Source organism: Euleptes europaea, chromosome 17, assembly GCF_029931775.1.
Source record: "Euleptes europaea isolate rEulEur1 chromosome 17, rEulEur1.hap1, whole genome shotgun sequence".
Taxonomy (NCBI): domain Eukaryota; kingdom Metazoa; phylum Chordata; class Lepidosauria; order Squamata; family Sphaerodactylidae; genus Euleptes; species Euleptes europaea.
The window spans coordinates 28706477-28768673 of record NC_079328.1 but is presented as its reverse complement, the minus strand read 5'-3'; the positions used below and the strand labels follow the sequence as shown (position 1 = coordinate 28768673).

At 45.5% G+C, this 62197-nt stretch overlaps 1 protein-coding gene across 1 annotated transcript; it reads left to right on the top strand.

The window, feature by feature from the left end:
* The first annotated feature begins 35848 nt into the window (after positions 1-35848).
* On the top strand, positions 35849-61426 carry LOC130488712 (galanin receptor type 1-like). The gene is made up of 3 exons (XM_056862351.1): positions 35849-36550; positions 44424-44489; positions 61109-61426. The coding sequence occupies exons 1-3, from the start codon at positions 35849-35851 to the stop codon at positions 61424-61426; spliced, it is 1086 nt and encodes a 361-aa protein (XP_056718329.1).
* The last annotated feature ends 771 nt before the right edge of the window (positions 61427-62197 follow it).

The following is a 62197-nucleotide window of genomic DNA, read 5'->3' as shown; positions in this document are numbered from 1 at the left end:
GCAAAGCCTGGAATAGCACAGAAGGTCATGTTTATACCAACCGAGTTCTGTGCGGAAGCATCTGTCATGTGCATTTAACCAGGAGGAGAATGATGTACACCGCTTTGGGGGCCCATTTGGGGGATATAAATAAAGTAAAACAAATAAATAAAATAAAAATAATCCTTTAGTAGAAACCTTCCTGTACTATTGATGCTATGAGAAAAACTGGTTCGGGATGAATATAACATGGGGCGGGGGGAGAAAGAAGGAAGAAAGAAGTTGGCGCATTATAATTAATGTGAGTGATCAGCCATTTATATCATAACTTACAACGGTTACAGAAAAACACTCCAGTCCAAACATGTTCAGCTCTTTATACTAAGCTCATTTTTGACTGCTTTAGTGATGTTGATTCAGTATATTGAGCAAATTTGTACTCCCCCCCCCTCTGGGTGGACATGACAGCCCCAGATTGCTGCTAACTGCACAAAATGTTCTCAGGAACAACATACCTGGAGCCCATGGGCTCTTGACATCACAAGCCCAGTTGCTGCTTCTTTAAAACAGATTCTTTATTCATCTCACCCACCTCAGGGTTACTCTGTGTTCACCGGAGAAAAGCCATAATGCTGCAGTCTCCCTCCTACTTAGGGTTGCCAGTCTCCAGGCACTAGCTGGAGAGCTCCTGCTATTACAACTGATCTCCAGCCGGTAGAGATCAGTTCACCTGGAGAAAATGACCACTTTGGCACTGAAGTCCCTCCCCTCCCAAAACCCCGCCCTCCTTGGGCTCTGCCCCAAAAACCTCCTGCAACCCCACCCCTACTTCTGCTTTCTTCTTCTCCTGCCAGACACCTTCTCCCATTTCTGCATCTTTCCTTTTATAGCCACAGCTTCCCACATTGAGTTAAGCCATGCCCTCTTCTCCTCTGTTCCTTGTCCTGCCTCAAAACACCCACTCCAGAGAGCCACTGCTCTTTCAGCCGGTCTTGCTTTCTGCTACCACCCCCCTTTGATAGGGTTGCCAGCTCCAGGTTGTGAAATACTTGGAGATTTTGGTGTTGGAGCCTAAGGAGGGTGGGGTTTGTAGAGGGGAGGGACGTCAATGCCGTAGAGTCCAATTGCCAAAGCGGCCATTTTCTCTGCTGAACTGATCTCTGTCGCCTGGAGATCAGTTGTAATAGTGGGAGATCTCCAGCCAACATCTGGAGGCTGGCAACCCTACCCTTTGAGCTTCCCTGGGCCAGCCAGCAAAGGCTGCCCTTGATCTCCACCTGCTCCATCCAGGTGAGTCTTGCTGCTGGGTCCAAAGGCCTGTCCAGCCCAGCCAGGAAGTTTGTTCCTGGGTAAATTGTCATAATAATATTCAAAGTTATAGAACAATTTGCTTTTTAAATCAATTTTGTGTGTATTTCTGGTGATATAACATGGAGCTAGGGTTGCCAACCTCCAGGTACTAGCTGGAGATCTCCTGCTATTACAACTGATCTCCAGCTGATAGAGATCAATTCCCCTGGAGAAAATGGCCACTTTGGCAATGGGACTCTATGCATTGAAGTCCCTCCCCTCCTGAAACCCCGTTCTCCTCAGGCTCCACCCCAAAAACCTCCCACCGGTGGCAAAGAGGAACCTGGCAACCCTACGTGGAGTCACTGGGTAGGATGCCATTCGGGGATGTGGAAGGAGCAGGAGATGAAGAAGTTGCACTCTATGGGGGGAAATCTCTTCCATCACTGGAAATTACCAGTGGATTGAAGCCTGTATATTTCATTTTGTATGTCATATCCAATAATTTCTTTTACTATACTTAAAAATATGCAGCCTCTAACTTCTTACAACTGCACCAAAGTGGGCAAAATGGTGGTCATAAAAGTTTACTTGACCTTTTTCTTGATTTGAACAAGGAATGTCAGCAGCTGGGTGGGCCTTTGCTCGAGTGGACATTCTAAGACCCTCCCCCAAACTCTCCTGTCTGGCAATCCTAACTGAGGCAATCACAAAATGAGTGCGCACAGTGGTTGAGCAAGGTCTTGTCCCCGCTCCATTTCCTCCCTCAGCAATGCATGCCCCTTCTTCTCGCAAAGTAAGTGTACCTGTTCGAATGGATATTCATTATATATGGGCAGTAGAGGGTTTGTGTTTAAGAGTGCAGCTGGAGAACCACGTTAGATTCACCACTCCTCCACATGAGCGGCGGACGCTAATCTGGTGAACCATCATCACTTCTGCACATGCTGGATAATGCACTTTCAATCCACTTTCAATGCACTTTAATGACAGTTTGCAAGTTGATTTTGCCGTTCCCCACAGTAAAACCCAGCTTCAAAGTGCATTGAAACCAAATTGAAAGTGCATTATTTGGCATGTGCGGAAGTGCTGGTTGGTTTCCCCCCTCCTACACTCGAAGCCAGCTGGGTGACCTTGGGCTAGTCACAGCTCTCTCCATGTAGACATGGCTGCTTTTGTTGGCAAATGCACTGAACAGGAGGAGGAATCTTTTGCCAGTTGCTACTGTGGGAGCTTTTGAAGAGAGAAGAGCCCGTTCAAATGCAAGCGAGGCACGTGATGTGCCATTAGGCTTGCAAATGTTATTTCCCTCTGCTGTGTCTTTTGGAGCTGGAGACCCAGCACGAGGCGCCAAAGGAACCATCCCCTTTCACTGAATCGCCATGCCGAGAAAAACTGCTTTCTTGATGAGCACTGATTACTGCCTTACATGGTTTTCCAGACATGGGAATTGTGCCAGGAAAAAACAAACCTGTTCTCAGTATTCTTGTACTTGGGATCCGTAACCAAATAAAGCGAGGAACAGCTGTGGGCCATTTGAAGAGACGCTTTTTGAATCCTACGGTGCCTGGATTGCTGGAAACAGAGCTAAACGTTCATGCACTTTCAGTGCCCTCTTTTGTATCTGGCCGGGGGGGGGGGATAACTGAACAAACTAATCAGCATAGAGTATAATGCCATGCACTTTCGTTGTGCAAGGTGCAGCAAAATAAAGCAGAAGTCAGAGACTACCAATGTTTATTCTAGCATTTCGTCCGATGCATACAGAGTATACTCCACAACCAGAATGTAGAAACAAGCTGTAAATCTCACCCCCAACACACACACAAACATGGTTGCCAGGTTGCTTCTCACCACCAGCGGGAGCTTTGTGCGGGCATGGCTGGAGGCTGCAATTGGGGTGTGCACAGTTTGCGCGATACACTGACGTCACTTCGGGTTTTACCCAGAAGCAACGCAGACACTCTAGCAATTGCCCCCGAAACAGATTAAAAAAAAACTTCATTGAAAAAGCTGTAATGATTTCTGTTTTACCTTCTTGTGACTGATTGTAATGGCCTTTGGCTCTATGCAATAAATGTTATGGTATCGTAACACATTTTTAAATTAAAAAATCCAGTTTTTAATACACAAAAATCAATTCCCATTTAAAAAAAACCCTTTACAAAAAACAAGTCTGCGTTCATCTGGCTTTATCATCATCGCGACTGTTCTAGAAAGAACCTATTGATAAGCAAGACAGGCTGCACAAAAAACCACTCAGCAAAGAAGGTTTGATGTGCTCCATCAATGAAGTTAAGGATTTCTTCACCAGTGCGTCCACTGTTGGCAATCTAGGGCCCAGAGGGAAGCCACGGGTTTGTGAAATCTGGTTGGGGATGCTTTAAATGAGAAACTGATCTACAGGGAACCCTGACCCTTCTCTTGCTACTTGTTTCACCTAGCAATTGCTTGGATCACTCAAGCACAACCTGACAACAGTACACAATGGCATTCCAGGTTGTATTCCACAGTATAGAAATCCCAGAAGTACCTAAAGCTTGTTCTCTTTCCCAGCTCTAGAGGAACAAACAGAAACGAGAAGTGGAATAGCCACAAACCTGCCACAGATGAAATGCTTGTCTCATTTCCACAAGCTATTATCTTGGTATCAAAGGACACCATCAGAATTCCTTTGTTGGCTATATGCAAAGAGGAGGACAAATGTGAATGTTCCTGTTCCTTGGTTCTCCTTAAGCCAGAGACATGCTGCTCGGGTTTTCCTATACAAGTGTCTCATAGAAGAGGGACAGATTGAAGAATTAAAAGGCAGAATGAGATGTACCATCTCAGGTGCAGGTGGAGCGGTCAGATTAGTAATGCTTCCTCACGTAAAAACTCCTCGTCAAATAATAATTGAGTGTATCTGGCAAAGCCCTTCACATACTGTGAACACATGAATAGGGGTGGGCATTTGGTAAAGCCGAACGGGAAAAAACCTGAAAAAAACCCCGTATTTTTCGGCTTTTTTCCCAGCCAAAAAATGGCTTTTTAAAACTGTCGCCAGTAATCCCGATCCCGAAAAAGCCCAAAAAAAATTCGGCTTCTTTTGGCATCATTTTGGGATCACCAGCTACAGCAGTAGAAAGGGAAGTAACCCCTTTTAAAAGAATCCCCCACCCCACTTCAGCGCATTCACACAGGACTCCTCAGGGTTTTAAAGTTTAAACTCTCCCCCTTCTGCTCCATTGTAGCCTACGAGGAATCTTTCTGGTGCTTTGGGGGGCTGTTTTTTAAGGTAGAGGCACCAAAATTGCAGCATAGCTGCTGGTAACTCTCTTTAGAAGAACCCCCAAGTCTGGTAAAGATTGAGTCAGATGGTTCAAGAGGGTACCCCATCCATCCTCTGTTGTTTCAACAAAGGCTCCAGTTGCTAGGGATAGCTTCTTTATTAAAAATAGTCAACAAAAATAATCACAATAAACTTGTTTGTTCTATGGTGTGGACATTTTGTGGTTGGCACAGCCTCCCATGGCAGCTGTTTTGTGACTGTGCGTACCGCATTTGGTCAGAATTCCAAATGTGCCTTCAGGCTCAAAAAGGGCGGGGACCCCTGCCCTAGTCTCTCTCTCCATAGTTTTCATCTGGTACAGAAATAAAAAGACAAACTTACCAGACGTTTCAAAACATCATCAGGAACATTCCTGGGGTCGTTGCAAATGGCGTAAGCTCCCGAATGGCTGAATGTGACCAACGCTTTGGTGATTTCTAAAACAGCCATGGCAGTTGCGTGAGATGCATGAGTTAAGTCTATTATCATGCCCAGACGATTAATCTCTTTCACCATTTCCTAGCAGAACACGGGCAGATGGTTTTGTCATTTCTGAAACTCTGGCCAAACATTCAGTTCAACAAATAATTGACTAACACCATGACCACTTAGCCCACCCTTGGGGCCATGTTATTGTTGTTTTTTACTTGTCGTTTGAAATAGCATATGGGGAGATCTCTTTGAACAAGGACATGCATTATAAAGAAACATATGTGCTCACTTACTGCACCAAAAGCTGCCAAAGGCTCAGCATCTGAGTAAAAGATGTGTTGCCCATATGTAGCTGATTGTGTCCTAAAAATGAAACAAAAATGCAGAGAAAAGATCCCATTATACACATAGATAAGGTCTAAAAAGCCCTAATCTGTATAGCCCAGGCTAACCTAATCTTGTCAGATCTCAGAAGCTAACCAGGGCTGGCCCTGGCAAGTATTTGGATGGGAGACCTTCAAGGAATGCCAGGGTCATGCCATGGAGGAAGGGAATGGCTAACCACCTCTAAACATCTGTTGCTTTGAGATCCCTAGAGGTCGCGATCAGTCAACTGTGATTTGATTGCAAAAAAAAAAAAAAAGGTCTAAAAAGAATTCCAAGGTGGACACAGACATTTAAGAGGAGACAGATTTACATAAGGTGCTCCCTAAAAGTGCCACCAATTCAAATACATAGAAAATTTCTTGTTGTCTGAAGGTGCTAGAACCAAAGGTTTATATTGGATTATCTTTATTGCTGTGACTCCAAGAGGATAGAATTCACAGGGAGAATGCAACCAAGCCTTCATAACTCATGAGTCAGCCCCTGGACTTCTCCTACAGTGTTCTTGAGCTGAAAGAGACTCGCCTACGGTGTCCTGCCAGCTCATATCCTCCTGAGACAGATATTGAAGAAGGAGGAGGAGGAGGAGTTGGTTTTTATATGCCAACTTTCTCTACCACTTAAGGCAAAATCAAACCGGCTTAAAATCACCTTCCCTTCCCCTCCCACAGCAGACACCCTATGAGGTAGGTGGAGCTGAGAGAGCTGTGACTAGCCCAAGGTCACCCAGCTGGCTTCACACAGTACATAAAACCGCCATAACACTGAGTATTTAAACTAATACGGCTAATCAGTTTATTAGCTTACTTTGTTTATAGCCCACCTTTCTCACTGAGACTCAAGGACATTTTTTTTTTGCTGCCAAGTCACAGCTGACTTATGGGGGTTGCAAGGCAAGAGGCTTTCAGAAGTTAAGTGGTCTGCCGTTGCCTGCCTTTGTACTGCACCCCTGGTATTCCTTGGTGGTCTTCCATCCAAATACTAACTAGGGCCAACCCTGCTTGGTTTCCATGATCTGAGGTGTCAGGGCCAAAGAAGATTACAAAACATAAGGATGATTACAAAAGCATCCAATAAATAGTCAGGAAGGACTAGGACTACAGAACTGAAAAACAATGCAGTCAAACAAACATAAAGACCTGTCTATGGTTTTACTATAGAGTGTCTGGTGATTCCAAGAGCTGTCCGCTGTCCCTGACTCCCTTCTGGCTTTTCACTGGATGTGATGTCAACATGCTTGAGATGCCTCCCCACCCCCCACATACCTGTCCCTGTCCCCAACCCTCCCGCCGGGGTGCCAGGCTTGGCCTGGCTACCCTGGAGAGAAGGAAGCAGACCCCAACTGGACATTTCCAGTATCCAAGTATAGAAGAGATTTGCTCAGCAAAAAAAAAAAAAAAAAAAACTTTTAAAAAAGTCACAAGCAATCATCAGTTCCTAGGAAATTTAAGAGCTCAGACTGCAGCGTCAACAAGTGCTGCAATACTTTAAACCAGTGGGCTCACCGTGAACTAGCTGACGAAATGGTAGCCGCTACTTTGGATTTCTTTGCCGCTCTCCCCACTTCTTCATAGGTCTTCCAAGACAAAGACAGAAACACTTGCCCACTTTTTATTCAGTTGTGATTTGTATTCTTCTATAAGATCTTCTCTGATTGCTCCATTGGTTTCACACTTTCCCGTATGTCCTCATGATTACCGCTTAATTAATCTGCTGTCTGGTAATGATAAGGCTGTTACCCTATCAGTAGTTTACTACTTAACAGCCGCTTTGAAGATATGCCAAAAGTTATAATCCAGCTACGCCTAAATGCTCATTTGCATACAGGTGATCTTTCTGCACTGGAACTGGAACATAGGTCTTCCAGTGAGCTTCCCCTACAGCACGCTCTGTCAGATTCATTTTGGGTTTTCCACCAATGCTGTTCTAGACATCTTCAACTCGCTCAGCTCCATAATAAACTAAGGTGCTGGATTATGCCTCTAGGGTGGGAGTGGTTGCAGGGTGGTACCTATGTTGATAACTTCCAGAAGCTTCTCATTTCAAACGCCTACTGTGACCTCAACAGAGCTGTTAATCATAAAATTCACCAGGACATTCTGGAAACCAGTTTGATCCATTAGTCTCCACGAGCAGACCCTTTTAATCAACCACACATTCCTAGAGAGTGCCGGTACCACATACCTTGAGGAGGCAGGGCTCAGACCGTGGCACAGGCTTAGGGTTGCCAGGTCCCTCTGCGCTACTGGCGGGAGGTTTTTGGGGCAGAGCCTGAGGAGGGCGGGGTTTGGGGAGGGGAGGGACTTCAATGCCATAGAGTCCAATTGCCAAAGCGGCCATTTTTCTCCAGGTGAACTGATCTCTATTGGCTGGAGATCAGTTGTAATAGCAGGAGATCTCCAGCTAGTACCTGGAGGTTATAAAAATCCTGCTATTTTCAGCAGCGTAAACTCATAGCTTTTTTCCAGCAGCGTGTTTGTGTTAGTTACCAAAGCAGCAGGATTCCCAATTACAGCACAGGATTGGCCAACAACCACCAGCTGACCACGGGATTAAGTGCATCTCGGCACGAAGAGCTCATACTGCCGGATAAGTCATAATCATTTTCCCTGGTGCTCTAAGAAGTTACCACAGTATTCACAAGTGATTGGATGTTGTTTTTCATCTAAACGTCTACCATATGGACTCAGATACATGGACTATTCATGTAATGTTTAGTTTCGTTGTGCATTTGAGTAACTGTATTACTATCCACTGTGATGGTTTATTTTACGTTGTAATGTTAAGGGCATAATAGAATATTGTAACAACACCCTGTCAATAATTTTATTAGTGGCTGTGTACTGAAAGTAAATTTCCTCCACAGGATTTGTCCACAGTACCTGGAGGTTGGCAACCCTACACAGGCTGCACCTCCAGCCCCCAAACCAGACCTTCCCTGAAAGATTCAGTGCAAAAAATTAAGTCTAAGGTATGTCCTTTGTTATGCATAAGGCCTGTCACAACCTGAGAGAGAGCCATTGTGGCCAGCGAGGCTATCCTGAACTAACCCAGACAAGGTGCTGTTGGCATGGACATCCTAACAATCAGTTAGGATGTCTCAAGTAACAGCCCCAAGATTACTTCTGTCAGGTCAACCAGGGTACCCAGCAGGGAATGAGACAGCTGGTCAATAAGTAGTATGTCAATCTGCCCCTGGAACAGACAATCAATGCTGGCTATAGTTTGCACCGGGAATCTGAAAGACTCATGGAGAATGATAGCCACCTCCCCGACCTCCAGAGGGGGGTTGATGAAGGATCACACAGTCAGGCGGCATTAACAGAGACAGGTATACCACATCATTTTCTTCCAACAAAGTCTCGGTCAAGCAAGCCAGATCAATTTTCTCCTCCATCAACCCAGACAGGGAGTACAGTTTTATTCCTCACAGATCAGGCGTCGCGCAGCAATAGTGAAGAAGAAGAGGCAGTAGGAGCCCTTACACCAACATCGCTCAGGATGGGATGGAGGTCAGATAAACAGCAAGCTTGGTTGTGTCTCCCCATCCAACTTCCAATCCCCTGCCCCCACCCCAATATCTACCAGCTCCCAGCTGCATGGGAATAGTACCCCTATCAGAAACTCTACTCCAGTAAAGAGCAGCCACCAGTACAACTAGGAAGCCCACAGCACTCGACATCCGTGGACCCCAAAGAAGCCATGAAGCAGACTAGAAACGCATTCATGATAAGCAGAAGCTGCTGTCATAGTCCATTCAAACAACACTGCTGCTCACAATACACAATCAGATTCTTTTTGTCCTCAGGTTAGAAGCAGAGCAATAAAACAATTTTAAAAGATCCAAGACCCTTAGTAAAAAGTCTGCGTCAAAAAGCAATGTTTTGGCCTGGCACCTAAAAAAAAGTAGGGTGGTTGCCAGGAGAGTGAGGCACAGTGCCATCACTAGCAAGTAGGGATGCCAGCCTCCAGGTGAGACCTGGGGATCCCCTCAAATTACAGCATTTCCGGACTAAAGAGATCAGTTCCCCTGTAGAAAATGGATGCTTTGGAGGGTGGCCTTGGTAGAATTATAACCCGTGGAGGTCTCTGTTCTCCCCAAGCTCCATCCTCAAATCTCCAGGAGTTTCCAAACCTTTGATTCCCCACTCCTCCACATGAGCAGCGGAGGCTAATCTGGTGAACAGGATTTGTTTCCCCACTCCTACACATGAAGCCAGCTGGGTGACCTTAGAGTAGTCACAGTTCTATTAAGAGCTCTCTCAGCCCATCTATCTCACAGGGTGTCTGTTGTGGGGAGGGGAAGGGAAGGTGATTGTAAGCTGGTTTGATTCTGCCTTAAGTGGTAGAGAAAATCAGCATATAAAAACCAACTCCTCCTCTTCTTCTTCTTCTTCCTCCTCCTCTTCTCCTCCGGAAATCATTTGTGTGCACAATCCCGTCAAGTCTCAGTTGACTTCTGGTGACCCCAGCAAGAGGCTTTCAAAGCAAGTGAGAAGCAGAGGTGGTTTGCCATTATCTTCCTCTGCAGAGTCTTCCTTGGAGGTTGTCCTTCCAAGTACCGACCCTGCTTAGCTTCTGAGATATGACAAGATTAGGCTATGCCATGCTGCCCCCCTCCCCAAGAAATCATTTAGGGGACATCAAAAGAGTATCTTCATTCAGACTCTCCTCTAGCCATATTCTTTAGCGGTTTCTTGCCTTGCCCCAAATCCAAAACTGTGCCAAAACCTGAACACCTGGATTCAGGAAACAGAAAAGCTAGAGAAGGTTTGCAGGTTCATTTGAATGCAGAGACTGAAGGCATCTGAGTTCAAAATAGGTCACTTTGAAGCAAAATATAAAGTTGACTTAATGTCCAGGCTTGGTACATGCCTTCAGGGTTCATGAAGGAACGATAAAGTTCATGAAGGAACGATAAAGGGTGTGGTCACCATCAACAGCAAGGGTGGTTCCACTTGGCTACAGGCTAGCTGCAGAACTTGGAAGAGCTCCAGTTTGTTCCAACATCTTCCAGAGACAGAATGAGCTCTTAATGAGCTGTTAAGCACTAGAACAAACTCAGAAAGATCCAGCCTGGCGCTTCCCTCCCAGGGCATGGAGTGTTTTAAGAAGTGCCTGTGCTTGCTTGCATATGCAATCTGGCACTTACCTGATAACCATCTGCAGTCCTCTCTTGGGTCTCCAGTAGGGTTGCCAGCTCCGGTTTGGGATATACCTGGAGATTTTGGGGGTGGAGCTTGAGGACGGTGGGGTTTGGAGAGGGGAGGGACTTCAATGCCATAGAGTCCAATTGCCAAAGCAGCCATTTTCTCCAGGGGAACTGATCTCTGCCACCTGGAGATCAGTTGTAATAGTGGGAGCTGGCAACCCTACCCACAACCCTCCCACTGGTTGCTGGCCTACAAAACTCCCCATCTGAGTCAGTGTCTGGCTCATCAGGTGGGGATATGGCCGTAGTAGCTAAAACATGCTTGCAAGAGATTTTTTTATACTTGAGAGGGGAGGTAAGCCATTTGCACACCCATCAATTAAACGGGCTTCTTTCATGAGCTCAGTCTCCCTCTCATTGTCAGATCTGCAACTTCGAAGAATGTCAAAAAGGAGTACTAACAGCTGCAGGAACAACTTCAGTAGAACCCTCTTGGAGCTCACAAGCATGTTCACAAGACAGAGACTCTCATAAATCAGCACAGAAGTGGAGTTCAGGCACAGCTGTTGGCTTTATATCTCTGGATTAACATTAAAAATAATAAAGGTGGTGGTGAGGAATACTCTAACCCCAAAGGAGGGAAGCCTTGTCAGTTTGTAGCCTTGTTTGTGGGCAGCATTTTTATCCTGGCCCTCAACATACAAGCATGCACAGTAAGGGCACCTGGAATTGGATGTCTTATTCCACCCACCGCTGTTAGGCCCCTCTGTTCTTCTCACACAGAACGTACGTTGAGACCCTGTCTCCTTATCACAAATGGCATACAGCCCACCATCCACTTATATAAAAGCAGCACTGCGTGTTCGTATGTAAGCCTTAGATAAGCTGTCTTTCCAAGGAACAGTGGGTTGAGTTGAGGAGCAAGTCCTGATAAGACTAAGCTGAATTAGACTAGACCATGACACAGTATATAACTCAGTGCTGTCCTTGGTAGTTTCTGCTCCTCTCCTAGTGGCGATATTTTAGTTCCAATGTTCATTTCAGGAGAACACACAGCTGTGTTTACTGGCAACCAGAGAAAAGGTGAAGAAGGAGTCACTCTGTTTCCTTAGAGACTCTTCTCTCACATTTCAGCATGATAGCATAAGCACCGGTATTTTAGTAAATATTATTTGGCTTAGGCAAAGTTATTAATGCTTTATTGGTATATTATTGAGACCACCAAGGAATACCAGGGTTGCTGTGCAGAGGAAGGCACTGGCAAACCACCTCTGTTAGTCTCTTGCCATGAAAACCCCAAAAAGGGGTCACCATAAGTCGGCTGTGACTTGACGGCACTTTACACACACACAGTATATGTTATGTAGTATAAGGAAGAGCTCATGGCTGTTCAATCGGTTAGAAAAAGGCCTCATCTCTGTATAGCAGAAAGGAATAAGCAAGATAAGACAGACAGAGGGTCCTGCTTGGGAAGAGAAAGTGCTTGTACCAGTCGCAGCGTAATGTAATCCAAGTGGAATAGGAAGACAGCACGTGGCTCAATATTCAATTCAATTCAAAACAAAACCAAGGGCTAATTTATTCAAATAAAAACATACAAGAATAAACCAACAAACCAAAGTAAGAGGTAGAAGTGTTAACATCACACAGTTCGCCTCGCAGGGCTTAAGGCAACAACCTCTGAACAAGCAAAGGGCTATATATTTCAAATGTGTTTCAATGTAGCCAAACGGCTATAACATATAACAAGAAAAGATACAGTTTCAAAGCAGCCCAAAGGCTTATGAAAGCAACCAAAATCCTTGGTTTTGTTTTGAATTGAATTGAATATTGAGCCACGTGCTGTCTTCCTACTTAGCATTCACTATTTCCAGCATAGGTTTTTTAACCTCCAGGTACTAGCTGGAGATCTCCTGCCATTACAACTGATCTCCAGCTGATAGAGATCAGTTCACTTGGAGGAAATAGCCACTTTGGCAATGAAGTCCTTCCCCTCTCTAAACCCCGCCCTCCTCAAGCTCCTCCCCAAAAACCTCCCATCGATGGCGAAGAGGGACCTGGCAACTCTAAATGTGCCAGCAAGACAGATGACCAAGTAGAGATGTTCAAGGTGCTTGAGAACAGGTATTAAATGGAACTAAAGACCAATTATGGATTAAGAGAGGTGCTGAAAATAAGGCACAATGTGTTACGTTATGAATTGTCAAACCAAAATTGATCAAGGTATAGAATGTAATGCACATCTATTGTCTCTTTATGCAGGCTTTGGAGATGACTCCCCAGCGCCAGCCTGTTCGTGGCCACGAATAAACTTTATTTTCCTTTCACTAAGTGTGTGTGTTGTAATTGGTCTCAAAACAGCACCTGGCAAATGAACCTGAACAAAAATTTGGGTATCAAGTACACAAGACCAACGAGAAGCAGTAATGCTGACCTTGGTTTCTGTGAACAACCCTGTTTTATTTTTTAAATCATCATCATCCTCAAGGCTAACATTTCAATATAGTTGAAAAGCCAGCTATTAAAGTCACAATCCTAAACAGAGTTGCTCTCTCCTAAGCCCACTAAAGTTAATGGGCTTAGATGGGTATAACTCTGCCTATAATTGCACTGGAAATATTGGGGGGGGGGCGTCAGATTAGCAACCAAGAGATATCCTCAGAGCCCCCACCATAGCAAATATCTGACCAGACCAGGATGTGAACTCCTTTCTTCCAAGTCCAAAAGGGCATCCAAATTTTTCCAGTAGTGGGCTACATAATCAACAGGGCTCTGTGCCATGAGTCTGTCTCCAATCTTACCTGCTCAATAACTCTAACATGGCAACATCATCACTGAATGTTACATGGCTGTTTTCACATGCACTGGATAATGCACTTTCAGGGCACTTTCAGGGCACTTGAGTGATCATTTGCAACTGGACTTTCCTGTCTGAACCAGGAAAATCCACTTGCAAACAATTGCTAAAGTGCACTGAAAGAGCATTATCCAACATGTGTGAAAGCAGTCATGTCAAGAGGGTCAACACTTGGTGAACTGGATGCGACTCAAATATGAGTTAAGTGCACTGGAGGCTTTATTCATACCTGTTTTCCTTTACGCAGTAATTCTTCATAACGTCCCAGTTTTGAGATGTAATGGTCATGGAATTAAACTTGAATAGCTGGATCCCCCCACCCCTAAAAACCTCAGATGGGCCACATTTGGCCTGTAGGCCTTGTGTTAGATGCCCTTGATGTACTATAATGATAAGACAATACCCAGTGATATGTTAGTGGAGACTACTTGACTCTGAAGCGCAGAAAGAGAATGAGTTCCCCAGGGCGACTGATGTGATTCCCTCTTTAATGGCCCTGCTGGACCATCTGTCCTGAGGCGCCAACTGCTGTGGTCTTCTGTCAGCTGTCTGCTAATTGTTCCCCTGTTTAAGGTGACCTGCTTGGCATCTACTAGAGCCAGTTGCTTCTGGAATGCACTCCTTGAATGGACTCGCTGAGGGGGGATCTTCAGAAGTTTTTAGGAGGTTCTGTAGGTAGGGATGCCAACCTCCAGGTACTGGATGGAGATCTCCTGCTATTACAACTGATCTCCAGCCGATAGAGATCAGTTCACCTGGAGAAAATGGCTGCTTTGGCAATTAGACTCTATGGCATTGAAGTCCCTCCCCTCCCCAAACCCTGCCCTCCTCAGGCTCTGCCCCCAAAACCTCCCACTGGTAGCAAAGAGGAACCTGACATTTATTTGTGAGGACTTTTAATGGGGTTTAAGCTGCAGATTTGTTTCTTGAGGGAGGGGGGATGATGAGATTGTATTGTATTTTGTATGTTTTTAAAATCTTGGAACTGTTGGGGTTTAAAAAGTTCAATTTATGAATATAGGCATAAATAAATCATGTGAGACACGGGACTGAACAGTGGATTAGTTACATAATTACAGGGCGTTCCATCCCCTCCTATCCTACACCCCCCCCCTTAAGAACCCATGCTGGAAATTTCAGGGTGAACTATTCGAAATGTTAATCTTATCTTAAGCACAGGTTGTCTTGGTTCACTTAACAGTATGAAATGTTACAAGACAGCATCTTACCTTCAGACTTCTGCAACTTGCAGAATTCTGTATTTAAAAAATCCAAAGCACTTTGCTTCTGTTTAAGAAGACAAGAAAGCTACTTTAATAAAAAGCGTTCTTCAGTTTTTATCACAATTATATTTACCCCTATTCTTGGAACTGAATTGGAGATCTTATTTTTCACACACTCACATACACACACACACACACATACACACACACACCAATTTGGCTTGCTTTTATCACTTGGTTCTGCAGAAAGTTGCAAAACTGTATCCATGAAACCATCCCAGGCAAGCAATGTAATCTGTTGGCCTCTTATAGTTGTGGATGCCAACGTTCCCAAAGCTTCCATGTGAGTGCGTATGAATACATAGTGTTCTAAACCAGCCCTTATATCTAGGCATTACACCTGTTAATGCTAATATATAAGAAGAAGTGAGCATTACATACCAAACCCCAGGTCCTGTCAAGCAGTTGAGTGCTGAAGTTCCTTGCTGAAACTTACAATCTTCAGGCATGTGGCAGCCCAGTTCAGACTGGGACTGTGGTACACCGGGGGTGGTGGTGATTAAGCTTCCCCCTGCAAAACAGTGCCACCAGCCAGCATGGTGTAGTGGTTAGGAGTGGTGGACCCTAATCTGGAGAACTGGGTTTGATTCCCCACTCCTCCACATGAGTGGTGGACTAGTCTGGTGAACCGGGCTGGTTTCCCCACTCTAGCACATGAAGCCAACTGGGTGACCTTGGGCTAGTCACACTTCTCTTAGAGCTCTCTCAGCCTCATCTACTTCACAAGGTGTCTGTTGTGGGGAGAGGAAGTGAAGGTGATTGTAAGTCGGTTTGATTCTTCTTAAAAGGCATAGAAAATTGGCATATTAAAACCAACTCCTCTTCCTCTTCTCCTCCTCCTCCTTCTCTGGAACATGCATCAGGACATGCCAACCTAGTTCTAACCCCACAGTCAGAAGAGTGGCAATCAGTCAAATATTACAGAAAATTGGGAAAGGAATCTTGTTGCCCAGGATAAGTTTGCTGGGGTGGAAAACGTGTTTGCTCTTTATCCCACCCCCATCAAAAAAAAGTTAATAAGTGCAGAAGTAGAGGAGACTGATCGTACCTTGTAAGGAACTTTTCAAAGAAGCAAGACATCACTTTCAAAGTATTAAAAACTGGGCGCTCACTAGAGATATCATGGGTATTATCCAATCCAATTAAAATTTCTTCATGCATACTTTATTCTAATTATTGAATGCCAGCCCAGTTTTACAAATGTACCAGGCATCATTCAAGCTGTTCCCCAGCTGGGTACTCCACACTCATGTCACAATAAGGATTAATATATTTTTGTACTACATAGCACACACAGAGCTTCATGCTGTTTTTTGTGCCTACTGAACATCTGTGTCAATCCAAGGCAAAAAGAAAATGTGCAGAAAGCACCTTAAAAGATATCATTTTCATTATTTGCCATCATTACGGGTTGTATTTTCAGTGTGTCCATTTTGGAAAGTTACTGGGGCCATATTTTCAAAAGATATTATAAATTTATTTGCTTACATACTTCATTCACAATCTATCTTTTTCACTGACACTCAAGGCAGATTACAATTTTTTTAAACAAGTGAAAGATGAGTCCCACTGTGTTCTGTACAACAGGAAGCTTCCAAGGGAAGCCGAGTGCCCAAAACTTTACAGCAGCCTAGTCCTGTCCAGCTTATCCATGTCAGAAATGGCTACTTTTTCATCACTACCTCTCTGGAGATGAAAGCTCACTTGAGGCCTCCTACACTGTAAGCAGTCAGATCCCCCCGCCTGCTAAGGGGTACCATGAAGGCATGGGGGCCAAAGACTGGCATCAGAACAAGACACTGCTCCCCACAAAATGGATGCTTCTCAGAGGGTTTTGGGATCCATTCCCCCCCTTTCTCAAAGATGGCTTGTTTAGCATTAATCAGATCTTTTGCTACTAAATGTGCCTCATATAACTACTTTATCATGGGCAGACAGCCATTTTCGCTTATCTTCTTCTTTCTCGGCGTTCTTGTGACAAATTTCCAAATGACTAATTTTGTTAATCATTTCCCCTCTCATCTTTTCTCTGTTCTTCTTTAAGTAGCTGTGTTGCAAAATTATGTGTCCTCTGAGGTATGCCCTGAAGCTTTCTCAAACTGTGGGGAAGTTTATAGCTGGGGTATCATTATTTCAAAAAAGGTTTTATCGCCTGTGAATTCTTATGACTTATAGGGAGACTGTGTGCGCACTACTTCTTAAAGGACTCTGGATGCAAAGGTACAATGCACATTGTAATCAGCTTGATTAGAGAAGAGGAGAAGGGCTTAGAGGCAGAGCATTTAGCATCTGGAGTGAGATAAGAATCCTATGTCCCTATTCAGCACTGGGGAGTGCTGAATGCTAATTTCCTTGCCACATTTTGGTGGAATCAGGCAATCTTTTCTTCCCCTCCCACACGGGCTTTTTCGAGTACTGATACAGGCTGTTTCGCAGACATGCAGAGGGGAAACAAGATTGCCCAGTGTCACCACACCATGGCCACTTGGCATTTTTAAAGGGCCAAATCCATCTCCGAATAGGGTTGCCAACTTCTAAGTGGTAGCTGAAGATCTCCCGCTGTTATAACTGATCTCTAGGTGCCTGAGGTCAGTTCACCCGGAGAAAATGGCTGCTTTGATAGGTGGGCTCTATGGCATTATATCCCATTGCAGTCCCTCTCCTCTCCAAACCCTGCCCTCCTCAGGCGCTACCCCCAAAATCTCCAGGCATTTCCCAACCTGGATCTGGCAACTCTGTCTCTGAAACGAGATTGGTAACCGTGGGTGAGACCCATGCATGCAAGCATATCTAGGTTGGCCCAGGGTGAGTATCTGAACCGGCATTTCCCAGATCCTAGTCAGAACTCTTTAGCTGCCAACTGAAATCTCCTTCACCCTGCCCTGCAAAACAACCACAACTCGGGCACAGCTGAGCTTATAATAGTTTCCATCTCAGGCTTTATCAGTTTTTTTAAAAAAATAACTTGGCATGCTTTGTAAGAATTTGCCTCGGCTTTGATCCTAACTCCCTCAGGGCCGGAGCTGGATCTGACAGCACGATAACTTCACACTCATGGTTAGAAACCAGCCTGTGCTGCTATTTCCGTGTAATTCCACACCATCTGTATGGATTGTGACTGGAAAGCAGAGTGGGCTGAAGCAGCTAGCATTTCTGAATAGTGCCACCAACAGCTTGGTTCCCCACCCAAGTCACCCAAGCAACTAACTGGGGCAGCACACCAAGGTGAGTGTTTGTATGCCCACAGGGGCACAGCCTGGTCCTATACATCTGCAGCATGGAAGGTGGCGGGTAATGCCTTTTGGAGGCACTGGGCAGTTCCAAACTGATAGCTAGGGTTGCCAACCTCCAGGTACTAGCTGGTGATCTCCTGCTATTACAACTGATCTCCAGCCAATAGAGATTAGTTCACCTGCACCCTTTCCCTCTGCAGTGGCCATTTTGCCCTACGCTGCTGAGTACTCTTAATTGGCTTAAAAACCACAGTAATCGCTAAATTGTCATAGTATTAAGACTAGGGTTGCCAGGTCCCTCTTCACAACCGGCGGGAGGTTTTTGGGGCAGAGCATGAGGGGGGCGGGGTTTGGGGAGGGACTTCAATGCCACAGAGTCCAACTGCCAAAGCGGCTATTTTCTCCAGGTGAACTGATCTCTATCAGCTGGAGATCAGTTGTAATAGCAGGAGATTTCCAGCTAGTACCTGGAGGTTGGCAACCCTAATTATGACATTATAACAATTTGTTGTTATGATCAATTAATTCCTCTAGATTTCCAGCTTTCTTATCAAATGCCCTTTTCACTGGGGCCTGGCTGGTGCCTACATTGGTATCTTTTAGGTGCCAGGTCAAAATGTTTCTGTTCACCTGTTTTTAATTAAGGGCTCGATCTCTGAACACCATTTTAGTTTGCTTTTAGTCTGAAAACTGTTATTTTAAACTGCTCAATGGTCTACGTTTTTGTTGTGGTTGGGTTTTTAACTGGATTTTAATTAATGATTGTTACCTTTCGTTGAGTCCTATGTTTGTCTTTTACTTTTGTTTTTTGTATATTTATGTACATTTGATTTTTTAAACCTCTTTTTATCTGCAGTTGTTCTCAACCTTTTTTGCTCCATTCCCCGCTTTCACCGTTGTTCAGAATATAATCCCCCCGTCTCACTCTAACTCAAAATTAAAAACAAACTACAATTTTACAGATTGTACATAATCTACAGGACATCACACTTTGCTGAATAGTGGTCCCAATTCCCCCCCCTCAAACCCTAAAATTCCCCCCGGGGGTGAATTCTCCACTTGTTGAGAACTCGTTTTATCATGAAGAGTGTTTGTAGTTTTATTTTCAGTTTATACATAACCTGCCAAGAAGGGTATTTACTATGGAAAGGCAGGATGTACATTTCTCAAACAGATATATGAAAATACCTTCCCCCCCACACACACACACTGTTTTGGCCTGCAGGGCTCAGAACAAAGATTCCCCGTGTCTAATCTTGGAGCAGATTGACGTCATCAAGCAGATGGGTTAGAATCTGTGACGAATTTGCGAGGATGACATTGTCCCAAGGTAGCCAATCCTGATCCCTCTTCATATTTGCGGTGCTTTTAGGGTAACGATCTGAGCTGCCAAGACCTATTTCTTGGTAGACAGATGCTCAGAAAAAGTGTTGTCCATTATGTGACTCAATTAAATTTGCTACTCATAACACGTCTTTGTTGTGGCTACAGAGGAAATGAAGGCTGATTCCACATGGTGCTTTTTGTCAGTCTTTGCTTGGAGCGCTGTTTTGGGGACCAGATGTTGCCCTCCAACCGTCCACTCTCCAAGTTCTCCCTGTCTTCAACATGCTCGTTCTTAAACTTGGTTTAGCACGATCTTTTCAGAAAGAACACAGTCCAAATGTTTTGGCACACCATCTGAATGGGAAGGCACGTATTTCCAACAATTCCATGAAGGTTGCCAGGTCACCTTAAAAACTAACGGCATTGATTCCAGCTCATGCTGCAATAAATACTGTTACAGCCCATTCCTGAAAATTGGGCAGAAAGTCCTCAGGAGGCGGCATGACCTCGCCGCCAGTGTAAGTATGTGTAATCGCATGTTTAAACGCACTTAAGCTGGCGGCGAGGCCAGTCCTGCCGGTGGCAGAGCGCCATGGGACCGCACCTCCCCCCTCCGTTGGTGCGGCCTCTCCGTGGTGCAGGCCACGGCGTCGAGAGGCTGCGCCGGCGCAGGGGGGCATTCTGGGGGCATTCCAGGGGGAGGAGCCGCGGGGTAGGCGCCTTCCTATCCCATTTCGGCCCTCACTACCGGCGCCGGGAACGGTGGTGCTGCGCCTGCTTTTTAGCGCCTGCTAGCAGGCGCAGCCTCGCTGTTCCCTATGGGGCGAAAGGCCTCGGTAAAACAAAACAAAAAAGCCACGAAACAGCTATTTTTTAGTTTTGCAGCATGCGCGATTCGGCTTAGGAAGAGGCACTGCTGCGCCTCTTCCCCACCGACTCTGCACGCCGCATTTTCAGGAATGGGCTGTTAGTCTTTAAGGCACCGCAGGACTTCTGTTTTATTCAGTCACTCCAGTGCAAGCCCATTGATTTCAGTGGGTTAAGAGTCTGCACATGGTGTTTTCTACACTGAGATGGACATTCTCTAGAGCACGATTTGATGCCCTCCCCTCGGCTGTTCTCCTAGGTAGATTCTTAAATCAACCTAGAGAGCTGAGAAAATGCTTATGTACAGTGGGAGCGGAAGAGTCCTTGTCACACATTTTATTACACTGTGAATTTTATTTGGAATTTAGAAGATCCACAATAGAACCCTGGTTACAACAATTTGGCCTTTTACATCAATCTATAACCAAAGAGAGTTTAATTATTCAATTTCTGCTCGAGGATAAAAATCCTGCTATATCTTATGATATAGCTAAATTTTGTTGGAAAGCCATTACCAAAAGGAATGCTCACAACAAAAAGGGTTATATTATTTGCAATGCATCAGATGACGAGTGATGGGGGAACCAAAGGTATAATGGTTTTTTTCTTTGGGTATTTGGTATTTTAATATGCTGATAAATGTATTTTAACCTGTCCATATTAGGATATCTTATTTTATTCTCTCTCTTTTTATTGAATGTTATAATGTTATATATGTAGCTGTATTGTTTTATAATTCTATGCTGGTCATTGGCTTTAACAACAATAAACGTGGAGATGGGCTTGTGTGGTTTCCCCATTGGCGCTGTGGGTAAAGATACATTGCTAGGGGCAGTGATGCTTCCAGATGGCAAGTTTCCCTGCTTTTTCCTTTTCCCAGTGCCCCAGCAATACATTCATACCCATCCCACACAGTACCAGGAACTTGTTCAGGGTTGCTTTTTAAAAAATCCAGCAATTGTATACCATAGTAAGAGAGTCAGCATGGCGTAGTGGTTAAAGTGTCGGACTAGGATCTGGGAAACCCAGGCTTGAATCGCCACTCTGCCATAGAAACTTGCTGGGTCACCTTGGCCCAGTCACACACTCTCAGCCTCGACCCTGGCAAGTATTTGGATGGGAGACCTCCAAGGAACACCAAGGGTATGACATGGAGGAAGGCAATGGCAAACTACCTCTGAATGTCTCATGCCTTGAAAACCCTATGGGGTTGCCATAACTCAGCTGTGACTTGACAGCAAACAAACAAACAAACCCATAGTAACATTATAGGATTATGTCTATCAAGTTATCTGAATTTCTAGCTTTCATTTTTTTTAAAGAAAGTATACCGCTAGCCTTTTTTTGTTGTTGTGCTATAAGGGGAAAGTCATATGTTTGGACAGTTGGTGGGAACAAAAGAGTGAAGGGTGAAAAGGAAAGGTAAAAGTAACAAGCAGTCAATGCAAGCAAACACACCTGTTGTAATAGAACCTGTTGATGTTGATTTACATTTTAAAAGGGGGAAAATGGAAACAGTTGCTGTCGGAAAGATGGATGTCTGAATATCAATTGCTGGGGAAGAAAAAGCAGTTCATTTGCTGGGGAAGAAGAATTTCAATTGCTGGGGAAGAAAAAGTGGTTGGACTCGATGGCCCTTGTGGTCTCTTCCAACCTTGTGTGACTTTGTGATTCATGCAGTTTCGAGCACTTTTCTGGAGGCAACAGGTTGGCCACTATGCGTGTGTGAGACAGGGTGCCAGACCAGATAGACCCTTTTGTCTGATCCAACAGGACTCGTCTTATCAATCTGCCCATCCACTACTGTTAGTGTTGCCAACTCCATCTTGGGAAATTCTTAGAGATTTGGGAGTGGAGTTTGGGGAGGGCAGGGTATCATGTCAGAGAGTCCACTCATCAAAGCAGCTGTTTTCTCCAGGGAAATTGATCTCTGAACTCTGGAGGTCAGTTGTAATTCCAGATCTTCAGGTCTAACCTGGAGGCTGGCAACCCTATTTTTAGATTTATTATTACGGCATTAGCAGAAAAGATACAAACCTTGTCAATAAAACCCATTACATGATAAAACAATCTCTTTGTAAAAAAAAACCAGATAAAATTTTAACAATTAAAATTAACCTTGTTAACACTAATAACCTTTTCCGAGCGGATTTTAATTGCTGCCGAACAATATTTGGCTACCTGTAAATAACACTGAGATTTTGAAGTGTAAGGATGTGTCACTGGCCACCAAGATTAAGTTAATTCATGCCATCATATTCCCTATTGCTATGTATGAGTGTGAAAGTTGGACACTGAAGAAAGCGGATAGGAAGAAGGTAGACTCCTTTGAACTGTGGTGTTGGAGGAGAGTGTTACGGATACCCTGGACTGTAAAAAAAAACAAATCAGTGGGTTATAGATCAAATCAAGCCTGAACTGACCCTCGAAGCGAAAATGACTAAACTGAGGCTATCGTATTTTGGTCACATTATGAGAAGGCAAGAGTCACTAGAAAAGACAGTCATGCTAGGAAAAGTTGAGGGCAGCAGGAAAAGAGGAAGACCCAACAAGAGATGGATTGACTCTATAAAGGAAGCCACAGCCTCAATTTGCAAGATCTGAGCAAGGCTGTCAAAGATTTTGGAGGACATTGATTCATAGGAGTCGGAAGCAACTCCATGAGTGCCATGAGTCGGAAGCAACTTGACGGCACTTAACAAACGCACACAAACACAAATAACACTGAGAGTGTCCCTCCCATAAGAGGAATTTCATTTTCTCTTCCTTCCGACTGGATTCCATTGTGTTAATAAGAGGAAGAATTAGCTTCTGACTGTTTCCCTCGTAATAGATACACCTAAATAGAACATGACTTATACTTTCCATTTCACCTGACCTGCAGGGGCATTGGCAACCCTATTTTACTGGTATTCAGAGGACGATTGAGGAAGTGATGTTCTTTCCGTGGACTGAGATTGCTGCCTGGATGCTTTTGCAACCACGTGTTCAGACGCAACCACCGTACTTTTCCATGGGATGATTTATCCTGACTCAGCTTACTTTGAAAAGCACAATTAATCCCAAAGCTGTGCAAAGCGCAATTTGCAGGTCTTCGGCACACGTTATGGCCTAGGAAACAAGTTGTAACAATCAGAAGGTGATGATAATGGTTCGCCTACATGCCTGGAGCTGTTCTCATTAAAACCATTGTGAGAACAACTGGGTAAAAAAGTAATTTTCACTTTTTAAAAAATCTAGGGTTACAAAAAGATTATAGAGATGGTGGGGAGCTGTGTTGGTCCATAATTGAAACCCAAAGTAGTGCTGGCATAACAGCTTTTATTAGGACCAAGTAAAGCATCACAACAGTATTGACTATGGGTTGGATCCAGACTAAATTTTCCAGTGATGAAAGAGGGGGTGCAATTTCCATCAGTTCCTCTCTCTCCAGCTGTAGAGCCCTCATTTACCTCTCATCCTATTCCTAAAGATCTCCTGTCCCCCAGAAGGAGCAATTTTTTTGGGGGGGGAGCGAGAAAGCCCGGTTCCTCTGACGGAAGTACTTTCTGCTGGCGGAAAATTCAGTATGGATCCAACCCTTAGGATTTGAGTTCTTCTAATCATAGCTATATCTGGCTGGTCCCCTCATAGATAATGAAAGCCTATGAGGCTACCCAAAAACAAGGGGAACACCCCAGATGTGCAGGGGGAAATAACCTTTTAAATTAAGGAAAGAAAAAAAGAAGAGGACCACCAAATCAGCCTGATGAGGTCTGAAAAAGTTCCAGAGAGGATACTGTTGAAAACAGCTGAGTCCCAGTTAAGTCGCTTTGACTGTTATTCAGAGATAAGTGTCTCTGGAATCTCTGAATGTGGTGTCTTCACCAATATGTCTGTGAGAAGCGGCTCCCATCTTCAGATGCTCAGGGAGTCCTTCATCCTTGACCTCTGAAGAGAGCACTATTCACCACTATCTCTGAAAACCTGCTTCCTCTCTGTAGTTGGCCTATATCCGTGTTGGCGAACCTATGGCACACGTGCCGGACTTGGCACTTCGAGCCCTCTCTGTGGGCACGTGCGGGTAAGTTGAGCAGCCATCGCGCCTGCCTTCCCTGGACTCCCCGCCGTCCAGCTTAGGGGCTTTGAACAAACATTAATTGTTCAAAAGCATGCCAAATGCAAACTTTTACCTTTCAATAAAAAGTTGTTTGTATAATTGAAAGCTCCGTTATTGTGTTTTTCTTTTAAGGAAAAATATGTTAATGTATGTGTTGTTTTTTCTAAACTAAAACCTCAGTATTCAGGTTAAATTGCCGTGTTGGCATTTGGCGATAAATAAGTGGGTTTTGGGTTGCAGTTTGGGCACTCGGTCTCTAAAAGGTTCACCATCACTGGCCTATATGCTGCTATGTGAGCTAATGGGCTCTGTAGGCCTGCCTATTAGGGTTGCCAACCTCCAGGTACTAGCTGGAGATCTCCCGCTATTACAACTGGTCTCCAGCCGAGAGAGATCAGTTCACCTGGAGAAAATGGCTACTTTGGCAATTGGACTCTATGGCATTGAAGACCCTCCCCAAACCCCACCCGCCTTAGGCTCTGCCCCAAAAAGCCTCCTGCCAGTGGTGAAGAGGGACCTGGCAACCCTACCGCCAATGTCTCGTAGTTGCTAGAACTAGGCACATCAGTGCATTTTTAGGAGATTCTTTTGTCGATGCAATTGGTTATTCCAACTCTGTTTTAACTTGCAAAATTTCAGTTGCAGCAGAAATGAGGGTTTTGGCTTTTAAAACTGTTTGAAATAGGTCATTCACAAGAGAAGACCTGCCATAAAATGCTGTGGCGCATCCCCCATCCCCACAGACTCATTCACAGGTATTATAGTGTACCAGCAGCCCACCATCCGCTCGTATTGGGAGCATGTGTTACCTGTGACCCTCCGGATATGTGTGGTCCCCATTTAGTTTTAAATGGGTGCTCCACATATTTCCCACTTAAGTACACATGGTGTAATGCGTACTGAAGCAGAATACACAGGTGTTGCCCATTTCAAACAAAATGGCAGCCATGCATATTGGGAGGATCATAGATAGCAAGGAATCCCAGTAGGTGTGCTTTTACACCTCTAAAGGTAATGTCTGAAAAGGGCTCTTAGGCATATCTTTGTTCACCTGGGCTTTAGTCAGACTTAAAGAAGAGTGCTGGACCTAGGGTTCCCAACTCTGGATTCACAAAGTCCAGGATATTTAGGAGTGGTACCTGGGGAGGGTGGAATTTGGGGGAGAAGGAGTACAGCAGGGGTGAACCCTCCGAAGCTGCCATTTCCTGCAGGGGAACTTATCGCTGTAGTCTGAAAACCAGTTGTAATTCTGGGAGAACTCCAGGCCCCACCTGAGGGTTGGTAGCCCTGGTTGGACCTGTCTAATATTCCTGTTTGGTCATAGTGAGGGGGAGTTTCAGAAGAGGTGACAGTAAAAATATATATTTTTCTTTCCCAACCCTACTCCTGCAACTAGTATGTATTGACAGCTAGGCTGTTCTTCCTCTACCCAATTATCTTTAGCTTTGTTATTTTGAAAACAGACTGCGATTCTCCTGGGTTCCTTTTCACAGTTGGTGCTCCAGCATATCTGAATGTATTCCTAATCAGTTCCTTCGGATGAGTGGGAGAAATGGGGACCGGGGGCTGTAATGACAACATTTTTCTTGGTTGGAAAGTGTGCGTCATGATAGGCATAGAAAAAATAAAGTTTAATGACCCATCGCATATTGATGGAAAGGGGGAAAGGAGCAGTTACACTACTCCCTTCATTAACTCTGAGTAGTCTGGAGATCAATTGTAATTCTAGAAGATCTTCAGGCCCCATCTGGAGGACGGCAGCCTTACTTTCTAGCTAACAAACAGAACTAAGCAGTGTCTCCATGCCATGAGACCAGACACCAATATAAGGGAAGTCGACTTTTCCATTGTAACGTATACACAATAAATACACCAAAGAAGCACCGTGGCCATTTATGCAGAGTCCGTTTTGATGGTCGCTCAAAGCTCTTTTTTAAAAATGCGACCTTTAAAATGCCTATTCACTGTCCCAATGCAAAAGGAGAAATTCCACCCCCACACACACACTCGCCTGCTCCTCCGTTCCTATTTGCATAGCCATTAGCATGTGCATAGCTAATGTGCAGCTGTGATAATGCATGCTTGTTTGAGGGGATTCTTTGTGGTGTGGGCGGAGCAAACACAAAAGGTTGCGTTAAAGGGGCTCTTAAGAAAAGCGAAGCAGGTACGCGCCAGCTTCGCAGTCACTTCCTGAATGAGGGTTCAGTGTGAAAAACTCAAAAAATATAGGCGGGGCAATTCAGCCTGGAAAGCGCTGCTAATTACCAAGCATAAATGGCCCATGAAGTGTAAAGAGGGAATTGGTGGAAATCATCACGGGGGGGGGGGGGGGGGAAGCAGCACAGATCCTTGAAGCTTTCAGCTGTGCAGAAGAACCAGCGTTTGAAACAATAATAAGAAAACAAGAAAACGTTATATGGCCCATTAATTTTAAATGCAATCTAAAGAGGACATAAAAGCAACAGTCCTATCAGCAGCAGCAAAGTTCTTTTCCATTCCCCCCCCCCGAAGACACTTCTTTTACCCGCTCCCCTCTGCACTTCTCCTCTCCTTTCCCAATAACTGATGAGTATCTATCAACGCAGAAGCGTATAACTGTACACCCAACATGGCACCTGTGGGCCCCATGGCTTCTGATGATTTGCTTTCGGGCATCCTTTTCCTTCTTTCCCCAGAGCATCTCTTCTTCCTCAAAGGAAGAAAGCCAATTCAGGCTTTTTCTCCACTTCATTGGAGAAGTATTTCAGAAGAGCCCAGGAGCCATTATTTTTTGCACCTGCAGGAAAATAGCTCCCTCCATTATAAGAAGATGATTGGCTTGGAACCTCCCAACGTTTTGTGTTGGGTTTTAGCCCTCGTGGTCGCCATTTTGTTACAGTGCCCACTACCTGTTCTCGGCATTGCAAAACTGTCCATAGGCTCAACAAGATTGGGGACTGTTACTTTAAATCAACTGGAGAGAAGCATACCAATATTGGAAACTTTTCAAATCATTTTTAAAAGTACATAGGTGCAGTTTTATCCCACCCTTCCACCAAGGTATACATCATTCTCCCCTCCTCCGGTTTATCCTCACAACAGCCCTGTGAGGTATGCGAGGCTGAGAAAGTAGCTGGTCCATAGGGTTGCCAGGTTCCTCTTCACCACTGGCGGGAAGTTTTGGGGGTGGAGCCTGAGGAGGGTGGGGTTTGGGGAGGGGAGAGATTTCAATGCCATAGAGTCCAATTGCCAAAGGCAGCCCTTTTCTCCAGGGAGACTGATCTCTATCGGCTGGAGATCAGTTGTAATAGCAGGAGATATCCAGCTAGTACCTGGAGGTTCCACATTTTTTGGTACTTAGTACCTGGAGGTTGGCAACCCTGCTGGTCCAAGGTCACCCAGCAAGGCAGCATGGGGATTCGAATCTGGGTCTCCCAAATCCTAGTCCAACACCCTAACCTCTACTCCACACTGATAAAACGTGCTCGGTTTTAGTGGAGTGAGGTTGGAAAACACTCTTTATAAAATGGTTCTCATTTATAAAGAGCGTGGTGTAGTGGTTAGGCGCGGTGATTTGGAGTGGTGGAGTCTGATTCTCCACTCCTCCACATGAGTGGCGGAGGCTACTCTGGTGAATTGGATTGGTTTCCCCACTCCTACACACGGAGCCAGCTGGCTGACCTTGGGCAAGTCACACTCTCTCAGCCCCACCCACCTCACAGGGTGTCTGTTGTGGGGAGGGGAAGGGAAGGTGATTGTGAGCTGGTTTGAGTCTCCCTTAAGTGGTAGAGAAAGTCGGCATATAAAAACCAACTCTTCTTCTTCTCCTTCTTCTTCTTCTTCTTCTTCTTCTTCTTCTTCTCCTCCTTCTTCTATTTTTTACTGGCCCCTCCCCACAGTTGTATGTATGTTATCTTCTCTCCCACAACAAGGCGAGAAGACCAGCCTGGCCCTGCCATTTACCAGGGAACAAGAGCCCCCGAGTTTGTTTCCCTCCTGAGGGCCATAGCCAGCTTTCCACACTAGGTGGGGCTGCAACATTTCCAAGCGTGACCAGGCTCCCGGACAACCTCAGCCAACGTGGATCCAGAACCCAGGCTCAAGAAATTGTCCATATTTGCTTTTCAAGTTACTCCCCTCCCGCTTTTAAGCATTTCGCCACGCTTATATTCATTGGCGCTGAAGGGGGAGATTTTTTTTTAAAAAAAACCAACACTTCACCTATTCTAAAAAGAAATTTCCATTTTTTAATAGAAGCCGCTACATCATAAATTGAAATCTGCAGTTTACACAGTTCTTAAAAAACAGTTTCAAAGAATTAAAACAAATGCAAGGAAATTGGAATTGTGATGAACCCAAACTAGCCCTCCAGAGATCAACACGTTCTGTTACCGCACCAAGTGTTTACGAAGCTTAGCAAAATGTTTAATTCCCGTGTCTTTGATTCCTGTGGCGTGGGAACAGCAGTCACCTCTGTGCTTAACAAGGAGCTATTTATGTACAAAACCCACCTGGAAGTATCCAGGACAAAACTGGCACGTTAAGCAACAAAAAATACCTCTTCCCTGCTCGTTGTTGCACCAACAATATCCTTTTGAGTTTATCTTGCAAACTAGCAAAACTGCTGTAAACATAGCGGTTTTACAGTATTGCAAGTCTGTAAGCATGGATTTCTTCACACAACGCATTGTTAAATTGTGGAACTCCTTGCCCCAGGATGTGGTGGAAGGCTGTAAGAGGGGAGTGGACATGTTCTTGGAAGATAGGGCTGTTCAGTCCGCGTGGGGAGGACACACGAGGTCGAGACGGAGTTCCAACAGCAACGTGTTTATTGTGAACAGAACAGAACTAGAGAACACAGTGAACCGGCCCTGCTTATATGCCCCCCTGGCCGCCTGCGGCCACTTCCCCCCTGATCCGTGATAGGGGGGGAACAACCCCCGGGTCGCCAATGGTGCATGTCGGCTTAGGGCCAATGGTGCATGCTGGTTTAGGATCCTTCGTCGGGGACTCAAGCTCCTAGGTTTTCCCCCTGCTTACCGGACTAACTATGTACCTACATAACAAGGGCTATTCATGGCTACTAGTCAAAATGAATGCCAGTTATGATGCCCACCTATTCTCTCCAGTATCAGAGTAGCAAGCCCATTATATTAGATGCTGTGGAACACAGGCAGGAAAACGTTGCTGCAGTCGTCTTGTTTGTGGTCTTCCTAGAGGTTGATGCTAGTACATAAATCTGACCAGACGCGTTTCGGCTTGTAGAGGGCTTCCTCAGTGGTCATACAGACACAATTTCACAATATACATCCGGACATATGCACAAACACTGTAGAAGATTTATATATACATGCCTTTTATTCTGTGTGGCTTTATGTTAAAATAGTCCACGTGTCTTAAAACATGGCTCACACCTTGTATGTGGCATCCAGCATTTCAGGGTGTGTATAACATCAACAAACGTGAAGAAAAGAATAACCGATTTTGCAGTGACAAGCGCTTCACTGGGCAAAAAGCCATTGTTGCACATATTTTTTGCTCAGACATCAAGCTGTCCTCTGACAAAGCAAACTAATAAAGCATAACGATGCCTCCGTTTCGCTGTGGGTGTGTTTTGAAGGGGCCAGAAGTTAATAATATACACAGCCTCCAGCCTGGTGAATTGCCTGTCTGTGCTTGTATCGGATTAAAGAAAAGCAAGGCGTTCATTTCTGAAGAAGCAGCGTTGGTTTTTATACCCCAATTTTTCTACCTTTAAGGAGTCTCAGAGCAGCCTACAATTGCCTTCCCTTCCTCTCCCCACAACTAGGGTTGCCAGTCTCCAGGTACTAGCTGGAGATCTCCTGCTATTGCAACTGAACTCCAGCCGATAGAGATCAGTTCGCCTGGAGAAAATGGCCGCTTTGGCAATTGGACTCTATGGCATTGAAGACCTTCCCTTCCCCAAACCCAGCCCTCCTCAGGCTCCACCCCAAAAACCTCCCACTGGTGGCAAAGAGGGACCTGGCAACCCTAACACACATACACAAGAATGGTTGTCATTCACCTGGATTAGTTAAGGCCAGCTTTCCAGTTTGGGGCCAATTGCCAGATGAGGTCTCCATTTTATAGCGGGGAGAACTGTAGCCAGTCCGTGGTGCACATGTTTGTCCTCTGCTGTGTCTTCCTAAACCCAGTGTCGCGTAATGGTTAGAGTGTCAGATCAGCATCTGGGAGACCCAGTTTTGAATCCCTACTATGCTGTGGAAACTCGTTGGGTGACCTTTGGCCAGCCACTCTCTCTCAGCCTGGCCTTTCTCACAGGGTTGTTGTCGTAAGTATAAAATGAAGGACAGGAGACCTGTCTAACCTCAGGTGTTCTCAGTACCCAAGTTGGAAGAAAGCTCCTTAGGCTGTAGAACGGCTTCAAAGTTTGCTCAGTGGAGTGGCAGGACAAAGGCTAATAATATTAATAGTAGTAATAATAATAATACACACTGCATATTGTTAAAGGCTGTTCTGCATCCTCCCTACTACTGCACACTGCCTTGCCTTCATTTACTCTTGAACAGCCTATACTTTGTAGATTTACAGGGTGGTCAAAAGATATTCTCGACAAACATAATTGTCCTACACAATATGCAATCATCTGTTCAAAATACACTGTAGCAACTGCGCTGTCTTCACAATTGCAGCCTTTGTATTCCTGGTTGTGTGAGATTGTTCGAAATCCTAATACTCAGAATTTAGAGAGCACATTGCAAAGGTATAAAGAATTTCACTGCAGTTACCAACTCCGGCTTGGGAAATTCCTGGAGATCTTGTGGGGGATACCCGGGAAAAGGCACAGTTTACGATGGGGGGAGCTCAGTGGTGATGTGATGTTACTCTAGGACTTCCATTTCTGCTAGACTCTATGATCCCTTATCAGATGCTGCCATGTCCCCCAGGTGACCTGATCTCTGTAGTCTGGAGATCAGTTACAGTTCCAAAAGAATTACGAGCTCCACCTTTAAATCGGTTAACTCAACATTTCACATCGCACAACAATCCTTACAACAGCCCTGTAGGACAGGCTAGTGTTATAATCTCCCATGTTGCAAATGAGGCTGGATTTCAACATGAGGCTGTCTGAGGAAACAGCACTTACCCATGGCATTTTGCATTCACATGGAGACTTGTTTAAACCGGGCTGCTTCCCATGCAAAGCAGCTATATGGCACAGTGAGCCAGTGTGGTGTAGTGGTTACAGTGTCAAACTAGGATCTGAGAAGTCCAGGTTTGAATCCCCGCTCTGCCATGGAGGCTAGTAGGGTGACCTTGGGACAGTCACACACTCTCAGCCTAACCTACCTCACAGGGTTGGTGTGAGAATAAAACAGAAGACAAGGGAACGATGTAAGCAACTTTGTGTCTCCATGTAGGCTTGCCAGCCTCCAAGTGAGGCCTGGAGATCTCCCCCTATAAAAACTAGGGTTGCAAAAACTGGGTTGGAAGTACCTGGAGATTTGACGGTGGAATGGAATTTAGGGATGGGAGGGGCCTTGGAAGGGTATCATGCTTTGCAGCCCCCCTTCAAAGGCTGCCATTTTCTCCAGGAGAAGTGGAATAAATGTTTGAAATAAATAAATAATAAGCAATTTATGTAGTCTGGAGATCAGTTGTCATCCCAGGAGATCTCCAGCCCCCACCTGGAGGTTGGCAACACTAATAACAACTGACCTCCAGACAATAGAGATCAGTTCACCTGGAAAAAACGGCCGCTTTGGAGGTTAGACTGTATGGCATTATACCCTACTGAGCTTAGGCTTGCCAGGTCCCTCTTTGCTACTGGCGGAAGGTTTTTGGGGCAGAGCCTGAGGACGGCAGGGTTTGGGGAGGAGAGGGACTTCAATGCCATAGAGTTCAATTGCCAAAGCGGCCATTTTCTCCAGGTGAACTGATCTCTATCAGCTGGAATCAGTTGTAATAGCAGGAAATCTCCAGCTAATACCTGGAGGTTGGCAACCCTAACTGAGCTCCTTCTAGGGTTGCCAACTGATCTCCAGCCGATAGAGGTCAGTTCACCTGGAGAAAATGCCCACTTTGGCAATAGGACTTTATGGCATTGAAGCTCCTCCCCTCCCCAAACCATGCCCTCCAAAAACCTCCCGCCAGTGGCGAAGAGAGACCTAGCAACCCTAGCTCCTTCTCCTTCCCAAACCCTGCCCTCCATCGGCTTCATCCCAAAATCTCCAGGAATTTCCCAAACTGGAATCGACAAGGCTTGGAGAAAGGTGTGGTAAACATGCAATAATTAAAATAAATCTGGCCAAAGGGACAGGGGATGAGGAAACGTTGTCTTGTTTCAGGATATTGACTGAGTTTGAAGGTGATAGAACCATTGTGTTCCTCCAGTTCTGAAGACCTTAATATAACACACCGTTTATTTTACGCAAACAAATCTGAGCGATTGCCTGTAGCACCACCAGAAACACAGTAGCTCATGTTCTCCACTGAAGAACAGCCAGGCGGCCAACTCAGGTTAAGCGACTGCAGTTAAGTCCCTTGTCAGACTAACAGCAGTTTAATGGCTGGGACAATATTTACCAAATGCAAAAGCTAAACTGTTTCCCTGCAAAAGTAATATCATGAATCCTTTGGCAAATAAAACATGGTACTAGGAAGTATCAATGTATTAGGTCAGAAAGAGAGAAATAAGGCAGCTTAGCTCTAAAGAGGTGGCTCCACAGCTACTTACATAGGTGTAGACTCAACAACATAACTGGAATTACGCCAGTGTAAATGGCCAGGTAATCCGGAGCTTTTGTGATCACATTTCATAAACCGTTAGTTTAGACATAATGGTCCTCATGTCACTCACCGATAAAGTCTTGTGGTACATTTTCTAGTGCAAAACAGCTGATATGGAAGTGCCCTCATTGAGTTCAATCAAAGTGTATTTTAGGACCTTAAAAACAGGTTGTTTGGATAGTAGGATTGCCAACACCTTGGAGAAAAAATGTTCTGTCACTTTAACAGAGGCTTAAATATGTAGAAATGGGCAGTTGAAGCTTTTCATTGCATGGAGGTAAATGATATCACCTGGTGAATATCATCCTATTAAGCCTCTGTTAAAGGGGCATGGCATTTTTTGCAGGTTGTTGGCAACCCAATTATCTACCCATGTGTATACCACACCCATATCTGGTAAGCCCAATAGATGATACCAATATGACTTCCATATACTTTGCCAGAAAACTATTTCCTCCCCCAATTAAGGTTTCTTTAAATCCATCCAAACAAAAGATCTATATATGCCCAATAAGGTGTGGTCTATATCAAAGCTTCTTAAACTGTGGGTTGTGACCCCATATGGGGTCGCGTAAATGAATATGTGGGTTGCAAAAAATTTGGCAACAGTAAATGGTAAAATTATATGTATACCAAAGAATTGTTTTAAAATAAATTTCTTTATGATTTAATATCAGTAAATGCTTGATTTGTATACCTATTTTATATTACTATATACCCGGGGTCACGTAAAAATTTCTTTGGCGAGAAGGGGTCACGAGTGGAAAAAGTTTAAGAAGCCCTGGCCTATATTTCTTGTTATCTCTCCTTACCTTGATTGTTCCTTCCGCTTTCCTTAAAATAAACCGTTGGCATCACTTCATATTATCTTACCTCCAAGGATGCTTTCCGGCAAGCACTTACGTCAAATGAAAGAAACAATGAACCAATATAAATATACAAGAAAGAAAGATGAAAAAAGAATGGGGATTTGTGGATGGGGGAACAGAGAAACAACAACCCAGGTGCTTTTTCAGTCGGTGAAAGTGGTTCCACGGAAACCCTATTAATGGAAACTATCTCATATTCTGTTCCAGGTTCTGCTATTATGGGTTCCGTCACCCTTGGAGAAGTCCACTTAACCATTGTCCCATCTCAGTAATAAGGGTACTTACTACATATTTCGCTGAAGCACTGTGAAGGGCCATATAATATTTCAAAGTGCTTTTGACAAAGTCTGATGATGGCGTCTCAGTGGCATAGATAATCAAATCCATGTTGGGGGCGGGGGGGAACAGAGGCCCTTCAGAAATCCAATTCCTCCTTGATACTCAGGTGAACAGCATCTAAAAAGCCCCCAGCACTCTCTGTTATATAATCCTTTACCACTGCCATACACACAATGATTAGTTTTAGACCTGGAACAGATGGCTCTGTTGAGGACTGTTGTGAGCCAGAGTTCTTACCACGAAGAAAGAGTACATAAAACGAAGGCTATGTGAAGAGGGCCCTGACCTGGATGGCCCAGGCTAGTGCGATCTTGTTAAATCTTAAGAGGCTTAGCAGGGTCAACCTGACTACTATTTTGGATGGGAGACTACCAAGGAAATCCAGGGTTGCTACACAGAGGCAGTCAATGCCAAACTACTGCTTGTTTCTTGCTTTGAAACCCCTACAGGGTCTCTGTAAGTTGGCTGTGACTTGACCGAGATTCCATTTGCTACTCATGATTAGAAAGCTAGTTTAAAATTTTAATGTTAATATTTTATATTTATCTGCTTTTATGTTGTTTTTAACTCAGTTATACTGTTTTAATGTTGTGAGTTGCTGTGAGACCGTTTGGGTGAGCGGTGACTAAAAAATCTCTCTCTCTCTCTCTCTCTCTCTCTCTCTCTCTCTCTCAGGGTCTGAGGCAGAGATCACATCACCTACTTGCCTATTCCCTTAGTTGGAGATACCGGGGATTGAACCTGGGACTTTCTGCATGCCAAGCTGATGCTCTACCACTGATCCATTGCCCCTCCTTGGAAGGAATTATCCCTTGGAAGGAACACTTCATCTGTTTCTTGCCATGCCTTCCAGGAAAACTGTAGAAGCCTAGGTTCCTGAGGACAGAGACTTGCCAAACCCACGCAACGAGCTTCATGATCATCTTGGTGTTGCCTTCCTTCTTTCCTCTTCCAGGCTCACATTTGGTCCTGGACACAGTCTCCTCCTCTGTGATTGACAGCATTGCCACACACAATACTTAAGAACTTTTTTTTTTTTTTAGCCTTTTGTGTCTTAAGCACAGGGACATGCTGTTAATGCCATTTAAAAAAATCATTTTAATCAGCGGAGATTTTGCAGTTGCAATGCCAGATGTTTAAAATGAGAGTGGGGAATAGACTGGTGTGTGAAAACACCCCCTCGCATCTCGTCTGCACCGCACAGAATGCCTTTCCCCTCCCTCTGGCTACAGAATGAGAGAAGGAGGGGCTGGAAACGGCTACGGCTGCTGCTCTCTTCAGTCCGGCTCACAAGCTTTCATCAGCAGCTTCTCTGAAGCAGACTTAAACCAACAGCCTCTGTAGCACCAGGGGTTGTTTAGACCTTCGTCCTGCCACTGACCTTCGGATTCCAGAGACAGAGACTGGCAGAAAGAAACCACAGAAGATACTACCAAGCTGCCTGGGCACATATCCTGTTGAGGGGACACCTGTATCGACCACCACACTGGAGAAGGTATCTGGAGAGACAGCTTCCAGGACCCAACAGGTCTCCATCCTGGAGCAGGAGCAGTCTCTGGCACCAGGACCCAGAACTCCAAAACCTCCAGACAAACTCCACAGACTCAATTACCGGCAAGGTCCAGGGAGAAATAAGATCATCTCCTACCGGGAGGTCCCATGAAGTGACTCACCTCCATGGAAAAGGCACCGCTCTCCCTCATGACCAACACCACTGTTTACAACATTGACCCTAAGGTTAAGCAGACCAATGCTTCATCGTGTCAGCCAAACGCATCTGGAGCTGGCCCAGAGACGGTCATCGTACCTGTGCTCTTTGGGTTGATCTTCCTCCTGGGCATGGTGGGGAACACGCTGGTGTTGGTGGTCCTAGGACGTCTCCGGCCAGGAGGGCGCCCCTCGCGCAGTGCCACCAACATCTTCATCCTCAACCTGACCATCGCCGACTTCTCCTTCCTGATCTTCTGCATCCCCTTCCAGGCGACCATCTATTCCCTGCCAGAGTGGATTTTTGGCGCATTCTTCTGCAAGTGGGTACACTACCTGGCTATGGCCACCATGCTGGTCAGCATATTCACCCTGGTGGCCATGTCAGTGGACAGATACATCGCCGTGGTGCACGCCAAGCGCTCGCTGTGCATCCGCAGCAAGCGGAATGCTACCACAGGCGTGGCCGTCATCTGGGTCCTCTCCCTGCTCTTCGCCATCCCCGTGGCTCAGCACCAGGCCCTTGTGAGCGGGCACTACCAGGCACCAAACAGCTCCTTCTGCTGGGAGCAGTGGGCCGGCAACTCCGCGGCCAAGCAGATCTACAAGGTCACCATCCTGATCGTTGGCTACCTGCTGCCCCTGATGCTCATCACTTGCTGCTATGCCAAGGTGAGTGACAGAGCAAGAGATGATGCAAGAGGGTGGAAGCAGCTCAACGACCGTCTCGGAGAGCCAGCGTGTTGTAGTGGTTAAGAGTGGTGGATTGGAGCGGTGGATTCTGATCTGGAGAACCGGATGAGCGATGGAGGCTAATCTGGTGAACTGGATTTGTTTCCCCACTCCTCCACATGAAACCAACTGGGTGAACTTGGGCTAGTCACACTCTCTCAGACCCACCTACATCACAGGGTGTCTGGTGTGGGGAGGGGAAGGGAAGGTGATTGTAAGCTGGTTTGATTCTCCCTTAAGTGGTAGAGAAAGTTGGCATATAAAAACCAACTCTTCTTCCTCTATCTATCTATCTATCTATCTATCTATCTATCTATCTATCTATCTATCTATCTATCTATCTATCTATCTATCTATCTATCTATCTATCTATCTAGTTACAGTCTAAGACCAGCGAACATACAAATTACAATCAGTAGTAAAAAGAAAAGAAAACAAATGTATAAAATCTAAAAACGCTGATTTAATAAATAGGCTAAGGATAGCTATATAACTATCATAAGTAAGTTATGTAAACCTCAGCTACGATATACATTAGTACTGAATGTAAGGCCATTAATCTACCTCCTTACTTCTGGGTGCGTTACTCCTCTTAATAGCCTAGTAGCAGAATTTTGCCATTGCATGGGATACGACAGCCTCCTTATCCTTAAGCAATAGTTTGACCAGGGCTAACTCCGTACCCCCAGAAAATATTTCAGATGCTTGAAATGAGAGATCGCAGAGAGGAAATGGTGTTTGTTCTGATTTCATCATAAAATTCACAGTGACTGTCTCTTGGGGAGAGGCTGTGACTCAGTGGCAGAATACCTGCTTTGCATGCAGAAGATCCTAGGTTCAGCCTTCAGCATGTATGGTTTGAAGGACCAGGTAGCAGATGTGAAAGCTCTTGACGTGAGATCCTGGAGAGCCCTTGCCGGTCTGAACAGACAAGACTAACATTGACAGACAGGAAGTCCGACTTAATATAAGCGTCATGCATTCAAGACATTCAACACAGGGGAGCTGTGGTTCTGTAGCAGAAGAGGAAGAAGAAGGGTTGGTTTTTATTCCCTTCTTTTTTCTACCATAGGGAGTTTTAAAGCAGGCTTCCCCCGCCTAGCGGGGACCTTGTGAGGTAGATGAGGCTGAGAGAGTTCTGAGAGAACTGTGACTGGCCCAAGGTCACCCAGCAGGCTTCATGTGGAAGAGTGGGGAATGTCTCTGCCCCACAGTGATATAGGGCAGAGACATTCTTACATCAACAGAGAACGCACTTCCAAATATCTTGTGATGCAACAAGATGCCTGGACTTGAGTCTTGCCCAGAGCACAGCATGCATCCATGATATTCTGCCCCTCCCAAGTAGCCAACACCTCATGGCGTAGTGGTTAAGAGGGGTGGTTTGGAGCAGTGGACTCTGATCTGGAGAACTGGGTTTGATTCCTCCCTCCTCGACATGACCGGGGGACGCCAATCTGGTGAACAGGGTTGGTTTCTCCACTCCTCCACATGAAGCCAGCTGGGTGACCTTGGGCTAGTCACAGCTCTCTTAGAGCTCTCTCAGTCCCACCTACCTCACAGGGTGTCTGTTGTAAAGAGGGGAAGGGAAGGTGGTTGTAAGCCGGTTTGATTCTCCCTTAAGTGGTAGAGAAAGTCGGCATATAAAAACCAACTCCTTCTTCTTCATCTACCTGCTTGGTTGAGACAGCACTGGGGGTAGCTATTGCCTAACAAAAAATGGTGTGGAGCGTGGCCTCCTGGTTGAGCTCCTGAAGAAATTAACATGACTTTCTTCGATTTGTAGCTGTCAGCACTCATTCATTGCAGATGTTTCTCCTTATGTACACTGGCCACCAGGAAAAGTGACACTAGTCCTCTCCCTAAGAGCTGAGCAAGAAACAAATTAGATATAGAAGAAGAAAAGTTGGTTTTTATATGCCGTCTTTCTCTAGCACTTAAGGAAAAATCAAACCGGTTTACAACCACCTTCTCTTCCCCCTCCCCATAACAGACACCCTGTGAGGTAGGTAGGGCTGAGAGAGCTCTAAGAGAGCTGTGACTAGCCCAAGGTCACCCAGCTGGCTTCGTGTGTAGGAGTGGGGAGACCAACCCGGTTCATCAGATTAGCGTCCGCCGCTCATGTGAAGGAGTGGGGAATCGAACCCGGTTCTCCAGATTAGAGTTGATATTAGAGTTGGGACGAAGCCTGAAGAGGGCGGGTTGGGGGGGGGGGACTTCAATGCCATAGAGTCCCAATGCCAAAGTGGCCATTTTCTCCAGGTGAACCTGGTGGTTGGCAACCCTACTTGAAAGCTGTACGGGGTCGCCATAAGGCAGCTGCAACTTGATAGTACTTTCTATCACCACCACCACTACCAAGGACCTTTGTGAGGGTAAAAGTTTCTGAGCACTTTGCACATTTTAAAAAGGACGTTGAGTCATCATTAGGGCTGCAAGCTTCTATGTATTAATCTACTAAAGTTCCTGTTTACATGTTTTAATATTGATATGCCTTGTGTGCTATATTTATTATCCTGGAAGCCACACTGAGCCTGGCTTTACCGGGGAGAGAAGGGTATACATCTAATAAACAATCCAACAAACAAATAAATAAAAAACTAAAGCTTTAGGGTTAGATCCAGACTAAATTTTCTACTGACAAACAACGTTTCTATAGCAGAACAGAACTTTCTTGCCTCTTCCTCTCCTGTTGCAGCCCATCCTTTGCCGTGTACCCAAGGTTGGGTGGGATAAATAAAATAAATAGATAAAGAAAATATAATTTATTTAAGGCGCTATGTCAGGATAAAAATTATTTTAAAATATCTTTAAAACAGCACAGTGGCATATCCTAGGTTGATATACTGTAACCACATGTGTGTGTGTGTGTGTGTGTGTGTTAAGTGCCGTCAAGTCACTTTCGACTCATAGCGACCCTATGAATGACAGTCCTCCAAAATGTCCTATCTTTGACAGCCTTGCTCAGATCTTGCAAATTGAAGGCTGTGGCTTCCTTTATTGAGTCAATCCATCTCTTGTTGGATCTTCCTCTTTTCCTGCTGCCCTCAACTGTAACCACATACCAGACGCATTTCGGCCTGTTTGGCCTTCCTCAGTGGTCAATTGATACCCATGTAAAACATACACACATATTTACAGATATATGCATATACAGACAAATATATATCAAACCAGGCATGTGTGTAGGTTGTAAAGTATATTTCCACTTATACAAACATCTGGTTAGATTGTCTAAGTTGTTATACTGTGCTGTATGTCTCCCATATAAAATATGTGTGCAATTATCAACTAGGTAAAACAGTGTTTGCCCATCCTTTGTCCCCAAAATGCTTCTCCTGGGTGACAGGGGGCCCTCAAGAATGGCAGGAGGGCAAATCAGGCATCTGGAGCAGGAAGGCAGAATTGGCAGATATGACACCTCCCCTTCCTTTAGTGCAGGGGTCGGCAAACTCATTAGTCAAAAGAGCCAAATATCAACAGTTCAACGATTGAGATTTCTTTTGAGAGCCAAATTTCTTAAACTTAAACTATATAGGTAGGTACACTGTTTATTAACTTAATAACATTTAATTAAAGTTTTAAGTCTTAATTAAACTATAGGTACACTGAATAAAACTTGATATCATACTAAATAGTGATCTTATTTATTGATAAAAATTAAATTGTAAGTCCCTGACATTTCCCCCTCCCCGTCCGGAGTCCTCGTCTGGAGGCCTGGTCTACCGCTATAAAAGCCTATTGGTAGACCTGGCCTCCGGCTGAGTCCCATTGGGAGGCCAGGTCTACCCATTGGCTTTCTTGGCAGTAGACCTGGCCTCCAGAGGCCCATAGAAGCCAATTGGTAGACCTGGCCTCTGAAGGGGGACTTTCCCCTCCTCGGAGTCCAGGTCTACCGCCAAGAAAGCCAGTGGGTAGACATGGCCTCCCAATGGGACTCAGCCGGAGGCCAGGTCTACCAAAGGAAGCCCGCCCCGCCCAACAGCTGATAGGCGGGGGGGCAAGAACTGCCGAGCCGCCCGCCCAGCAATCGTGTGGCTAGAGGGGAGGGGAGGCTCCCAACCATTGAGGGCAAGGGAAGGGGGACCCGGCCATTCTCCATGACGGGGCGGGGGGGAGAGACAGCGCGCCCGCTCGCCTGCTCTCTCTCTCTCTCTCTCTCAGGCGCGCCGGCTCCGCAGCCGGCTGCCGGCGTGAGCGGGCGCGAGAGCAGGGGCTCCGAACCAAGTTCGGAGAGCCGCACTCAATGGGCCAAAGAGCCGCATGTGGCTCAGGAGCCACAGTTTGCAGACCCCTGCTTTAGTGGAATATTTCATCTGAATCCAACCCTTAATCCCAGAGGCTGAGGTACAACTTCCTTTTCTGTGAATGCTTTGGTATAATCCTTGCGTTACCATCCCTTATTGAAATTGAGCCTAAATCTGTGTACCTGAAATATGTACCACGCCTCTCCTTTTGTTATCTCCCCTATTTTAGATTGTAAGCTGTTTGGGGCAGGGCCCCATCTTCTTGTACGCTTGCAAAGTGTTCCATCAATGAAGGTATTCTATAGAAGTGGTAATGACATATATTTTGTTCCAGGCCAATTTGTGTCCCTGATTTCAGTGAACACCTATGATTATCCTTGATAGGGGGAAAAATGGTAAACACTGCAGGTACTTGGAGTTTGGTTCATAATGGGGGGGGGGGGAAATCAAAATTCTTTTCTGCAGAAAAGAATTGGAGTGATCCTTGTCCCAAACCACCATGGTGTCTGATATTATTCTGGGCTTTTTGATGCAGAAGAATGAAGCAACCCTGCTGTCAACTGTAGCAGCTTGTCTTGAGAAGTCGATACTGCTCCTGAAGCGTATAACAGTGCCATCCTCAGCAGAATTACACCCTTTTAAGTATGTTGACTTCAACGGATTTAGAAAGGTATAACTGCTTAGGATGGCAATGTCAATCTGGGAAGCTCAAACATGTGAATGTTTACATTTTAAAAATGATTCCTTGGCATAATTCAGATACTAATCGTTGCACAATACATCTTCCTTGGATGGTGTCACCTGGGGTGGATGTGTCCCGGGTCACCTCCAGGGTGGCTGGCCATAGCAAGCTGAGCAGGGGTCATCTGTCCATGTCCATAATATCAAGCACCAGTAGGGTTGCCAGACCCCTCCTTGCCACCGGCGGGAGGTTTTTGGGGTCCCACTCACATCCTTGCCTCTCACTAGGATTGCCAACCTCCAGGTAATAGCTGGAGATCTCCTGCTATTACAACTGATCAGCCGATAGAGATCAGTTCCCCCGGAGAAAATGGCTGCTTTGGCAATTGGTCTCTATGGCATTGAAGTCCCTCCCTTCCCAAACCCTGCCCGCCTCAGGCTCTGCCCCAAAAACCTCCCGCCGATGGCAAAGAGGGACCTGGCAACCCTACCTCTCACGCATGCCCAGATACCAATTTCTGAGGAAAGCCAATGAGTTCTACTTGGCAAGCAGGTAATGGTTTAAGTCCAATGCTTGTCCGTTACCTTCCAACCAAATAATTCTGTACTATGGTAATGGTCTCCTTCTGCCTCGTTTGCTTTGGCTGAGCAGGCCAACAAGAGGCACGAGCGCTGCACTTAATGGATGGGCTTTCTTTTCATTAATACACTTAAGTACTTTTGGTCTCCTAGCTCTAATAGTTCAACACATTAATTGCTTGGTTACGATGTTGCTGTTGCTGTGTTTTTTGAAAGGTTAATCTACATTCATTTGGGGGGGGAGTGCTGAGTGAACATTTTTTCACTCCAGGATTTCTTTAAAACAAAGAAACTACCCGGGGGGGATTTTGATCCTGGAGTGGAGCAAAATGCAAACATGACCTTAAATAGCGATATTGCCCGACTAGCTGTGAGAGGACAGGTCACCTCTATTCTTTGCCGTCTATGCGTAAAGCTATTTTTAAACAAAAATGGACCATGTGGGAGAAAGGCGTAAGACCCTGGCCCCTCCCCCCTCACTAGGGTTGTCAACCTCCAGGTAATAGCAGAAGATCTCCTGCTATTACAACTGATCTCCGGCCGATAGAGATCGGTTCACCTGGAGAAAATGGCCGCTTTGGCAATTGGACTCTATGGCATTTACATTCCTCCCCTCCCAAACCCCACCCTCCTCAGGCTCCGCCCCAAAAATCTCCCTCCGATAGCGAAGAGGGAACTGGCAACCCTACCCATCACCTCCCACCCTTCTATGGTTTATAGTGCAATCCTAAACAGACTCACACCCTTATTCACCCACTGACTTCAATTAGGGTTGCCAGCCCAGCTCCAGGTTGGGAAATACCTGGAGATTTTGGGGGTGGAGCCTGAGGAGGGTGGGGTTTGGGGAGGTATTTCAATGCCACAGAGTCCAATTGCCAAAGCTGCCATTTTCTCCAGGGGAAATGATTTATATCCCCTAGAGATCAATTGTAATAGCCGGAGATCACCAGCCACCACCTGGAGGTTGGCAACCATAACTCCAATGGATTCAGAAGGGCATAATTCTGTTTGGGATTGTGCTGTTAAAACAGTTTTTGTTCAGACTGGCTAACATTAGATATTGGAGAAAAATGCTTAAAGCAATGAAGCACCAGACGTAAGGTAAGCAAGGGAGAGAGAGAGAAAGAAAGAAAAAAGTTTCCTCCTCCCAGTATACACATACACACCTGACCCCCTCCCTTCAGCTTGAAGGGGCCACCTACTACAAACTCTTCTATGTCCTTGAACAAGAGAGTTATTTGGAGATCATCTCCTACCAATTTGCTTCCACTGAAGATTGGGTTGCCAACCTCCAGGTGGGGCCCGGACATCTCCTGGAATTACAACTGACCTCCAGACTCTATGGCATTGTATCTCATGGGAGGTCCTTCCCCACTCTCCACTTTGGTGGATTTTAAGAGCCCCGTGGCGCAGAGTGGTAAGCTGCAGTACTGCAGTCCAAGCTCCGCTCACGACCTGAGTTTGATCCCGACGGAAGTAGGGTTTAGGTAGCCGGCTTGAGGTCGACTCAGCCTTCCATCCTTCTGAGGTTGGTAAAATGAGTACCAAACTTGCTGGGGGTAAAGGGAAGATGACTGGGGAAGGCATTGGCAAACCACCCTGTAAACAAAGTCTGCCTAGTAAAAGTCGGGATGTGACGTCACCCCATGGGTCAGGAATGACCCGATGCTTGCACAGGGGACCTTTACCTTTTTTACACCCCATTGAAGTCTCTCCCCTCACCAAATCCCACCCTCCTCAAGCTCCACCCCCCCCCCCAAATCTCCAGGTATTTCCCAACCTTGACCTGGCAACCTTAGTCTTGCATCGGAGGATTAACCTCACAGGGGGGCTCTTGTAAAGGTAAAATGGAGGAGAGGAGAATGGTGTGGTAATCCTTTTTGGAGCCCCATTGGGGAGAAAAGTGGGGTATAAATATCTTAATAAATGAATAAATAATTCAGACTCTGTTAAATGGCAACAGATTGTGATTTAACTTCTATTTATAAGATTTACATATTGACTATGAAGAATGGGGTGATTTGGGGGTTTTCTGCCTTCTTGGATATGGCACTGGGTGTGCTTCACAGTTATTTGACATGATTAATAGGAGGTTTTTGCACAAAAGTGGGCAGATGTGTCCAAGTTTATCTTGCCAAGTTGTTCCACTTACTCTTTAATTAACGGTTTCATTTGCAACTTGACAAAAAGTGAGGGGAAATCAATTATATTGATTCCCTCGTGAGTCAAACACCTGCCTGTTCTGGAGTTTGTTGGAAACAGAGATTACTCAATAAAGGTACATATTCCCCCTTTTTTTCTCTTAGGTTCTGTATCATCTTCATAAAAAGGTGAAGAATATTTCGAGGATGACGGTGAGATCAAAAAGAAAGGTAAATGAAACCATATAAACGTATGCAACTGTCTTATACCGGGAGGTATCCTATCACCATGTGCTCCTGTGATCCTCTCTACTGCTACAGCTCTTTCCAAGCCCCTGGAAAGATCATTCCCAGATCCGCAGGATCCATGCAGAGAAGCAGCCTTGAGGATTTAGGGGCTGGAGCGAGGAGGGACAAGAGGATGAGTTCACTCCCTTTCCTCAGCAGAGCAGCGCTAGTGGGAGAGAAAAAAGGTGCGATTTCGACTCCTTTCCCTTTCCCTGTTCCTCTGTACAGATCCTTAGACTCCAGGAATGATCTTTCATGGGGTTGGAAAGAGCTGCAGCAGTGGAGAAAAACCCTGGAAAATTACACCTTCTGCACATGGAGGGCAGCATTGGTGTTAGAGCATTGGTCCACTTTGGCCTCCTATTTACCCACCCGGGATAGGGAATTACCAGCCTCCAGCTCCTAAGGGATTGAGGAGCAAGAGAAAACATAGCGTCCACATAGTGACACTCTAGGAATTCCCCCTAGTCTCTATGATAAAGGCCAGAGAGACTAACGGAAGCAGTCTAGACAGTCACCTGGAACTGGCATCATGTCCTCCCCAAATTCTGCCTCCCAAATCTCCCAAGTTGTGTTGCTGAAGTTGTGTTGAGAAACTTAAGTCTTCCTAGCTCAGCATTCTGTTTTCTTTTTTTTAATATATATATTTTTATTGTTTTTTCAAAAATACAAAAAAGAAAAGGGATAATAGGTAAAAGGGAAACATAATATCATATGATAACATTTTGTGTGTGCCCTGTGACCCTGTCATGACTCATTTTTGTAATCAAGTGTTTTCTTTGTCATTTATGGGTCATTATATCACTATATTTCTTCTGAATAAAAAATTACTTTTAATCTAGTAGTCAAAAAGGGCAAGAGTCCAGTAGCACCTTAAAGACTAACAAAAATATTTTCTGGTAGGGTATGAGCTTTCGTGAGCCACAACTCACTTCTTCAGATACAGCTAGAATGTGAATCCATCGGTCTTTAAGTAGAGGAACAGTATGTAAATGTGAATAGCAGGCTTGATTGGATTAGGTGTGATATGCAGAAGAGTCTGTGATGTCCAGGGGAGAGATGGGTGTGGAGAAATCAGCATTGGTCATGGGCCATGAATGCAAGGTCTTTATTCAGCCCAGGTAAATGCATTGACTTTAGTTTGAATATCAACTGTAATTCAGCAGTTTCTCTTTCCAATCTCCCTTTAAAATTCCTTTGTAAGAGAACTGCTACTCTTAAATCTGCAACAGAATGTCCTGGAAGGTTGAAATGTTCACCCACTGGTTTTTGAATACTGTGGTTTCTGATGTCAGACTTATGTCCATTTAATCTTTGTCTAAGAGACTGACCTGTTTGTCCAATGTAGATTGTGGAAGAAGTGAGCTGTGGCTCACGAAAGCTCATACCCTACCAGAAAATATTTTTGTTAGTCTTTAAGGTGCTACTGGACTCTTGCCCTTTTTGACTACTGCAAACAGACTAACACGGCTACCCACTGTGAATTACTTTTAATCTGTCATTATATTTCTGTGTTTTCTAATGACTCTTGACTCAAACAAATATTCAGTTAATAGGTTGTGGGGGTTCATTTTGGATCAGGACCTTAGCATGAGGGGATGGATGTTTTAAGCCTTCCCCTTGCGCCATTCTCCGGACCTGAGCCATCTTCCTGGAAAGCTGTTTGCCCCATTGAGGAAAACATACACGTGTCTGTATCAGTACCTTCTGCCCTCAGTCAGAGAAAGTTTTCCCCCTACACCTGCTGTGGCTCAGTGGTATAGCGTCTGCTCTGCACAGAGAAAGTCCCAAATTCAATACCTGGCATCTTCAGTTAAAAGGATCTTGTAGTAGGTGACACGGGAGACCTCCAGCTGAGACTGTGGAATGCAGCGGCCCATTAGAGTAGATGAGACTGACCTTGATAGGCCAAAGATCTGACTCAGTACAAGGCAACTTCGTGTGGGTAGATGAGCTACCTGAGAGCCTTTGAATTGGAGATGTCAGGGACTGGACCTGGGAACTTGCACACACAAAGCACAAACATTACCACGCCACTGCTTTTACTGCTCTGAACAACTCAATCAGAAAAAGTATATGTAACAGAGTAAAAGTGTAATTGGTTCAATTGCACTTTGAAGTGATTCTTTCATGCTTCACTGAAAGCCTGAGGAAAGGAATACCTGGCTAAACCATCCTCTTGACAGCTACCTAATTGCTTCTACTGTTTCCTTTCCACTTATACCACTGAACAAGCTGCCTTTGTGGCCCTGATGAGGGCAGAAAGGCAGGGTATGAATTCTGTAAATAAATAGACAAATAAGCTCTAAGTGCAATCGTTTTAACACTGGACTGAGATTTCATCGATATAATGAAAGGCTGCTAGGATAGGAGTTGGTGGCATCTTGAAGCGGGTATTTTAGCCTGACCTTCCAAGTCCTTTGGAGTTGAAAGCTTTGGAGAAATTGCATGCCTTCCATTCCTCAGTACTCCCAGGACAGTATCTTCGGACTGCAATCACAGCTCTCAAAGCAGGTACAGAGAGAGCCGTGCGGGTTTTGTGATGACATTCAGTGCCGGAGAAGCACGGAATTTGCTATCGCTCAGACATTTGTTTTCTTGAAGACAAGTTTCTAGCCCATACACATTGCATGAATTCCTTGTTCCCACTGTCAAACTCCGTGCCACACCTCACACCACCTCTGAGGTTTCCCTGACCCCGAGGAATTGCTGGAGGTGGGAACACAGCCTGTGCTGGGAAGGGAGACGAGGGAAAGATTCATTCCATGAGCACTTTGGTTCTTACTCTGTGCAATCCTAAGAATAATCTATCTATCTATCTATCTATCTATCTATCTATCTATCTATCTATCTATCTATCTATCTATCTATCTATCTATCAGCACAGTGCCTGCCGAGTCCCGGAGATACACTGTTCGTAAAGAATCCCATGCCGTCTTGGCATGCTCCTTGCCCGCAACGTATATAAGCCGGTCGTCTCCCACCGACAAGTTGATATTGGCAAGGGCTTTAATGTCCTTGGCAATCTCGGCTGCTGTGGTAGTCTGCCTCTCCACAGCGTCCCACAAATCCTCCCTCTTCAGATACTGCTCCAGCCTCACAGACCAAACATGGTAATTCCCAGAGGTGAGCTTATCCACAGGGATAATTGATTGAGCCATAACTCACGCAACCCTCCTTTTCCTCAGTAGCTTCTGAAAATCCTGGACTCTGCTTAGCTACCACCACACGTAACCTGCGCAATGTAGCAGAAACACTCCTTTAGCGTGGAGCTGGGCCCAGAGCCCTGACGCGGAAGCCAAGCGGATTGGCAGTCTGTCCAGGATAACACCATCAGAAAGTCCTCTGCTACTTAGAAAAGTGTAGTTTATTTCACAGTTCAAAGATATAATACAAATACTTCTTTCACACTCTCCGCTCATAGCATCCCACCCAGAACTTCAGTTCCACTCCATTATATACACCTGGTGGACGCAGCCACCAATCACAGTAGATGCCTAGTCATCCTGACATGGCTCCTGTATTGCATCAGCCACCTGGCCATAACCGGATCAGGCCAGCTCCCTCTAGCTCTCCAGGGACTTTCCAGGCTGATTGCATCATTACTAGATCCATCTGATCTAACCTGCACCTGTCAAACTAATCTGACAGCCTTGTAATATTGACAAATCATAGCTGTCTTCAACCATACTCCTGGGAGTAGGCCCCTTTTGGCTTGATGTTTGTGGAACTCCCTGCCCCAGGATGTGGTGATGGCTGCCAACTTGGAAGGCTTTAAGGGGGGAGGGGACATGTTCATGGAGGAGAGGGCTATCCATGGCTACTAGTCAAAATGCATACTAGTAATGATGCAGACCGATTCTCTCTAGTATCAGAGGAGCATACTCATTATATTAGGTGCCGTGGAACACAGTCAGGATCCTGCTGCAGTCGACTTGTTTGTGGGCTTCCTAGAGGCACCTGGTTGTCCACTATGTGAACAGACTGCTGGACTTGATGGACCTTGGTCTGATCCAGCATGGCCTTTCTTATGTTTTTATGACCTAAGCAGGATTCTGAGAAGATCTGCTTAGGATCATTCCTGAAGTCTAGCAGAGCAGATTTGAACATTGGTGCACAATACCAAGGATCACAGAAGTCCACCTGACCTAGGGAAGATGCCTGAAGATCACTTCCACCAGTCTAGAAGAAAAGCATCCATAGCTTGATGCTGTTCGCTCCCCCTTCCGAATTGCCACATCAGCAGAATCATGCAAATTTAGTAAATATGACAATACACCCAATTTTGCATAGGAAGAAGAAGAGTTGGGTTTTTTATATGTGGACTTTCTCTACCACTTAAGGAAGAATCAAACCAGTTTACAATCACCTTCCCTTCCCCTCCCCACAACAGACACCCTCTGAGGTAGATAGGACTGAGAGAGCTCTAAGAGAGCTGTGACTAGCCCAAGGTCACCCAGCTGGCTTCATGTGGAGGAGTGGGGAAACAAATCCAGTTCACCAAATTGGCGTCCGCTGCTCATGTGGAAGAGTGGGGAATCAAACCCGGTTCTCCAGATTAGAGTCCACCGCTCCAAACCACCGCTCTTAGCCACTGCGCCATGCTGGCTATAAGTGATAATGCTTGTAAAATGTAGTGGGGGTATATTTATTTCTGGTACAGAGTTCACACAGATCCACCTTAAAAGATGACATTAAACCTTGATTAGACTGAAGATTAACTGTTGTAGCATCAGAAGAAATTTGCTGGACCATGGACAGTGGGGCGCTGCATTAGAACCCTTTGTGATATGCCAAGATCTCTGGACACTGGAGAGCTTAGAAGGGATTTTATGGACTCTTGAGTGCACTAAGCCATAAAATCCTATCAGCACTCTTGTACCAGCTGTGATTTCATTTTACTGATGGTTGCTCTGGAACATCAGCATCAAAGTCCATGTAATTGAGTTTTTGAGTTATAGCTTAATTGCAGTTGGTGTTCTTATTGATGTGTCAAAGCGTTGCCAGCAGATGGTGTTTCTTAAACTTACACAATTGTTTTGGAAGCCAAGGTGGATATACAAAAGCTACTGAACTTGTTTATTTTCCTATTTCATTGCACGTTGCTTCAAACCTTGAGGGAAAGGGTTTATTGCCTCTCAAGTAATAAATTGAATGCATTTAGGTGTAGGGGATTTTTGAAAAAGTTGCTATAGCATATACATCAATACTTACTGAAAGACTTATTTCCCCAATTCAATCAAATATTTCATTTTATACAAACAGCCTCCAAGATGTGGATAGGAGTGCTATGTAGAGATCCTGCATTCTTGTTCTTATGAATCTAGATAGCTTTGAAGTTTTAGAGTTGAGTTACAAGTTATTCCATTAAAGATGACCACCCAGGCCTCAAAACAGTTTGCAACATTTCCAAATGCAATTTTTAACTTTTCTTATTCCCCAGCCGTCCCTGAATACATTCATCTGGAGATCTTGGCTCTGCTGCAGACTCATTCCTTCTCAATATCTTATAATTAATTCCCTGTCCCACCATTTCTGTGAACAACTAAAGAAGATCTGCCCTGACCTGGATGGTTCAAGCTAGCCTGATCTTGTCAGATCTCAGAAGCTAAGCAGGGTCAGCCCTGGTTAGTACTTGGATGGGAGACCACCAAGGAAGTCCAGGATCGCTGCATAGAGGCAGGCAATGGCAAATCACTTCCACACAATGATCTTCCTTCTCAAACCCAAACCATTGGGTTGGATCTTGTGGGTCCATTCCCCTAGATGAGGCACTTTCCCCTGGTGGATGAAGGAACAGAATGGAGATTGTGGGGTGGGAGAGGGAAGGATGATCCAGAGAGGACGAGGGAGGCAGGGGAAGTGGAGTGGGAGGGCTGGCAGAGATGTGGGGGCGCTGAATCAGTGGCAGCAGCGGCTCGGCAGCTCCGGCAGTGGGGAGAGCTCTCGCCAGAGCGTGGAGGAGCCCCACCACTTCTCCCAGGGAAGGCGAGAGGCATCTGAATCGTGACAGGGGGGAGGGACCCTGACTCTGCATTTTTGCAGGTTTATTCATTGATTTAATTACTTCTGGGATTTCTTCAGGGCAATACACCCCCGTGCAGAGGGCTTTTAAAATTCGGAGCAGAATACCATGCGTCTGCAGAGCGGCGAACTATTGAAAGCATAAATGGCCACTGGCAAAATATTTAAAAATGTAAATTAAAAAAAATTGATTCGGAACTAATGCCCTGGTGTACAGCCTCCATCTCATGCAGAACTGGAAGTTCTGTGCAGGTGGAGGGTAAAGAAATCATTTGGCAGCCCTTGTCTGAGTTAATGACCTTTACCTTATAGAAATGAGCCTTGTGTGGATTGTTTTTGCATAGCCTATTAGCATCGCACTGTGAATTGTTTTGATATAGAAACCACCCACCTGGCAACCCTATCAGCCCATTCCTGAGAATTGGGCCGAAACTCTTTAGGAGGTGGTGTGACCTCGCCACCAGCGTACATACATGTAATCGCACAATTACATGTACTTACGCTGGCGGCGAGGCCCGTCCTGCCAGCAGGTGAGCGTTGCGGCACCGCACCTCGCCCCTCTGCCGGCACGGCCTCTCCATGGCACCAGCAATGGCGTAGAGAGGCCGTGCCGGTGCAGGGGGGCGTTCCGGGGGCTTCCTACCCCTTTCGGCCACTTGCACCGGGAATGGCGGTGCTGCACCTGCTTTTTAGCAGGCGCAGCCTCGCTATTCCCTATGGGGCGAAAGGCTTTTTTTTTTTGTTTAATGGCGTACGGGAATCGGCTTAGGAAGAGGCGCCACTGCGCCTCTTCCCCGCCATCCCTGTACGCTTCAGCTAAGGAATGGGCTGTATGTGGAGCCTAGAGAGGGGAGGGTTTGGGGAGGGGAAGAAAGTGACCTCAGCAGGTAGGGCTGCCAACCTCGAGATGGGGCCTGGCGTTCTACCAGAATTACAAATGATCTCCAGACTACAGTGATCAGTTTCCCTGGAAAAATGGCAATTTCAGAGGACATACTATGTACTAAAGATTCTAGGTGAAGTCCCTCGCCAAATTTCCCCCTGTAGAGGTACCATCCCCAAACCTGTAGGAATTTCACAGCCAGAGGTGACAACCCTATCTGCAGGGTATAATGCCATAGACTCCATCCTCCAAAGTAGCTGATTTGTGCAGGAGTACTGATCTCTGTAGTCTGGAGATCAGATGTAATTCAGGGAGATCTCCAGACCCCACCTGGATGTTGTCAACCATACATTTCCTATGGGAGTCGGAAATACCTGGAGATTTGAGGTGGAGCCTGCGAGACTGGAGCACAGGGAAGGAAGGGGACTTGGTAGGATATAATGCCATGCAGTCCACCTTCCAATACAGCCATTTTCTTCAGTAGAAGTGGAATAAATGTTTTAAATAAATAAGTGATTTATGTAGTCCGGAGATCATTTATCATTCAGGGAGATCTCCAGCCTCCACCTGGAGGTTGGCAACCCTGTTCTGGAGATTATCTGCGATTCCAGGAGAATTACAGGCTCCACTTTGAGGTTGGCAGGTCTATTTTTCTTAGCTAGAATAGTGAACTCTCCTGCAACTTGAAAATGTCTCCTCTAATTTCTTATTGCATCCTCTTCAGAAGCATTTAACAACAGGAGGCGCTATAAGGACTTGGGGGGTAGAATCCCATACCCTTGCTGGTCCCTGCCTCCCCCCTTGTTTCTGAACCCCCTTTCTTTCTCCTCCCTCCAGTTGGTTCCCCTCCACTCTGCTTCCCTCCCCCCTTATGTCCTGGACCTGCAGGTGCTATCTTACCTAAATGCCAGTGAGTTTTTAAACATCTGTACATAGAATCATAGAGTTGGAAGGAACCACCAGGGTCATCTAGTCCAACCCCCTGCACAATGCAGGAAATTCCAAACTACCCCCCCACACCCCCATGCCCAGAAGATGGCCAAGGTGCCCTCCCTCTCATGATCTGCCTGTCATAGAATCAGCATTGCTGACAGATGGCCATCTAGCCTCTTCTTAAAAACCTCCAGGGAAGGAGCTCTTACCACCTCCCGAGGAAGCCTGTTCCACTGAGGAACCGCTCTGTTAGAAAATTCTTCCTAATGTCTAGACGGAACATGCACAGACCTCACTCATACCTTTTGGAGGCTGCTCATTTTTTAAAAAAAAAAAAATGTTTTGTGCCAACCCAGAGGAGAGCCCATGGATTTTTAGAACCTCCAATGGCAGTATAATTGGTCCTATTGTGGAGGGTTTTTAAAAATCTAAAGGTATATATATGAATAACTGGTACTACAGGTGTTGTAAAGGAGGTCCTTTAAGAATCCAATTACTGTCTTTGAAAGCAGCTTTGCTTCTTACTCAGATGAGCTGATAAAATGGGAAGGCACTTATTACCCATCTGGTGCAGCATCTTCTTCAAATTAGAAATAATCTTGTTTTTTCACTCCCCCCCCTCCCATTTAATACTTGGCTGCATGTTTGAAAGCCCGTTTTAAAAGTGACAGATCCTTTAATTGTAAAGAATAGGTTTCATGATCACAGTGCGAAAAGGCTAATTACTTTGATTTATTCAAGATACAATTAGCCTAGAACTCTTGAGTTAAGGAAAACCCAAGAAAGCGATGCATGTTTAAATACCAGCGCCAGAAGACAGAAAGCAATTATCTTTTACATTGTTTAGCGCAACCATTTCATGTTGAAGCATAGACTAAAGCAAAATGAGGGTTTTATTTTGACGTTTCCAGTAGAAGAAAAAACAGCAGTTTTAATTATTCAGCTTGCAGCCCAGAGCATTGTAAAACCAAGCCTTCTTTCTTTCTTTCTTTCTTTCTTTCTTTCTTTCTTTCTTTCTTTCTTTCTTTCTTTCTTTCTTTCTTTCTTTCTTTCTTCCTTCCTTCCTTCCTTCCTTCCTTCCTTCCTTCCTTCCTTCCTTCCTTCCTTCCTTCCTTCCTTCCTTCCTTCCTTTCTTTCTTTCTTTCTTTCTTTCTTTCTTTCTTTCTTCCTTCCTTCCTTCCTTCCTTCCTTCCTTCCTTCCTTCCTTCCTTCCTTCCTTCCTTCCTTCCTTCCTTCCTTCTGCAATGTGCATTGCCTGCTGTGGTGAAATGCCTTCCATCTAGGGTTACCTGGCATTGCTGGGCAACCAGCAGGAAAATGGAGGGTGGGGAGAGCCAGGAATACGGGGGCAACCGTTGGTGACAGCATGACATCACTTCAAGGAAAACCTGGAAGTAATGTCACACTTTAGAGTTTCTGGTGATTCGTAGAGAGGACTGACATCATTTCTGGGTTTTCCCCAAGAACTAACAGCCCGGCAGCCATTTCAAAACATTTTCTCCCACTGTGAGCAGTGGCAGGAAACATGGGCAGCGGATTCCCTGCCACCATCACGGGGGCTTGCAACCTTGCTTCCAGTGGAGAGTTAGGGCCAAAGCTTGCGTTCTGTGCAGGAACAGAGGCTCTCCGGAGCTCCTTGCTATCTCCCGCTATTACAACTGATCTCCAGCCGATAGAGATCAGTTCCCCTGGAGAAAAATGGCACTTTGGCAATTGGACTCTATGGCATTGAAGTCCCTCCCCTCCCAAAACACCGCCCTCCTCAGGCTCCGCCCCCCAAAATCTCCAGGTATTTCCCAACCCAGAGTTGGCAACCCTATGGGAAAAACAGAAGGTGGGTAGGGATCACCATCCTAGGGCAGGGCCACTAGGATGCTGATGACCCTGGCCAGAGGAGGACAATGGTCATCCTGAGTTCACACTTTGCAGATGGGAAGAGAAGATGTGTGTGTGTGTGGGGGGGGGAAGGCAGAAAATAAAACTCTCAAGATTGTTGAAGAACAGGCCATTTTTACACACATTCAAGAGTAGGGTTGCCAGGTCCCTCTTCACCACCGGATTGAGGTTTTTTTTGGACGGAGCCTGAGGAGGGCGGGGTTTTGGGAGGGGGGACTTCAATGCCATAGAGTCCAATTGCCAAAGCGGCCCTTTTTCTCCAGGGGAGCTGAAACGAAGGGTTTGTTGATGTGGTCCTTACATGATTTTAGCAGCCAGGATGAGCAAGGATCCAGGGAACAAGTAGTGACCTTCACAGATGTTGACAGGATCTTGTCAACATCCATCTGAGGAGATAAGTATATACCAGGTACAGAGGAAATGCGGTTATTCCAATTTCTCCTACCCATTCTTAGCCTGTTGTTTACCCATGCAATATGTGCTTTTAATTTAAATTTAATTTAAATTTTCTGTTTTCAGTGCAGTGAAGCTGATCTCTGTGAACCATGTTAAGTCGCATTCAGTCCACGCTTCCCAGGATCAGGAAATGAAAAAGAGACCTGAAATCGGTGCTATGGTCTTTAAGAGACTAGAAGACAGAGCGGCCTAAGATGGTGTTGTTAGGCAGTGCCTGGCAACCGGGGAGAAGGTTGTGGGTGGGGAAATGGGGCCAAAAGGGTCAATCTGGTGATGCTATTCTCTTTATTGGCTGCGCTTAGGGTTGCCAACCTCCAGGTGGTGGCTGGAGATCTCCTGCTATGACAACTGATCTCCAGCCGATAGAAATCAGTTCCCTTGGAGAAAATGGCCGCTTTGGCCATTGGACTCTACGGCATTGAAGTCCCTCCCCTCTCTAAACCCCACCCTCCTCAGACTCCGCCCCCAAAAAATCCCCAGGTATTTCCCAACCGGAAGCTGGTCACCCTAACTGCCCTGAAGGTCTGTGAGATGAGTGACCCTCTCCTGGTGTGGTAAATGACCAGTGTGCCCTGGGGGGTATTAAAAAAAAGAGATCACTGAGAGATCATGGCCAAATTAGGGGGCCATTTGAGGGGGTTCAGGTGGAGTTAAGGACCCCTCTCCTCCCACTGAATCTCCCTAACAAATATTCCTTCCACACCTGTATTAGTGTTGCCTTGGCAAACACTACCTTAGAAACATGCCTTTTCCAAACTAATGTGTAATTTTGCCCTCTGGGACTTTTGTGCTTTTAAATGCTAGTAGCAGCAGGTGCTTTTTGTCCACTTGTGGCTCATCCCCCCGCCTATTTTTTTCTCTTGTGAAAGCAGTTTGGCAATTATTTTTCAAAATGACAGCAACGATTCTCCGATGCCTACTGTAGGGCATCTCTCTCCTCAACCCCAAATGACACCGTATTCTCAGAGCCACGCATCGTACGTTCAGGACGAGATGCCTGGATTCGCAGGAGTAACCAGAGCAACGTAATTAGGGTGTTTTTCCAACTATAGCACTTTACCAATGCGAGGCCCATACATCCGCAATGCTGTCTAAACGACGGATCAAATTTAGACCCAGTTCGTAATGGTGGGCATTCAAGAGCGACCAGTGAGAAGAGAGACTGATGCAAATGGCAGTCAGATGCTTGGCAGGAGAGCGAGATGGGATGGACTGCCCAATTGCCCATTCAGCAGATCCTCGGGAACCAAGATGATATTTATTTTTCTGCCAAGAAATGCAGTTCCAACTGAATTCACTGCCATCACATGGCAAAGGATTGCACTTCTCTATCTGTACTTGACACACAGCAGCTTTCTAATTTAGATTAGGGATGCTCCAACACCCACCGGTTCGGCACATATTGGCCATTTTTGCATGGTCAATTTTGATGCTCGCTCAAAGCTCTTTTTTTTAAATGCGACCTTTAAAATGGCTTTTCACGGTCCACTCCCAACACAAAAGTAGAAGTTCCACTCCCCCCACACGCCTGCTCCTTTGTTCCTGTTTGCATATCCATTAGCATATGCATAGCTGACGTGCCTCTGTAGTTTTGCATTGTGCCTTGAGGGGCATTCTTCGAGGCAAACACCAAAGGTTGCTTTAAATGGTCTCCTTTGTAATGCGAAGCAGGTATGCGCCAGCTTCACAGTCACTTCTGGAATGACGTTCAACGTGCAAAATTCAAAAAACAATATGCGGGGCAATTCAGCCTGGAACGTGCCGCTAATTACCATGCAAAAATGGCCATTGTGTTTAGTAGTTGTGAAAAGGGAGCTAATTTTTGGAGGGATCATTTGGCCATTTATGCATGGCTGTTTCTTTCTCGCGGTGACCCTGCCGACTACTTCGGGCTTTGCTTTGATTATGCTTGCATTTCCCGACTATCAGAGGTCATCTTGCTCTCCTCACACACTTCCACATGTTTTCCCTGTGTTTGCTGGATTCTGGCTAAACGCAGATCCAGAAAATGCGGGCAAAACACGCGGAAATGTGTGCGGAAAGCGAGGCGACCTCTGAGGGTTGGAAAATGGCAAGCATAATCAAAGCAAAGTCCCGAAGTAGTCGGCAGGGTGACTGCAAGGAAACAGCCATGCATAAATGCCCATTGTCTGTTTGTTGACCTGTTTATCAGGTTCCTTCACCCTCTTTCTTCCTAACAGCACAGTAAAGCACAACATTTAGGGCTGTATTTACACTGCACAAAGTAGAATTTCCTAAGCACCTAATTCCACACCCTCAGAAACTTTCCCTTCATTAAAAACAACAACAAAACCCTATAAGTTTCTAGCTCTTAGGACTATGAAGCACATCCGCCAACTTTGTTCTGACGGGGCTCCTGTGCCACGAACGGCTGCATGACAAACAAGAATTCAGGAGATGGGAATAATGGGGAAAGCTTTACCTCCTGAATTTACAAGAGACACACAGATGATCAGCACAGGAGCCTTGTGAGAAAAGCCGTTGGGAACCTAGCCATGAAGATAGATTTGAACAATTCTTGGTAGACATCTGACTCATGAAAGCTCATATTGAAATAAATGTTGGCAGTCTTTAAGTGCCACTGGACTTCTGCTACAATAGATCAGCATGGCTACCTTTCTGGAAGAGTCTGAGAAGCCACATGTGTGTCCGGGGCTGATTAACATTCTCAGTGGGCAAGAAGTAAGGATTCAGGCTAGCAGGTACAAAAAGCTGGTATCTATTTTCTAAAAATGTGCTGTCAGCTGTTACCCCTATTTAACAGGGGCATGTTCCTGGTCTCTCTTTTGCCTTTGGGGACTGCTGTTTAAAAATGGCATTTGGGCAAATTGCTAGGGGTTGGATCCAGAATGAGTTGGCCATTTCCATCATTTCTCCCTTCCCATTGCAGATCCCCCCTCATATAATTCCTCTGGGTCCCCTTTGTCCCACAGGCAAATTTTGTGGAGATCAGTGGGCTACAGTAGGAGGCGGGAGGCAGAAAATTCTTTTGGCGGAAAATTTAGTCTGGAGCCAACCCCAGCGTTTGTCAGGCTTTAGCCCTCTGTCCTCCAAATCCCCAAGACTTAAATTTGTGAGAGGGGGTGGGGATAGGGTTGCCAACTTCCAGGTACTAGCTGGAGATTTCCTGCTATTACAACTGATCTCCAGCCGGTAGAGATCAGTTCACATGGAGAAAATGGCCGCTTAGGCCATTGGACTCTATGGCATTGAAGTCCCTCCCCTCCCCAAACACCTTCTCAGGCTCTGACCCCAAAACCTCCCGCCGGTGGCAAAGAGGGACCTGGCAACCCTAGGTGGGGATTGCATCTCTCCTCTATTAAGCTTGTGCATAAATGCACATACATAAACATCGAGGCACCATGCCATGCTCAGACTGCTGTTTTCTGTGGCACAGCTTGAGGAGTTCATTTGGAACTGTTGATTACCTATTATAGGACAATTACGTTTTCCCCCGTGCCAGTGTGTCTTTCTCCAACGGAACAAACACTCTATTTACTTTCATATTGTTGCATGGTGAATTAATCAATCAATCATTGCAATTCATGGGGGAGAGCGCTCAGCAATGTGTCATAGTGGGAAGGCAGTGATCCATCACGACAGCATAGGAGCGTTCCAAGTAATGGCCTTGTTTTCCTCTGTAAACTGTTGGATGGTAGGACATTCCAGGAGCAAGTTGTCTGGCTCTCTTCCCTTGTTTGGTGTGCTGGAGATGTATGGTGCAGTTGTAATATCGCTCAGTTACAAGTGAGAATGAGCCTGATATAGGGGTTAGAGTGTCAGACTAGGATCTGGGAGACCCAGGTTCAGATCTCTGTCTGCCATGGAAGCTTGCTAGGTGACCTTGGGCTAGGCTTGCCAACCTCCAGGTACTAGCTGGAGACCTGCTATTACAACTGATTCCCAGCCGATAGAGATCAGTTCACCTGGAGAAAATGGCTGCTTTGGCAATTGGACTCTATGGCATTGAAGTCCCTCCCCTCCCCAAACCCCGCCCTCCTCAGGCTCGGACCCAAAAACCTCCCGCCAGTTGTCAACCCTACTGCCTGTCCACTGCATTCAACATGGCATTCAACTGAGTGAGAGGCAAATTGGGCAGGCTTAGAGCAGTTCCCGGCCATCAAGGATCCAATAAGCAGGCCATATAGTCCTCCATCAAGTGCCAGATTAGTGAAAGCAAAGAGCCCTTGAGAGAGGAAAGCATTTTGTATAGAACACTGCCCACGCAGGAACCCTGTGCAACTCAGCATCACCCCTGTGATGGTGGCACTTGTAAGCCAACTGCCCACACAACAGGGTTCATGCTCTTCTAGCAGCAATTTATGGTTGCCCGGAAACTATGGAAAAAAAGATCAAATGAAGCCAATTTTATTTTATTTTAATGATTTTTGATGTGCATAGAAAAAGAAAATTGGGCCGAGTATATCACCCCCGACAACGAAGCTAATTAATGGTGTTGTCAGTCATCATCCATGCCTGCACCATGCTTGATGGTCAGAAAGAGTTTAATACACATTTCCTATTTGCTGAGGCCTTACACCTTGTCCATAATTAGGGGTGCCACGTGCCAGGCCACTGGCGGGAGGTTTTTTTGGGCAGAGCCTGAGGAGGGCAGGGTCTGGGGAGGGACTTCAATGCCAAAGCAGCCATTTTCTCCAGGGGAACTGATCACTATCGGCTGGAGATCAGTTGTAATAGCAGGAGATCTCCAGCTAGTACCTGGAGGTTGGCAACCCTATCACTGCTTCAAAAGGGTGGGTTGTCCCTGAGGACACCCATATTGTCTATTTTGGCCCTCAGTGGAAGGGAATCACTGGCTCCAAGCTGGAGGAAGGAAGGCAATCAATCCATCCCATTGTGTATGCAGGCATGTTTCTTGCATGAATAAATCAAAGGCAGGAGAAAAATGAAGTATACATTTATGCAAGACTAACGATTGTGCACAAAATGCTTGGAACACAGACGATTCAAATACAGACATTTAAAAGACTGTATACATATCTGCTGCATATTGGGTTTCCAGGCATGGCCTAGCAACCACTGGAAGACAGGGGGTTGGGATACCCGGATGGGGTGGGGGATCAGCAATGGTGTTGAGAAAACTCAGAAATGACATCATGCCTTATTAAAAATCACTGGCGAGTCCTAGAAAGGAACTGGTAAAACCATACAGTTTCCAGTGATTCCTAAAAATCTGTGAAGTCACTTCCAAGTTTTCCCAACAGCCATTAAAAAAATTCACATGTTCCACTAGGGAGGCTGCTAACCCTTGCTGTATAAATAATTATTACAGTACAGATAGTGATAATGAATGAGTGGGGGAGCTGGGAGCATGGAAGGGATCTGTAATGTTGTTGTTTTTTACATTTTATAAAAGTAAAGCATGTTTTCCTTACATAAACTGTATTTTTCAGTCTCATCTAGTTGCACTCCTCACTTAACTCTCTAACCCACCTAGCTTTTGTCCATTCAGGTCCCATGAATTGAACTCCAGCATAGCCTTGTTTTGTGGACAAAGGGAATCCCCCTCCTTTTCCCATTAGCAGAAGAGCAGAAAAACAAATTGGACCCAACCCTACAAAAAAAATTACAGAATCCAAAATGCAGTGTGCCCGCAAATGAAATAAACATGCTTTTGTCCATTCAGGTCCCATGAACTGAACTCCAGCATAGCCTTGCATAGACAAAGGGAAGCATAGACAAAGGGAAGCCGCACTTCCTTTTTCATTAGCAGAACAGCAGAAAAGCAACTTGGACCCAACCCTACAAAAAAGATTACAAAATCCAAAATGTAGTGTGATGGCAAATGAAATAAGCATGTGTGAGAACTATGTTTAAAGTTGGCATAGCCCTATTAGTTCTCTGTGACAGGTAAAAGCAAAACCGGTTCCTGTAAAATGTCTCCCCACTCCTTAGAAGTGGAGCTCCTAAGTTCATTTTAAGTTAAATTTGGTGCCAACCTTATGTAATAAGGAGCCCCGTGGCACAGAGTGGTAAGCTGCAGTACTGCAGTCAAAAGCTCTGCTCATGACTTGAGTTCGATGTTGACTGAAGTTGGTTTCAGGTAGCTGGCTCAAGGTTGACTCAGCCTTCCATCCTTCTGAGGTCGGTAAAATGAGTACCCAGGTTGCTGGGGGTAAAACGTAGATCACTGGGGAAGGCACTGGCAAACCACCCCGTAAACACAGTCTGCCTAGTAAACATCGGAATGTGATGCCACGCCATGAGTCTGGAATGACCCGGTGCTTGCACAGGAGACTACCTTTACCTTTTTACCTTATGTAATAGTCAATGAGGCCACATTTTGGACAAACCATTTTAACCTCTTTGTGTGTATATTTCTCTCCAGACAGCACAAACTGTGCTACTTGTGGTTGCTGTGTTCCTGATCTCCTGGCTACCACACCACATCATCACTATGTGGGCAGAGTTCGGGCATTTCCCGTTGAACAATATCACCTTCACCTTTCGAATAATCTCCCACTGCTTAGCCTACGGGAACTCTTGCATCAACCCTATCATCTACGCTTTCTTGTCTGAGAATTTCCGCAAAGCCTGCCGTCAAGTCTTCGCATGCAAACTCCTCCTTCAGCCAGCCCCTGCGAAGAAGCTGGTGAGGATTCGCATGGAGAACTTTTCCACCACTCACTCGACAACTAACTTGTGAACTGGAACGGGAAAGACTTATCAGGAAGAACAAGCCGAAGAGCATGTAAAGGCGTGGAGAAACTCCACGCACGGAAACCAAAGTATTTAGGGAAAGCGGACTTGTTCTGGACAGCCCTTTGTGTTGAGCATGGTCATGTAAGCCATCCACTTGCCATCGTCAATGCTTGGTTAGCCAGCTGCGCATGGCCGGCCTAGCAGTAACTTAAGAGCATTCTGATGGAGCATGTAAGAGAAGCCACTTGAGTCGCTGCATTAGGAGATTGTGAAGGGTAATGACTAATGGTGAAAAACGTTTCTAAAGGTGAAATGGGTCAGCTTGTAGAGATAACAAGCAAAGGGAGGGTTGGGAGGTGGGAAAGGATTCCTCTGAAACCTGCACAATGTCTCTTCAAATTGCTGCCAAGGGCCTTGTGAAGTGAGGTCTACCTTCAGCACTAAAACCCATATTATTTCGTTTGCCAAAGGCATTGTTAATTCACAGCAAATGAAAACAAATTGAACTCTGTCCCTCAGAAAGCTGGACGGGGCATCCTTCATTTCTGTATTTACCCAAACGGATTATGACTCTGGTTCTAAACAGGGGTGGGCTTAGCCACAGGGCATCTGGAGCCGTTGCCCTGGGCCCACACTGGAACTTGGGAGCACCTACCACCCTACAACTGATCTCTCACCCTGTCTGAGAGTCAGGCAGTATGGTGGGAGCGATTAACTGTTGGGCAACTGGGAGCTTTCCAAATCCCAGCTGATCACCCTCCCCTGCTGCCGGATT

What these genes read in the sequence shown, in the direction of transcription:
- LOC130488712 (XM_056862351.1), top strand. Translation starts at nt 35,849, where the DNA reads ATGGAAAAGGCACCGCTCTCCCTCATGACCAACACCACTGTTTACAAC. An exon ending in TCACTTGCTGCTATGCCAAG is followed by an intron (nt 36,551 to 44,423) that starts GTGAGTGACAGA and finishes TTTTTCTCTTAG; the next exon opens with GTTCTGTATCATCTTCATAA. An exon ending in CGGTGAGATCAAAAAGAAAG is followed by an intron (nt 44,490 to 61,108) that starts GTAAATGAAACC and finishes ATTTCTCTCCAG; the next exon opens with ACAGCACAAACTGTGCTACT.